Consider the following 72,089-nt stretch of genomic DNA (forward strand, 5'->3'; position numbering starts at 1 on the left):
CAAAGATTGCTCCATACTGTATAATGGCCCCATAGATTGCTCCATGCTGTAATGGCCCTATAGATTGCTCCATGCTTTATAATGGCCCCATAGATTGCTCCCTGCTGTATAATGGCCCCATAGATTGCTCCCTGCTGTATAATGGCCCCATAGATTGCTCCCTGCTGTATAATGGCCCCATAGATTGCTGCATGCTGTAATGGCCCTATAGATTGCTCCATAAGTATAATGGCCCCATAGATTGCTCCATGCTGTAATTGCCCCATAGATTGCTCCATAAGTATAATGGCCCCATAGATTGCTCCATGCTGTAATGGCCCCATAGATTGCTCCATAAGTATAATGGCCCCATAGATTGCTCCATAAGTATAATGGCCCCATAGATTGCTCCATAAGTATAATGGCCCTATAGATTGCTCCATAAGTATAATGGCCCCATAGATTGCTCCATAAGTATAATGGCCCCATAGATTGCTCCATGCTGTATAATGGCCCCATAGATTGCTCCATGCTGTAATGGCCCTATAGATGGCACCATAAGTATAATGGCACCATAGATTGCTCCATGCTGTAATGGCCCTATAGATTGCTCCATAAGGATAATGGCCCCATAGATTGCTCCATGCTGTATAATGGCCCCATAGATTGCCTCATGCTGTATAATGGCCCCATAGATTGATCCCTACTGTATAATGGCCCCATAGATTGCTCCATGCTGTATAATGGCCCCATAGATTTCTCCATGCTGTAATGGCCCCATAGATTGCTCCATAAGTATTATGGCCCCATAGATTGCTCCCTGCTGTAATGGCCCTATAGATTGCTCCATAAGTGTAATGGCCCCATAGATTGCTCCATGCTGTATAATGGCCCCATAGATTGCTCCATGCTGTAATTGCCCCATAGATTGCTCCATAAGTATAATGGCCCCATAGATTGCACCATGCTGTAATGGCCCCATAGATTGCTCCATGCTGTATAATGGCCCCATAGATTACCCCATGCTGTATAATGGCCCCATAGTTTGCTCCCTACTGTATAATGGCCCCATAGATTGCTCCATGCTGTATAATGGCCCCATAGATTGCGCCATGCTGCAATGGCCCCATAGATTGCTCCATAAGTATAATGGCCCTATAGATTGCTCCATGAGTCTAATGGCCCTATAGATTGCTCCATAAGTATAATGGCCCTATAGATTGCTCCATAAGTATAATGGCCCCATAGATTGCTGCATGCTGTAATGGCCCTATAGATTGCTCCATAAGTATAATGGCCCCATAGATTGCTCCATGCTGTATAATGGCCCCATAGATTGCGCCATGCTGTAATAGCCCCATAGATTGCTCCATAAGTATAATAGCCCCATAGATTGCTCCATAAGTATAATAGCCCCATAGATTGCGCCATGCGGTAATGGCCCCATAGATTGCGCCATGCTGTAATGGCCCCATAGATTGCTCCATAAGTATAATGGCCCCATAGATTGCTCCATGCTGTAATGGCGCTATAGATTGCTCCATAAATATAATGGGCCCATAGATTGCTCCATGCTGTATAATGGCCCCATAGATTGCTCCATGCTGTATAATGGCCCCATAGATTGCTCCATGCTGTATAATGGCCCCATAGATTGCTCCATGCTGTATAATGGCCCCATAGATTGCTCCATGCTGTATAATGGCCCCATAGATTGCTCCATGCTGTATAATGGCCCCATAGATTGCTCCATGCTGTAATGGTCCCATAGATTGCTCCATGCTGTATAATGGCCCCATAGATTGCTCCATGCTGTATAATGGCCCCATAGATTGCTCCATGCTGTATAATGGCCCCATAGATTGCCCCATGCTGTATTATGGCCCCATAGATTGCTCCATGCTGTATAATGGCCCTATAGATTGCTCCATACTGCATAATGGCCCTATAGATTGCTCCAAAAGTATAATGGCCCTATAGATTGCTCCAAAAGTATAATGGCTGCATAGATTACTCCATGCTGTAATGGCCCTATAGATTACTCCATGCTTTATAATGGCCCCATAGATTGCTCCCTGCTGTATAATGGCCCCATAGATTGCTCCCTGCTGTATAATGGCCCCATAGATTGCTGCATGCTGTAATGGCCCTATAGATTGCTCCATAAGTATAATGGCCCCATAGATTGCTCCCTTCTGTATAATGGCCACATAGATTGCTCCCTGCTGTATAATGGCCCCATAGATTGCTCCATGCTGTAATGGCCCTATAGATTGCTCCATAAGTATAATGGCCCCATAGATTGCTCCATGCTGTATAATGGCCCCATAGATTGCTCCATGCTGTATAATGGCCCCATAGATTGCTCCATGCTGTATAATGGCCCCATAGATTGCTCCATGCTGTATAATGGCCCCATAGATTGCTCCATGCTGTATAATGGCCCCATAGATTACCCAATGCTGTATAATGGCCCCATAGATTGCTCCCTACTATATAATGGCCCCATAGATTGCTCCATGCTGTATAATGGCCCCATAGATTGCGCCATGCTGTAATGGCCCCATAGATTGCTCCATAAGTATAATGGCCCCATAGATTGCTCCATGAGTCTAATGGCCCTATAGATTGCTCCATAAGTATAATGGCCCCATAGATTGCTCCATGCGGTAATGGCCCCATAAATTGCGCCATGCTGTAATGGCCCCATAGATTGCTCCATAAGTATAATGGCCCCATAGATTGCTCCATGCTGTAATAGCCCCATAGATTGCTCCATGCTGTAATGGCCCTATAGATTGCTCCATGCTGCATAATGGCCCTATAGATTGCTCCATAAGTATAATGGCCCTATAGATTGCTCCATAAGTATAATGGCCCTATAGATTGCTCCATAAGTATAATGGCCGCATAGATTGCTCCATGCTGTAATGGCCCCATAGATTGCTCCATGCTGTAATGGCCCTATAGATTGCTGTATACTGGCCCCATAGATGGCTCCATAAGTATAATGGCCCCATAGATTGCTCCATGCTGTAATGGCCCTATAGATTGCTCCATGCTCCATAATGGCCCCATAGATTGCTCCATAAGTATAATGGCTCCACAGATTGCTCCATAAGTATAATGGCCCTATAGATTGCTCCATAAGTATAATGGCCCCATAGATTGCTCCATGCTGTATAATGGCCCCATAGATTGCGCCATGCTGTAATGGCCCTATAGATTGCTCCATAAGTATAATGGCCCCATAGATTGCTCCATGCTGTAATGGCCCTATAGATTGCTTCATGCTGTAATGGCCCCATAGATTGCTCCATACTGTATAATGGCCCCATAGATTGCTCCATACTGTATAATGGCCCCATAGCTTGCTCCATAAGTATAATGGCCCTATAGATTGCTCCATAAGTATAATGGCCCCATAGATTGCTCCATGCTGTATAATGGCCCCATAGATTGCTTCATGCTGTAATGGCCCTTTAGATTGCTCCATAAGTGTAATGGCCCCATAGATTGCTCCATGCTGTATAATGGCCCCATAGATTGCTCCATGCTGTATAATGGCCCCATAGATTGCTCCATGCTGTATAATGGCCCCATAGATTGCTCCATGCTGTATAATGGCCCCATAGATTGCTACATGCTGTATAATGGCCCCATAGATTGCTACATGATGTATAATGGCCCCATAGATTGCTTCATGCTGTATAATGGCCCCATAGATTGCTTCATGCTGTATAATGGCCCCATAGATTGCTCCATAAGTATAATGGCCCCATAGATTGCTCCATAAGTATAATGGCCCCATAGATTGCTCCATAAGTATAATGGCCCCATAGATTGCTCCATGCTGTAATGGCCCTATAGATTGCTCCATGCTGCATAATGGCCCCATAGATTGCTCCATACTGCATAATGGCTCCATAGATTGCTCCATACTGTATAATGGCCCCACAGATTTTTCCATAAGTATAATGGCCCTATAGATTGCTCCATGCTGAATAATGGCCCCATAGATTGCCCCATGCTGTATAATGGCCCCATAGATTGCTCCCTGCTGTATAATGGCCCCATAGATTGTTCCATGCTGTATAATGGCCCCATAGATTGCTGTATAATGGCCCCATAGATGGCTCCATAAGTATAATGGCCCCATAGATTGCTCCATGCTGTAATGGCCCTATAGATTGCTCCATGCTCCATAATGGCCCCATAGATTGCTCCATAAGTATAATGGCTCCACAGATTGCTCCATGCTGTATAATGGCCCCATAGATTGCTGCATGCTGTAATGGCCCTATAGATTGCTTCATAAGTATAATTGCCCCATAGATTGCTCCATGCTGTATAATGGCCCCATAGATTGCTCCATGCTGTATAATGGCCCCATAGATTGCTCCACTCTGTATAATGGCCCCATAGATTGCTCCACGCTTTAATGGTCCCATAGATTGCTCCATAAGTATAATGGCCCCATAGATTGCTCCAAGCTGTAATGGCCCTATAGATTGCTCCATGCTGCATAATGGCCCCATAGATTGCTCCATACTGCATAATGGCTCCATAGATTGCTCCATACTGTATAATGGCCCCATAGATTTCTCCATAAGTGTAATGGCCCTATAGATTGCTCCATAAGTATAATGGCCCTATAGATAGCTCCATAAGTGTAATGGCCCCATAGATTGCTCCATGCTGTAATGGCCCCATAGATTGCTCCATGCTGTAATGGCCCCATAGATTGCTCCATAAGTATAATGGCCCCATAGATTGCTCCATGCTGAATAATGGCCCCATAGATTGCCCCATGCTGTATAATGGCCCCCTAGATTGCTCCCTGCTGTATAATGGCCCCATAGATTGTTCCATGCTGTATAATGGCCCCATAGATTGCTGTATAATGGCCCCATAGATGGCTCCATAAGTATAATGGCCCCATAGATTGCTCCATGCTGTAATGGCCCAATAGGTTGCTCCATAAGGATAATGGCCCCATAGATTGCTCAATGCTGTATAATGGCCCCATAGATTGCTCCATGCTGTATAATGGCCCCATAGATTGCTCCATGCTGTATAATGGCCCCATAGATTACCCAATGCTGTATAATGGCCCCATAGATTGCTCCCTACTATATAATGGCCCCATAGATTGCTCCATGCTGTATAATGGCCCCATAGATTGCTCCATGCTGTAATGGCCCTATAGATTGCTCCATGCTGTAATGGTCCCATAGATTGCTCCATGCTGTATAATGGCCCCATAGATTGCTCCATAAGTATAATGGCCCCATAGATTGCTCCATACTGTATAATGGCCCTATAGATTGCTCCATACTGTATAATGGCCCCATAGATTGCTCCATACTGTATAATGGCCCTATAGATTGCTCCATAAGTATAATGGCCCCATAGATTGCTCCATGCTGTATAATGGCCCCATAGATTGCTTCATGCTGTAATGGCCCTATAGATTGCTCCATAAGTGTAATGGCCCCATAGATTGCCCCATGCTGTATAATGGCCCCATAGATTGCTCCATGCTGTATAATGGCCCCATAGATTGCTCCACGCTGTAATGGTTCCATAGATTGCTCCATAAGTATAATGGCCCTATAGATTGCTCCATGCTGTAATGGCCCTATAGATTGCTCCATACTGCATAATGGCTCCATACTGTATAATGGCCCCATACATTTCTCCATAAGTATAATGGCCCTATAGATTGCTCCATAAGTATAATGACCCTATAGATTGCTCCATGAGTCTAATGGCCCTATAGATTGCTCCATAAGTATAATGGCCCCATAGATTGCTCCATGCGGTAATGGCCCCATAGATTGCGCCATGCTGTAATGGCCCCATAGATTGCTCCATAAGTATAATGGCCCCATAGATTGCTCCATAAGTATAATGGCCCTATAGATTGCTCCATAAGTATAATGGCCCCATAGATTGCTCCATGCTGTATAATGGCCCCATAGATTGCGCCATGCTGTAATGGCCCCATAGATTGCTCCATAAGTATAATGGGCCCATAGATTGCTCCATGCTGTATAATGGCCCCATAGATTGCTCCATGCTGTATAATGGCCCCATAGATTGCTCCATGCTGTAATGGTCCCATAGATTGCTCCATAAGTATAATGGCCCCATAGATTGCTCCATGCTGTATAATGGCCCCATAGATTGCCCCATGCTGTATAATGGCCCCCTAGATTGCTCCCTGCTGTATAATGGCCCCATAGATTGTTTCATGCTGTATAAATGGCCCCATAGATTGCTCCATGCTGTAATGGCCCTATACATTGCTCCATGCTGTAATGGCCCCATAGATTGCTCTATACTGTATAATGGCCCCATAGATTGCTCCATACTGTATAATGGCCCCATAGATTGCTCCATACTGTATAATGGCCCCATAGATTGCTACATACTGTATAATGGCCCTATAGATTGCTCCATAAGTATAATGGCCCCATAGATTGCTCCATGCTGTATAATGGCCCCATAGATTGCTTCATGCTGTAATGGCCCTATAGATTGCTCCATAAGTGTAATGGCCCCATAGATTGCCCCATGCTGTATAATGGCCCCATAGATTGCCCCATGCTGTATAATGGCCCCATAGATTGCTCCATGCTGTATAATGGTCCCATAGATTGCTCCACGCTGTAATGGTCCAATAGATTGCTCCATAAGTATAATGGCCCTATAGATTGCTCCATGCTGTAATGGCCCTATAGATTGCTCCATGCTGCATAATGGCCCCATAGACTGCTCCATGCTGCATAATGGCCCCATAGACTGCTCCATACTGCATAATGGCTCCATAGATTGCTCCATACTGTATAATGGCCCCATAGATTGCTCCATAAGTATAATGGCCCCATAGATTGCTCCATAAGTATAATGGCCCCATAGATTGCCCCATGCTGTATAATGGCCCCATAGATTGCCCCATGCTGTATAATGGCCCCATAGATTGCCCCATGCTGTATAATGGCCCCATAGATTGCCCCATGCTGTATAATGGCCCCATAGATTGCTCCATGCTCCATAATGGCCCCATAGATTGCTCCATAAGTATAATGGCTCCACAGATTGCTCCATGCTGTATAATGGCCCCATAGATTGCTGCATGCTGTAATTGCCCTATAGATTGCTTCATAAGTATAATTGCCCCATAGATTGCTCCATGCTGTATAATGGCCCCATATATTGCCCCATGCTGTATAATGGCCCCATAGATTGCTCCACGCTGTATAATGGCCCCATAGATTGCTCCACTCTGTATAATGGCCCCATAGATTGCTCCACGCTGTAATGGTCCCATAGATTGCTCCATAAGTATAATGGCCCCATAGATTGCTCCATGCTGTAATGGCCCCATAGATTGCTCCATGCTGCATAATGGCCCCATAGATTGCTCCATACTGCATAATGGCTCCATAGATTGCTCCATACTGTATAATGGCCCTATAGATTGCTCCATAAGTATAATGGCCCTATAGATTGCTCCATAAGTGTAATGGCCCTATAGATTGCTCCATGCTGTAATGGCCCCATAGATTGCTCCATGCTGTAATGGCCCCATAGATTGCTCCATGCTGTAATGGCCCCATAGATTGCTCCATAAGTATAATGGCCCCATAGATTGCTCCATGCTGAATAATGGCCCCATAGATTGCCCCATGCTGTATAATGGCCCCCTAGATTGCTCCCTGCTGTATAATGGCCCCATAGATTGTTCCATGCTGTATAATGGCCCCATAGATTGCTGTATAATGGCCCCATAGATGGCTCCATAAGTATAATGGCCCCATAGATTGCTCCATGCTGTAATGGCCCTATAGATTGCTCCATGCTCCATAATGGCCCCATAGATTGCTCCATAAGTATAATGGCTCCACAGATTGCTCCATGCTGTATAATGGCCCCATAGATTGCTGCATGCTGTAATGGCCCTATAGATTGCTCCATAAGTATAATGGCCCCATAGATTGCTCCCTACTGTATAATGGCCCCATAGATTGCACCATGCTGTAATGGCCCCATAGATTGCTCCCTGCTGTATAATGGCCCCATAGATTGCTCCCTGCTGTATAATGGCCCCATAGATTGCTCCCTGTTGTATAATGGCCCCATAGATTGCTCCATGCTGTATAATGGCCCCATAGATTGCTCCATAAGTATAATGGCCCCATAGATTGCTCCATGCTGTATAATGGCCCTATAGATTGCTCCATAAGTATAATGGCCCCATAGATTGCTCCATGCTGTAATGGCCCTATAGATTGCTCCATGCTGCATAATGGCCCCATAGATTGCTCCATACTGCATAATGGCCCCATAGATTGCTCCATACTGTATGATGGCCCCATATATTGCTCCATAAGTAGAATGGCCCCAAAGAATGCTCCATAAGTATAATGGTCCTATAGATTGCTCCATTAGTATAAAGGCTGCATAGATTGCTCCATGCTGTAATGGTCTCATAGATTGCTCCATGCTGTAATGGCCCCATAGATTGCTCCATGCTGTAATGGCCCTATAGCTTGCTCCATGCTGTAATGGCCCCATAGATTGCTCCATGCTGTAATGGCCCTATAGATAGCTCCATGCTGTATAATGGCCCCATAGATTGCTCCATGCTGTATAATGGCCCCATAGATTGTTCCATGCAGTATAATGGCCCCATAGATTGCTCCATGCTGTAATGGCCCTATAACTTGCTCCATGCTGCATAATGGCCCCATAGATTGCTCCATGCTGCATAATGGCCCCATAGATTGCTCCATGCTGCATAATGGCCCCATAGATTGCTCCATGCTGCATAATGGCCCCATAGATTGCTCCATAAGTATAATGACCCCATAGATTGCTCCATAAGTACAATGGCCCTATAGATTGCTCCATAAGTATAATGGCGCCATAGATTGCTCCATGCTGTATAATGGCCCCATAGATTGCTCCATGCTGTAATGGCCCTATAGATTGCTCCATAAGTATAATGGCCCCATAGATTGCTCCATACTGTAATGGCCCTATAGATTGCTCCATACTGTATAATGGCCCCATAGATTGCGCCATGCTGTAATGGCCCCATAGATTGCTCCATAAGTATAATGGCCCCATAGATTGCTCCATAAGTAGAATGGCCCCATAGATTGCTCCATGCTGTAATGGCCCTATAGATTGCTCCATGCTGTATAATGGCCCCATAGATTGCTTCATGCTGTAATGGCCCTATAGATTGCTCCATAAGTGTAATGGCCCCATAGATTGCCCCATGCTGTATAATGGCCCCATAGATTGCCCCATGCTGTATAATGGCCCCATAGATTGCTCCATGCTGTATAATGGCCCCATAGATTGCTCCATGCTGTATAATGGCCCCATAGATTGCTCCACGCTGTAATGGTCCCATAGATTGCTCCATAAGTATAAAGGCCCCATAGATTGCTCCATGCTGTAATGGCCCTATAGATTGCTCCATGCTGTAATGGCCCTATAGATTGCTCCATGCTGCATAATGGCCCTATAGATTGCTCCATGCTGCATAATGGCCCCATAGATTGCTCCATACTGCATAATGGCTCCATAGATTGCTTCATACTGTATAATGGCCCCATAGATTACTCCATAAGTATAATGGCCCTATAGATTGCTCCATAATTATAATGGCCCTATAGATTGCTCCATAATTATAATGGCCCCATAGATTGCTCCATGCTGTAATGGCCCCATAGATTGCTCCATGCTGTAATGGCCCTATAGATTGCTCCAAAAGTATAATGGCCCCATAGATTGCTCCATGATGTAATGGCCCTATAGATTGCTCCATAAGTATAATGGCCCCATAGATGGCCCCATAGATTGCTCCATGCTGAATAATGGCCCCATAGATTGCCCCATGCTGTATAATGGCCCCCTAGATTGCTCCCTGCTGTATAATGGCCCCATAGATTGCTGTATAATGGCCCCATAGATTGCTCCATAAGTATAATGGCCCCATAGATTTCTCCATGCTCCATAATGGCCCCATAGATTGCTCCATAAGTATAATGGCTCCACAGATTGCTCCATACTGTATAATGGCCCCATAGATTGCTGCATTCTGTAATGGCCCTATAGATTGCTCCTTAAGTATAATGGCCCCATAGATTGCTCGCTACTGTATAATGGCCCCGTAGATTGCTCCATGCTGTAATGGCCCTATAGATTGCTCCATAAGTATAATGGCCCCATAGATTGCTCCCTACTGTATAATGGCCCCATAGATTGCTCCATGCTGTAATGGCCCCATAGATTGCTCCATAAGTATAATGGCCCCATAGATTGCTCCATGCTGTAATGGCCCTATAGATTTCTCCATAAGGATAATGGCCCCATAGATTGCTCCATGCTGTATAATGGCGCCATAGATTGCTCCCTACTGTATAATGGCCCCATAGATTGCTCCATAAGTATAATGGCCCCATAGATTGCTCCATAAGTATAATGGCCCTATAGATTGCTCCATAAGTATAATGGCCCTATAGATTGCTCCATAAGTATAATGGCCCTATAGATTGCTCCATAAGTATAATGGCCCCATAGATTGCTCCACGCGGTAATGGCCCCATAAATTGCTCTATGCTGTAATGGCCCTATAGAATGCTCCATGCTGTATAATGGCCCCATAGATTGCTCCATGCTGTATAATGGCCCCATAGATTGCTCCATGCTGTATAATGGCCCCATAGATTGCTCCATGCTGTATAATGGCTCCATAGATTGCCCCATGCTGTATAATGGCTCCATAGATTGACCCCTGCTGTATAATGGCCCCATAGATTGTTCCATGCTGTATAATGGCCCCATAGATTGCTCCATAAGTATAATGGCCCCATAGATTGCTCCATGCTGTAATGGCCCTATAGATTGCTCCATGCTGCATAATGGCTCCATAGATTGCTCCATACTGTATAATGGCCCCATAGATTGCTCCATAAGTATAATGGCCCCATAGATTGCTCCATAAGTATAATGGCCCTATAGATTGCACCATTAGTATAATGGCCGCATAGATTGCTCCATGCTGTAATGGCCTCATAGATTGCTCCATGCTGTAATGGCCCTATAGATTGCTCCATAAGTATAATGGCCCCATAGATTGCTCCATGATGTAATTGCCCTATAGATTGCTCCATAAGTATAATGGCCCCATAGATTGCTCCATGCTGTATAATGGCCCCATAGATTGTCCCATGCTGTATAATGGCTCAATAGATTGTTCCATGCTGTATAATGGCCCCATAGTTTGTTCCATGCTGTATAATGGCCCCATAGATTGCTCCATAAGTATAATGGCCCCATAGATTGCTCCATGCTGTAATGGCCCTATAAATTGCTCCATGCTGCATAATGGCCCCATAGATTGCTCCATGCTGCATAATGGCTCCATAGATTGCTCCATACTGTATAATGGCCCCATAGATTGCTCCATAAGTATAATGACCCTATAGATTGCTCCATAAGTATAATGGCCCTATAGATTGCTCCATAAGTATAATGGCCCCACAGATTGCTCCATGCTGTAATGGCCCCATAGATTGCTCCATAAGTATAATGGCCCCATAGATTGCTCCATGCTGTATAATGGCCCCATAGATTGCTCTATGCTGTAATGGCCCTATAGATTGCTCCATGCTGTATAATGGCCCCATAGATTGCTCCATGCTGTAATGGCCCCATAGATTGCTCCTTAAGTATAATGGCCCTATAGATTGCTCCATGCTCCATAATGGCCCCATAGATTGCTCCATACTGTATAATGGCCCCATAGATTGCTGCATGCTGTAATGGCCCTATAGATTGCTCCATAAGTATAATGGCCCCATAGATTGCTCCCTACTGTATAATGGCCCCATAGATTGCTCCATGCTGTATTATGGCCCCATAGATTGCTCCATGTTGTAATGGCTCCATAGATTGCTCCATAAGTATAATGGCCCCATAGATTGCTCCATGCTGTAATGGCCCTATAGATTGCTCCATAAGGATAATGGCCCCATAGATTGCTCCATACTGTATAATGGCCCCATAGATTGCTGCATGCTGTAATGGCCCTATAGATTGCTCCATAAGTATAATGGCCCCATAGATTGCTCCCTACTGTATAATGGCCCCATAGATTGCTCCCTACTGTATAATGGCCCCATAGATTGCTCCATGCTGTATTATGGCCCCATAGATTGCTCCATGTTGTAATGGCTCCATAGATTGCTCCATAAGGATAATGGCCCCATAGATTGCTCCATGCTGTATAATGGCCCCATAGATTGCTCCATGCTGTATAATGGACCCATAGATTGCTCCATGCTGTAATGGCCCTATAGATTGCTCCATAAGTATAATGGCCCCATAGATTGCTCCATAAGTATAATGGCCCCATAGATTGCTCCATAAGTATAATGGCCCCATAGATTGCTCCATAAGTATAATGGCCCCATAGATTGCTCCATAAGTATAATGGCCCCATAGATTGCTCCATAAGTATAATCGCCCCATAGATTGCTCCATGCGGTAATGGCCCCATAGATTGCTCCATGCGGTAATGGCCCCATAGATTGCTCCATAAGTATAATGGCCCCATAGATTGCTCCATGCTGCAATGGCCCCATAGATTTCTCCATAAGTATAATGGCCACATAGATTGCTCCATGCTGTAATGGCCCTATAGATTGCTCCATAAGTATAATGGGCCCATAGATTGCTCCATGCTGTATAATGGCATCATAGATTGCTCCATGCTGTTTAATGGCATCATAGATTGCTCCATGCTGTTTAATGGCCCCATAGATTGCTCCATGCTGTAGTAGCACCATAGATTGCTCCATGCTGTATAATGGCCCCATAGATTGCTCCATGCTGTAATGGCCCTATACATTGCTCCATGCTGTATAATGGCCCCATAGATTGCTCCATGCTGTAATGGCCCTATAGATTGCTCCATTAGTCTAATGGCCCCATAGATTGCTCTATGCTGTATAATGGCCCCATAGATTGCTCCCTACTGTATAATGGCCCCATAGATTGCTCCCTACTGTATAATGGCCCCATAGATTGCTCCATGCTGTATAATGGCCCCATAGATTGCTCCATAAGTATAATGGCCCCATAGATTGTTCCATGCTGTAATGGCCCTATAAACTGCTCCATGCTGCATAATGGCCCCATAGATTGCTCCATACTGTATAATGGCTCCATAGATTGCTTCATACTGTATAATGGCCCCATAGATTGCTCCATAAGTATAATGGCCCTACAGATTGCTCCATGCGGTAATGGCCCCATAGATTGCTCCATAAGTATAATGGCCCTACAGATTGCTCCATAAGTATAATGGCCCTACAGATTGCTCCATAAGTATAATGGCCCCATAGATTGCTCCATAAGTATAATGGCCCCATAGATTGCTCCATAAGTATAATGGCCCCATAGATTGCTCCATGCTGTATAATGGCCCCATAGATTGCTCCATGCTGTATAATGGCCCCATAGATTGCTCCATGCTGTATAATGGCCCCATAGATTGCTCCATGCTGTAATGGCCCTATAGATTGCTCCACAAGTATAATGGCCCCATAGATTGCTCCATGCTGTATAATGGCCCCATAGATTGCCCCATGCTGTATAATGGCCCCATAGATTGCCCCATGCTGTATAATGGCCCCATAGATTGCCCCATGCTGTATAATGGCCCCATAGATTTCTCCCTACTGTATAATGGCCCCATAGACTGCTCCCTACTGTATAATGGCCCCATATATTGCTCCATGCTGTAATGGCCCTATAGATTGCTCCATAAGTATAATGGCCCCATAGATTGCTCCATTCTGTATAATGGCCCCATAGATTGCTTCATAAGTATAATGGCCCCATAGATTGCTCCATGCTGTAATGGCCCCACAGATTGCTCCATGCTGTAATGGCCCTATAGATTGCTCCATGCTGCTTAATGGCTCCATAGATTGCTCCATACTGTATAATGGCTCCATAGATTGCTCCATGCTGCATAATGGCTCCATAGATTGCTCCATGCTGCATAATGGCTCCATAGATTGCTCCATGCTGTAATGGCCCCATAGGTTGCTCCATACTGTATAATGACCCTATAGATTGCTTCATAAGTATAATGGCCCCGTAGATTGCTCCATGCTGTATAATGGCCCCATAGATTGCTCCATGCTGTATAATGGCCCCATAGATTGCTCCATGCTGTATAATGGCCCCATAGATTGCTCCATGCTGTATAATGGCCCCATAGATTGCTCCATGCTGTATAATGGCCCCATAGATTGCTCCATGCTGTATAATGGCCCCATAGATTGCTCCATGCTGTAATGGCCCTATAGATTGCTCCAGAAGTATAATGGCCCTATAGATTGCTCCATGCTGTAATGGCCCTATAGATTGCTCCAGAAGTATAATGGCCCCATAGATTGCTCCATGCTGCTTAATGGCCCCATAGATTGCTCCATACTGTATAATGGCTCCATAGATTGCTCCATGCTGTATAATGGCCCTATAGATTGCTCCATGCTGCATAATGGCTCCATAGATTGCTCCATGCTGTATAATGGCCCCATAGATTGCTCCATGCTGTATAATGGCCCCATAGATTGCTCCATGCTGTATAATGGCCCCATAGATTGCTCCATGCTGTATAATGGCCCCATAGATTGCTCCATGCTGTAATGGCCCCACAGATTGCTCCATGCTGTAATGGCCCTACAGATTGCTCCATGCTGCTTAATGGCCCCATAGATTGCTCCATACTGTATAATGGCTCCATAGATTGCTCCATGCTGTATAATGGCCCTATAGATTGCTCCATGCTGCATAATGGCTCCATAGATTGCTCCATGCTGTAATGGCCCCATAGGTTGCTCCATACTGTATAATGACCCTATAGATTGCTCCATAAGTATAATGGCCCTATAGATTGCTTCATAAGTATAATGGCCCCATAGATTGCTCCATGCTGTATAATGGCCCCATAGATTGCTCCATGCTGTATAATGGCCCCATAGATTGCTCCATGCTGTATAATGGCCCCATAGATTGCTCCATGCTGTATAATGGCCCCATAGATTGCTCCATGCTGTAATGGCCCTATAGATTGCTCCATGCTGTAATGGCCCTATAGATTGCTCCAGAAGTATAATGGCCCCATAGATTGCTCCAGAAGTATAATGGCCCCATAGATTCCTCCATGCTGCATAATGGCCCCATAGATTGCTCCATACTGCATAATGGTTCCATAGATTGCTCCATACTGTATAATGGCCCCATAGATTGCTCCATAAGTATAATGGCCCTATAGATTGGTCCATAAGTATAATGTCCCCATAGATTGCTCCATAAGTATAATGGCCCCATAGATTGCTCCATGGTGTATAATGGCCCCATAGATTGCTCCATGCTGTAATGGCCCTATAGATTGCTCCATAAGTATAATGGCCCCATAGATTGCTCCATGCTGCAATGGCCCTATAGATTGCTCCATAAGTATAATGGCCCCATAGATTGCTCTATGCTGTAATGGCCCCATAGATTGCTCCATGCTGCATAATGGCCCCATAGATTGCTCCATGCTGCATAATGGCCCCATAGATTGCTCCGTGCTGTAATGGCCCCATAGATTGCTCCATGCTGTATAATGGCCCCATAGATTGCTCCATGCTGTAATGGCCCCACAGATTGCTCCATAAGTATAATGGCCCCATAGATTGCTCCATGCTGTAATGGCCCTATAGATTGCTCCATGCTGCTTAATGGCCCCATAGATTGCTCCATACTGTATAATGGCTCCATAGATTGCTCCATGCTGTATAATGGCCCTATAGATTGCTCCATGCTGCATAATGGCTCCATAGATTGCTCCATGCTGTAATGGCCCCATAGATTGTTCCATGCTGTATAATGGCCCCATAGATTGCTCCATAAGTATAATGGCCCCATAGATTGCTCCATGCTGTAATGGCCCTATAGATTGCTCCATGCTGTATAATGGCCCCATAGATTGCTCCATACTGTATAATGGCCCCATAGATTGCTGCATAAGTATAATGGCCCCATAGATTGCTCCATGCTGTAATGGCCCTATAGATTGCTCCATAAGGATAATGGCCCCATAGATTGCTCCATGCTGTATAAAGGTCCATAGATTGCTCCATTCTGTATAATGGTCCCATAGATTGCTCCATGCTGTATAATGGCCCCATAGATTGCTCCCTACTGTATAATGGCCCCATAGATTGCTCCATAAGTATAATGGCCCCATAGATTGCTCCATGCTGTATAATGGCATCATAGATTGCTCCATGCTGTTTAATGGCATCATAGATTGCTCCATGCTGTTTAATGGCCCCATAGATTGCTCCATGCTGTAATAGCACCATAGATTGCTCCATAAGTATAATGGCCCCATAGATTGCTCCATGCTGTAATGGCCCTATACATTGCTCCATGTCGTAATGGCCCTATAGATTGCTCCATGCTGTATAATGGCCCCATAGATTGCTCTATGCTGTATAATGGCTCCATAGATTGCTCCCTACTGTATAATGGCCCCATAGATTGCTCCCTACTGTATAATGGCTCCATAGATTGCTCCATGCTGTATAATGGCCCCATAGATTGTTCCATGCTGTAATGGCCCTATAAATTGCTCCATGCTGCATAATGGCCCCATAGATTGCTCCCTACTGTATAATGGCCCCATAGATTGCTCCATGCTGTATAATGGCCCCATAGATTGTTCCATGCTGTAATGGCCCTATAAATTGCTCCATGCTGCATAATGGCCCCATAGATTGCTCCATACTGTATAATGGCTCCATAGATTGCTTCATACTGTATAATGGCCCCATAGATTGCTCCATAAGTATAATGGCCCTATAGATTGCTCCATAAGTATAATGGCCTCATAGATTGCTCCATGCGATAATGGCCCCATAGATTGCTCCATAAGTATAATGGCCCTACAGATTGCTCCATAAGTATAATGGCCCCATAGATTGCTCCATAAGTATAATGGCCCCATAGATTGCTCCATGGTGTATAATGGCCCCATAGATTGCTCCATGCTGTAATGGCCCTATAGATTGCTCCATAAGTATAATGGCCCCATAGATTGCTCCATGCTGTAATGGCCCTATAGATTGCTCCATAAGTATAATGGCCCCATAGATTGCTCTATGCTGTAATGGCCCCATAGATTGCTCCATGCTGCATAATGGCCCCATAGATTGCTCCATGCTGCATAATGGCCCCATAGATTGCTCCATAAGTATAATGGCCCCATAGATTGCTCCATGCTGTAATGGCCCCATAGATTGCTCCATGCTGTAATGGCCCTATAGATTGCTCCATGCTGCTTAATGGCCCCATAGATTGCTCCATACTGTATAATGGCTCCATAGATTGCTCCATGCTGTATAATGGCCCTATAGATTGCTCCATGCTGCATAATGGCTCCATAGATTGCTCCATGTTGTAATGGCCCCATAGATTGTTCCATGCTGTATAATGGCCCCATAGATTGCTCCATAAGTATAATGGCCCCATAGATTGCTCCATGCTGTAATGGCCCTATAAATTGCTCCATGCTGCATAATGGCTCCATAGATTGCTCCATACTGTATAATGGCCCCATAGATTGCTCCATAAGTATAATGACTCTATAGATTGCTCCATGCTGTATAATGGCCCCATAGATTGCTCCATGCTGTATAATGGCCCCATAGATTGCTCCATGCTGTATAATGGCCCCATAGATTGCTCCATGCTGTATAATGGCCCCATAGATTGCTCCATGCTGTATAATGGCCCCATAGATTGCTCCATGCTGTATAATGGCCCCATAGATTGCTCCATGCTGTATAATGGCCCCATAGATTGCTCCATGCTGTATAATGGCCCCATAGATTGCTCCATGCTGTATAATGGCCCCATAGATTGCTCTATGCTGTAATGGCCCTATAGATTGCTCCATGCTGTATAATGGCCCCATAGATTGCTCCATGCTGTAATGGCCCCATAGATTGCTCCATAAGTATAATGGCCCTATAGATTGCTCTATGCTCCATAATGGCCCCATAGATTGCTCCATACTGCATAATGGCTCCATAGATTGCTCCATACTGTATAATGTCCCTGTAGATTGCTCCATAAGTATAATGGCCCCATAGATTGCTCCATGCTGTATAATGGCCCCATAGATTGGCTCCATGCTGTAATGGTCCTATAGATTGCTCCATAAGTATAATGGCCCCATAGATTGCTCCATGCTGTATAATGGCCCCATAGATTGCTGCATGCTGTAATGGTCCTATAGATTGCTCCCTACTGTATAATGGCCCCATAGATTGCTCCCTACTGTATAATGGCCCCATAGATTGCTCCATGCTGTATTATGGCCCCATAGATTGCTCCATGTTGTAATGGCTCCATAGATTGCTCCATAAGGATAATGGCCCCATAGATTGCTCCATGCTGTATAAAGGTCCCATAGATTGCTCCATGCTGTATAAAGGTCCCATAGATTGCTCCATGCTGTATAATGGCCCCATAGATTGCTCCCTACTGTATAATGGCCCCATAGATTGCTCCATAAGTATAATGGCCCCATAGATTGCTCCATAAGTATAATGGCCCCATAGATTGCTCCATAAGTATAATGGCCCCATAGATTGCTCCATAAGTATAATGGCCCCATAGATTGCTCCATAAGTATAATGGCCCCATAGATTGCTCCATAAGTATAATGGCCCCATAGATTGCTCCATAAGTATAATGGCCCCATAGATTGCTCCATAAGTATAATGGCCCCATAGATTGCTCCATAAGTATAATGGCCCCATAGATTGCTCCATAAGTATAATGGCCCCATAGATTGCTCCATAAGTATAATGGCCCCATAGATTGCTCCATAAGTATAATGGCCCCATAGATTGCTCCATAAGTATAATGGCCCCATAGATTGCTCCATAAGTATAATGGCCCCATAGATTGCTCCATGCGGTAATGGCCCCATAGATTGCTCCATGCGGTAATGGCCCCATAGATTGCTCCATGCGGTAATGGCCCCATAGATTGCTCCATAAGTATAATGGCCCCATAGATTGCTCCATGCTGTATAATGGCCCCATAGATTGCTCCATGCTGTAATGGCCCTATACATTGCTCCATGTCGTAATGGCCCTATAGATTGCTCCATGCTGTATAATGGCCCCATAGATTGCTCCATGCTGTAATGGCCCTATACATTGCTCCATGCTGTATAATGGCCCCATAGATTGCCCCATGTTGTATAATGGCCTCATAGATTGCTGCATGCTGTAATGGCCCTATAGATTGCTCGATTAGTCTAATGGCCCCATAGATTGCTCTATGCTGTATAATGGCCCCATAGATTGCTCCCTACTGTATAATGGCCCCATAGATTGCTCCCTACTGTATAATGGCCCCATAGATTGCTCCCTACTGTATAATGGCCCCATAGATTGCTCCATGCTGTATAATGGCCCCATAGATTGCTCCATAAGTATAATGGCCCCATAGATTGTTCCATGCTGTAATGGCCCTATAAATTGCTCCATGCTGCATAATGGCCCCATAGATTGCTCCATACTGTATAATGGCTCCATAGATTGCTTCATACTGTATAATGGCCCCATAGATTGCTCCATAAGTATAATGGCCCTATAGATTGCTCCATAAGTATAATGGCCTCATAGATTGCTCCATGCGGTAATGGCCCCATAGATTGCTCCATGCTGCATAATGGCCCCATAGATTGCTCCATGCTGTATAATGGCCCCATAGATTGCTCCATGCTGTATAATGGCCCCATAGATTGCTCCATGCTGTAATGGCCCTATAGATTGCTCCACAAGTATAATGGCCCCATAGATAGCTCCATGCTGTATAATGGCCCCATAGATTGCTCCATGCTGTATAATGGCCCCATAGATTGCCCCATGCTGTATAATGGCCCCATAGACTGCTCCATACTGTATAATGGCCCCATATATTGCTCCATGCTGTAATGGCCCTATAGATTGCTCCATAAGTATAATGGCCCCATAGATTGCTCCATGCTGTATAATGGCCCCATAGATTGCTCCATGCTGTATAATGGCCCCATAGATTGCTCCATGCTGTATAATGGCCGCATAGATTGCTCTATGCTGTAATGGCCCTATAGATTGCTCCATGCTGTATAATGGCCCCATAGATTGCTCCATGCTGTAATGGCCCCACAGATTGCTCCATGCTGTAATGGCCCTATAGATTGCTCCATGCTGCTTAATGGCCCCATAGATAGCTCCATACTGTATAATGGCCCTATAGATTGCTCCATGCTGCATAATGGCTCCATAGATTGCTCCATACTGTATAATGACCCTATAGATTGCTCCATGCTGTATAATGGCCCCATAGATTGCTCCATGCTGTATAATGGCCCCATAGATTGCTCCATGCTGTATAATGGCCCCATAGATTGCTCCATGCTGTATAATGGCCCCATAGATTGCTCCATGCTGTAATGGCCCTATAGATTGCTCCAGAAGTATAATGGCCCCATAGATTGCTCCAGAAGTATAATGGCCCCATAGATTGCTCCTTGCTGTAATGGCCCTATAGATTCCTCCATGCTGCATAATGGCCCCATAGATTGCTTCATACTGCATAATAGTTCCATAGATTGCTCCATAAGTATAATGGCCCTATAGATTGGTCCATAAGTATAATGTCCCCATAGATTGCTCCATAAGTATAATGGCCCCATAGATTGCTCCATGGTGTATAATGGCCCCATAGATTGCTCCATGCTGTAATGGCCTATAGATTGCTCCATAAGTATAATGGCCCCATAGATTGCTCCATGCTGCAATGGCCCTATAGATTGCTCCATAAGTATAATGGCCCCATAGATTGCTCTATGCTGTAATGGCCCCATAGATTGCTCCATGCTGCATAATGGCCCCATAGATTGCTCCATGCTGCATAATGGCCCCATAGATTGCTCCGTGCTGTAATGGCCCCATAGATTGCTCCATGCTGTATAATGGCCCCATAGATTGCTCCATACTGTATAATGGCTCCATAGATTGCTCCATGCTGTATAATGGCCCTATAGATTGCTCCATGCTGCATAATGGCTCCATAGATTGCTTCATGCTGTAATGGCTCCATAGATTGCTCCATGCTGCATAATGGCTCCATAGATTGCTCCATACTGTATAATGGCCCCATAGATTGCTCCATAAGTATAATGGCCCCATAGATTGCTCCATGCTGTATAATGGCCCTATAGATTGCTCTATAAGTATAATGGCCCCATAGATTGCTCCATGCTGTATAATGGCCCCATAGATTGGCTCCATGCTGTAATGGTCCTATAGATTGCTCCATAAGTATAATGGCCCCATAGATTGCTCCATGCTGTATAATGGCCCCATAGATTGCTCCATGCTGTATAATGGCCCCATAGATTGCTCCCTACTGTATAATGGCCCCATAGATTGCTCCATGCTGTATTATGGCCCCATAGATTGCTCCATGTTGTAATGGCTCCATAGATTGCTCCATAAGTATAATGGCCCCATAGATTGCTCCATGCTGTAATGGCCCTATAGATTGCTCCATAAGGATAATGGCCCCATAGATTGCTCCATGCTGTATAAAGGTCCCATAGATTGCTCCATGCTGTATAAAGGTCCCATAGATTGCTCCATGCTGTATAATGGCCCCATAGATTGCTCCCTACTGTATAATGGCCCCATAGATTGCTCCATAAGTATAATGGCCCTATAGATTGCTCCACAAGTATAATGGCCCCATAGATTGCTCCATGCGGTAATGGCCCCATAGATTGCTCCATGCGGTAATGGCCCCATAGATTGCTCCATGCGGTAATGGCCCCATAGATTGCTCCATGCGGTAATGGCCCCATAGATTGCTCCATGCGGTAATGGCCCCATAGATTGCTCCATGCGGTAATGGCCCCATAGATTGCTCCATGCGGTAATGGCCCCATAGATTGCTCCATGCGGTAATGGCCCCATAGATTGCTCCATGCGGTAATGGCCCCATAGATTGCTCCATGCGGTAATGGCCCCATAGATTGCTCCATGCGGTAATGGCCCCATAGATTGCTCCATGCGGTAATGGCCCCATAGATTGCTCCATGCGGTAATGGCCCCATAGATTGCTCCATGCGGTAATGGCCCCATAGATTGCTCCATGCTGCAATGGCCCCATAGATTGCTCCATGCTGCAATGGCCCCATAGATTGCTCCATAAGTATAATGGCCCCATAGATTGCTCCATGCTGTAAAGGCCCTATAGATTGCTCCATAAGTATAATGGGCCCATAGATTGCTCCATAAGTATAATGGGCCCATAGATTGCTCCATAAGTATAATGGGCCCATAGATTGCTCCATAAGTATAATGGGCCCATAGATTGCTCCATAAGTATAATGGGCCCATAGATTGCTCCATAAGTATAATGGGCCCATAGATTGCTCCATGCTGTATAATGGCATCATAGATTGCTCCATGCTGTTTAATGGCCCCATAGATTGCTCCATGCTGTAATAGCACCATAGATTGCTCCATAAGTATAATGGCCCCATAGATTGCTCCATGCTGTAATGGCCCTATACATTGCTCCATGTCGTAATGGCCCTATAGATTGCTCCATGCTGTATAATGGCCCCATAGATTGCTCCATGCTGTAATGGCCCTATAGATTGCTCCATTAGTCTAATGGCCCCATAGATTGCTCTATGCTGTATAATGGCCCCATAGATTGCTCCCTACTGTATAATGGCCCCATAGATTGCTCCCTACTGTATAATGGCCCCATAGATTGCTCCATGCTGTATAATGGCCCCATAGATTGCTCCATAAGTATAATGGCCCCATAGATTGTTCCATGCTGTAATGGCCCTATAAATTGCTCCATGCTGCATAATGGCCCCATAGATTGCTCCATACTGTATAATGGCTCCATAGATTGCTTCATACTGTATAATGGCCCCATAGATTGCTCCATAAGTATAATGGCCCCATAGATTGCTCCATAAGTATAATGGCCCTATAGATTGTTCCATAAGTATAATGGCCTCATAGATTGCTCCATAAGTATAATGGCCCTACAGATTGCTCCATAAGTATAATGGCCCTACAGATTGCTCCATAAGTATAATGGCCCCATAGATTGCTCCATAAGTATAATGGCCCCATAGATTGCTCCATAAGTATAATGGCCCCATAGATTGCTCCATGATGTAATGGCCCCATAGATTGCTCCATGCTGTATAATGGCCCCATAGATTGCTCCATGCTGTATAATGGCCCCATAGATTGCTCCATGCTGTAATGGCCCTATAGATTGCTCCACAAGTATAATGGCCCCATAGATTGCTCCATGCTGTAATGGCCCCATAGATTGCTCCATGCTGTAATGGCCCCATAGATTGCTCCATGCTGTAATGGCCCCATAGATTGCCCCATGCTGTATAATGGCCCCATAGATTGCCCCATGCTGTATAATGGCCCCATAGATTTCTCCATACTGTATAATGGCCCCATATATTGCTCCATGCTGTAATGGCCCTATAGATTGCTCCATAAGTATAATGGCCCCATAGATTGCTCCATGCTGTATAATGGCCCTATAGATTGCTCCATAAGTATAATGGCATCATAGATTGCTCCATGCTGTATAATGGCATCATAGATTGCTCCATGCTGTATAATGGCATCATAGATTGCTCCATGCTGTTTAATGGCCCCATAGATTGCTCCATGCTGTAGTAGCACCATAGATTGCTCCATAAGTATAATGGCCCCATAGATTGCTCCATGCTGTAATGGCCCTATACATTGCTCCATGTCGTAATGGCCCTATAGATTGCTCCATGCTGTATAATGGCCCCATAGATTGCTCCATGCTGTAATGGCCCTATACATTGCTCCATGCTGTATAATGGCCCCATAGATTGCCCCATGTTGTATAATGGCCTCATAGATTGCTGCATGCTGTAATGGCTCTATAGATTGCTCCATTAGTCTAATGGCCCCATAGATTGCTCCATGCGGTAATGGCCCCATAGATTGCTCCATGCGGTAATGGCCCCATAGATTGCTCCATGCGGTAATGGCCCCATAGATTGCTCCATGCGGTAATGGCCCCATAGATTGCTCCATGCGGTAATGGCCCCATAGATTGCTCCATGCGGTAATGGCCCCATAGATTGCTCCATGCGGTAATGGCCCCATAGATTGCTCCATGCGGTAATGGCCCCATAGATTGCTCCATGCGGTAATGGCCCCATAGATTGCTCCATGCGGTAATGGCCCCATAGATTGCTCCATGCTGTATAATGGCCCCATAGATTGCTCCCTGCTGTATAATGGCCCCATAGATTGCTCCATGCTGTATAATGGCCCCATAGATTGCTCCATGCTGTATAATGGCCCCATAGATTGCTCCATGCTGTAATATGGCCCCATGGATTGCTCCATGCTGTATAATGGCCCCATAGATTGCTCCATGCTGTATAATGGCCCCATAGATTGCTCCATGCTGTATAATGGCCCCATAGATTGCTCCATGCTGTATAATGGCCCCATAGATTGCTCCATGCTGTATAATGGCCCCATAGATTGCTCCATGCTGTGTAATGGCCCCATAGATTGCTCCATGCTGTATAATGGCCCCATAGATTGCTCCATGCCGTATAATGGCCCCATAGATTGCTCCATGCCGTATAATGGCCCCATAGATTGCTCCATGCTGTATAATGGCCCCATAGATTGCTCCATGCTGTATAATGGCCCCATAGATTGCTCCATGCTGTATAATGGCCCCATAGTTTGCATTATACTTATGGATTGCTAGATAAGACAGAGGGCGCACGGTAGTGACGACAGACTCCGAAGACGCTGAAGACACAGGAGTTGCTGGGAACGGGAGAGGTAAGTATTTGAGGAGGGGGCCCCGATGCCAGCGCGCCGTGTAGGACTGGCCTTGTGTGATAGCTGGAAAAATTCCCGGTGGGCCCCGATGAGAGAGTGAGAGAATTGGTAGCGGGGGCTCTTAAAAAGTGCGGGCCCTTTAAAAGCGCAGCCGAAGGAAATGTAGCGTCGCGTGCGGCGCTCATACTATTCAGTGGTGACAGCGGGTGACGCGCATAGTCACATGACTGAGGACGTGTTCTTGGTGGGCGGTGACACGCACCGCGCTCTGCTTTGCCGCTGGTGGCTGGCAGTGGTGTGTTGTCAGGTGACACGCTGACGTCGCGCTCTCCTCTCCCTGCTCCCCTGCCGGCTTTTGATACGCCGACGCCGCGCTCTGCTCTCCAGTCCCGGCTCCTGCTCCCTTGGAATTGGCCTTGTAACACCGGCTCCCGTCCGGGTATGGAACACCGCACCAGCACCGCGCACCGCCCTCTTCTCTCCTGCTCTCTTGCCTTTTAAGCCGGCTCCTGGGCTGAGTATGCGGTGACCAGCACTCTGCTCTCTCACCATAACCCTGGAAACAAGGCTGCAGGTCTGGCTACAGCTCTCCCTGCTTCAACTTCAAGTCAAGTGCAATATCCACGTTTTTCTGGGTGAGTGTTCCCAGCATTGGTCATCATCCATATATGGAGGGGTCGCAGGCTGGTCACATGGGGACATGGATGGGGACATGGGTCTGAAGGGGGGGCTGGTTGGACCCATGGGGACATGGATGGGGACATGGGTCTGAAGGGGGGGCTGGATGGACCCATGAGGACATGGATGGGGACATGGGGCTGAAGGGGGGGCTGGCTGGACCCATGGGGACATGGGGCTGAAGGGGAGGGGGCTGGCTGGGCCCATGGGAACATGGATGGGGACATGGGGCTGAAGGGGGGCTGGCTAGACTCATGGGGACATGGGGCTGAAGGGTGGGGGGCTGGCTGGACCCATGGGGACATGGGGCTGGCTGGCTGGATCCATGGGGACATGGATGGGGATATGGGGCTGAAGGGGGGGCTGGCTGGACCCATGGGGATATGGATGGGGACATGGGGCTGAAGGGGGGGCTAGCTGGACCCATGGGGCTGAAGGGGGGCTGGCTGGACGCATGGGGGACATATGGATGGAGGCACGGGGCTGAAGGGGGGGCTGGCTGGACCCATGGGGAGACATATGGATGGAGGCATGGGGCTGAAAGGGGGGGGCTGGTTGGACGCATAAGGGGACACATGGTGGTGAAGGGGGCCAAGTTGGGGACCTGGATGGACACATGGAGGTGAAGGGGGGCAAGCTGGACACATTGGGACCTGGATGGACACATGGAGGTGAAGGGCAGCAAGCTGGACACATGGGGACCTGGATGGACACATGGAGGTGAAGGGCGGCAAGCTGGACACATGGGGTCCTGGATAGATATATGGGGTGGGGTGGGATGCATATATGAGTGGGACAGGATGGATATATGAAGGGGGGCAGGCTGGACACATGGAGGCCCGGATGGATATATGGGAGAGGCAGGCTGGACACATGGAGACCAGAATGAATACATGGGGGGGGGTCAGGATGGATAGATGGGGGGCCACGCTGGACAAGGGACTTTATTACTGTTTAGGGGCCAGATTGAGGAACTTTATTAGTTTATGATGGCGAGTGGGGAACATTATTACTTTAGAGTCCAATTAGGGACATTATTACTTCTGTAATATAATTTTATTTTTAGGAAACTGTTTTCCGTAAGAGGGGACAAAAGGGGGGTCCTGTTACTGTGCAGGGCGCCACTATGTCGCTTTATTTCTTCAACTGGTGTAGTGTAGAAGCCTGGGGAAAAGTGGGAATGTGCTCTAAAAGAGATCAGTTATTGATAACTGTGTGTTATTTTCTGCAGAGATGATTCCTGGCTGGAAGAAGTGATGGTGGACTGTGCCAGATGAGGAAAAGCGAAGATGAAGAACTTCACCTAGAGACATCACTGGTGAGTCAGTGTATTACTGTACACTTACACTATATAGTATATACAGAGCTCCTGTGTATGTCACTGGTGACCAGTGTATTACCTATACACTATATACAGAGCTCCTGTGTATAATGTCACTCGTGATAACTGTATTACCTGTACACTACATACAGAGCTCCTGTGTATGTCACCGGTGATCACTGTATTACATGTACACTGACACTATATACAGAGATCCTGTTTATATTGTCACTGGGGATCACTGTATTACCTGTACACTGACACTATATACAGAGCTCATATGTATAGTGACAGTGTTAGTATTGTGGTTTGTATTCCTGATCAGTATTGTATTATTTGGTCACTATGTGGTGGTAATATGTGGTCTGGTCATGGTGTGGTGATATTTGTCCCTTTTGTATGTGATATTATTGGTGTTGTTATAGTGGATTATGTTGTGTATGGCGGTCATTTGTTCTCGCTGAGATTACCTAGGAAAAGATTTTTTTCCATGAGGCCACGGCTTCACTATCAGTATTTGGTCAGTATTTTTTCTCAGTAGTGAGAGCCAAAAGCAGGATTGGGTGATAAATCCAGAATTGGTGACTTGTTTCTATTCTACCTTTTCTCTGATTGTTCCTCACCTGGTTTTGGCTCCCACTCCTGAGAAAAAATCCTGACTGAATACTGATAGTGGGGCTGTGGCCTTAGAGATGAAATACTTGGAGCAGAGCGTCAGAGATGCACTCACAGGGGTTCTCCGGGGAGAACAAGTAATCCCCTCTCCACAGGATAAGTGATAACTTATTGATTGGTGGGGGTCTGACTACTGGGACCTGCAGCGATCGGCAGACTGTGGAGCTTTTCTCCCCATTACACTGGAGCTCATGTGCGACTCGACCACTGATCCATTCATTCCCTCAGGGGCTGTGAGCGCTGCTCTTTTTTGGAAGCCCCCAAGAGAAAGAATGAGGCTGTGGTCAGACGTCCCACCTGTCGCTGCATTTTAAATGGGGATAAGTGTCCTGTCAGGGATAAAACTTCCCCATTCTTCCAATCAATAAGTGATCACCTATCCTGTGTAGCCCATGAATCTGTGATGACTTGTTTTAACCAAAGAAGCCCTTTCATGTAAACTACAGAAATTGTCCATCCCTGTTGTAGTCTGTGCAGAGTAGATGTGAGGAGCCGCCGGTCACTGCTCCACTATAACAGGGAGAGCAGAGAAGAGCGATCTGCATATTGCTGGAGGTGGGCCCCTAGAGTCAGCGTCCCCTGTGGGCCCCAGACACCCCAGTCCGACCCTGCTGACATCTGATTAAGGCCTAAGGCCCCGTTCACATGTCAGGTTTTGATCAGTGTTTTTTTTCTAATTTTCATCTGATTTTGGTCAGTGTGTCAGTTTTTCTCCTCAGTGGGGCATATTTTTTTATATGTAAAGTAAAAAGCTAAAGGTTTCCTCGCCTCGCTTGCCCGGCCTATAGACACTGGAAAACAAGCAGTACAGGCAACATGGTTGGTTCTGGCCATTTTTCTGACAGACTCGTTGACTTCAATAGATGATCTTTATCTACAAATCGGATGAAAATCGGACCGGTCTCAGTTCTGATTTGCAGATCAATCGTCCACAATAAATAGAGCTGTAAACCTGTCCCCGGTCTATAACGGAGCATATTCTACCTGCTAGAGAAATAACCAGACGTGAAAAGAGCCATGTGCTATTCTTACAGGGAAGGGGCCACGATTTTATGTTTTGTATTAATAATTATGTAATCAATTATTTTTAATACAAAATTAAATGTACCACTTTATTAGTTTTTTATTTATTTTTACATTGGCCACTAGGGGCTGCCATTTTTATTTGGGGGGGTGTGTAAGAAGCGCTCTTACACACCTCATTTACGGCAGCCCTGGCCATAAGAGACAGTAGTCTGTCACCGACCCTTTCTCTAACATTAGAGGCCGCTCCTCCTGCCTCTAGCTGTGACCTGGGCACGCCCCCTTGGCTGTTCAGGTCGCAGCCGTGGGAGGAGATTTCAGCCATCTTTGTGGAGCCTGCAGTGTAAGCTGTACATTCCCCCTGTCGTCGCACGCACTGCTCAGTCAGAGCATGCCATGACAGGAACTGCCGGGGAGGAAATGCCTAGGAGTGGACGTCCCGAGTGAGTATCTGCAGCGGCGCCGTGCGGTGATCTCAGCCTCTCAGCTGTTATCACCGCCGACATCTTCAGGCAACACAGACAAAGCGCTGCGTGGGAACGTGGAAGGTGAGTAGAAGCGTTTGTTTTGTTTTTTTTCCCTTCGCATTGAATATATGGGGGCATATACCCACCAGGATGGAGGAGGAGGCATATACCCACCAGGATGGATGGAGGGGGGGGGGGGCATATACCCACCAGGATGGATGGAGGGGGGGGGGCATATACCCACCAGGATGGATGGAGGGGGGGGCATATACCCACCAGGATGGATGGAGGGGGGGGCATATACCCACCAGGATGGATGGAGGGGGGGGCATATACCCACCAGGATGGATGGAGGGGGGGGCATATACCCACCAGGATGGATGGAGGGGGGGGGGGCATATACCCACCAGGATGGATGGAGGGGGGGGGGCATATACCCACCAGGATGGATGGAGGGGGGGGGGGCATATACCCACCAGGATGGATGGAGGGGGGGGGGCATATACCCACCAGGATGGATGGAGGGGGGGGGGCATATACCCACCAGGATGGATGGAGGGGGGGGCATATACCCACCAGGATGGATGGAGGGGGGGGGCATATACCCACCAGGATGGATGGAGGGGGGGGGCATATACCCACCAGGATGGATGGAGGGGGGGGGCATATACCCACCAGGATGGATGGAGGGGGGGGCATATACCCACCAGGATGGAGGGGGGGGGGCATATACCCACCAGGATGGATGTAGGGGGGGGCATATACCCACCAGTATGAAGGGGAGGATATATCCACCAGGATGGATGGATGGAGGGGGGCATATACTGACCGGGATGGATGGAGGGGCATATACATCTACCCAGGATGGATGGGGGTGTGTGACGCCTAGCTGCGCTTGGTATCACAGATCCTAGCAGGGTGTATTGATGGATTCCTCCACAAGAGGCCCCCATAACCATTCACACATCTCCACCTTCCACCTCAGACCATCAGAGGGAGCCCGTTAGGGATAGATATATAAGGGAAGGTGGAGCCAGGCAGCAGTTAGTCTAGACTGGAGTCGACAGAAAGCAAACCTGTTGAGAGAGCTCCTGCAGTGCAAAAGCCTGAGAGAGGTCAGTCTGCAGTGGAGCACGTTCTAGACTCAGTTGTAGCTCAGAGAGGTGAGCTTTAGGTGTGCCGGCGCCATAAGATCGGTGAAGCGCGGCAAGCTGCCGTTAGTGTGTATAGCCTAGTGAGGGCCCGAGTAGGCCGAAGGCGAGTGGAGAGTTAATACATAGGGGGCAGAGGAGCTTAACTAGCTCACCCCGAAGAAGCAGTTACCGGACATCGGGTCCGAAGCTTACCGGGATCTCCACGACCCAGTAAGATATAACCAGAATCCCTGGAGAACTACAAGTCCCAGTATTGCAAAAGTGCTGATACGTAATAGAGCCAGGAGACACATAGGCCCCTTAAGTCGGGAGCGTGTAATCCAAGAAAAGGCCCTACCAGAAGGTCAGCCAGCGCAGGACAGAGACAAAGTTAGGCCTTGCTCCAGGAAGGGCAGAAACTTACTACGCAGAGGCAAGAAACAGGAGGCCCAAAACCCGCTCATTGGGGAGGATCCTGACGTGCACCCTTCACCCTACAGTGCTCTGGGACGTGCCTGAATTTCCATCAGTAAAAGGTACTGAAGTGACAATCGTGTCTGTCCCTGTCCCTGTTCTTGCTCTGACCCGGCTGGGTCTCTCCGTCCTGCTTTCCCCGTCCATACGCTGCCCTGAGGCCTAGCTCCACCTGTGGGAAGCTATACCATCGAGCTGCCTTATCACCGGCCTCAGTGGACTGCGCAGCGCTGGTGATCCTCACCAGAAACCACAGGTGGCGTCACAAACTCTTTTATAAACTTCACAAATCACCAACCCTTTTAAAGGAGCGACCCCAGGGTACGGGCCCGGGAGCCGACCACCGCGACATCCCTAAAGGCCCGGGTACCGAGTCATACCCATTCCCCTGGGCTAGTCAGGGGCATATAAACCTACCCAGCATGGATGGATGGAGGGGCATTTACACCTACCCAGGATGGATGGATGGAGGGGCATTTACACCTACCCAGGATGGATGGATGAATGAAGGGGCATATACACCTACCCAGGATGGATGGATGGAGGGGGCATCTACACCTAACCAGGTTGGATGGAGGGGCATATACACCTACCAGAATAGACTACCCAGGATGGATGGATGGATGGAGGGGCATCTACACCTAACCAGGATGGATGAATGGAGAGGGCATCTACACCTAACCAGGTTGGATGGAGGGGCATATACACCTACCAGAATAGACTACCCAGGATGGATGGAGGGGCATCTACACCTACCCAGGATGGATGGAGGGGCATATACACCTACCCAGGATGGCTGGAGGGGCATATACAGCTACCCAGGATGGATGGATGGAGGGGCCGATACACCTACCCAGGATGGATGGAGGGGCATATACACCTACCCAGGATGGATGGAGGGGAATATACACCTACCCAGGATGGAAGGATGGAGGGGCATATACACCTACCCAGGATGGATGGAGGGGCAAATACTCCTACACTGGATGGATGGAGGGGGCATATACACCTACCCAGGATGGATGGATGGCTGGAGGGGCATATACAGCTACCCAGGATGGATGGAGGGGCCGATACACCTACCCAGGATGGATGGATGGAGGGGAATATACACCTACCCAGGATGGAAGGGCATATACACCTACCCAGGATGGATGGATGGAGGGGCATATACACCTACCCAGGATGGATGGATGGAAGAATGGATGGAGGGGTATTCGCATCTACCATGGATGGATGGAGGGGCATCTACACCTACCCAGGATGGATTGATGGATGGAGGGGCATCTACACCTACCCAGAGTGGATGGATGGAGGGGCATTTACACCTAGCCAGGATGGATGGATGGAGGGGCATTTACACCTACCCAGGATGGATGGATGGATGAAGGGGCATATACACCTACCCAGGATGGATGGATGGATGGAGGGGCATCTACACTTAACCAGGATGGATGGATGGAGGGGCATCTACACCTAACCAGGATGGATGGAGGGGCATATACACCTAGCAGAATAGACTACCCAGGATGGATGGATGGATGGAGGGGCATCTACACCTAACCAGGATGGATGAATGGAGGGGGCATCTACACCTAACCAGGTTGGATGGAGGGGCATATACACCTACCAGAATAGACTACCCAGGATGGATGGAGGGGCATCTACACCTACCCAGAATGAATGAAGGGGCATATACACCTACCCAGGATGGCTGGAGGGGCATATACAGCTACTCAGGATGGATGGATGGATGGAGGGGCCGATACACCTACCCAGGATGGATGGAGGGGCATATACACCTACCCAGGATGGATGGATGGGCATATACACCTACCCAGGATGGATGGAGGGGCAAATACTCCTACCCAGGATGGATGGAGGGGCATATACATCTACCCAGGATGGATGGAGGGGCATATACACCTACCCAGGATGGATGGAGGGGCATATACACCTACCCAGGATGGATGGATGGAAGAATGGATGGAGGGGTATTCGCATCTACCATGGATGGATGGAGGGGCATATACACCTACCAGAATAGACTGCTCAGGATGGATGGATGGATGGAGGGGCATCTATGCTTACCCAGTTTGGATGGATGGATGGAGGTGCATATACACCTACCCAGGATGGATGGATGGAGAGGTATCTACACCTATCCAGGATGGATGGAATGAGGGGCATATACACCTACCCAGAATGGATGGATGGAGGGGCATCTACCCCTACCCACGATGGATGGAGGGGCATCTACACTTACGCAGGATGAATGGATGGATGGAAGGGCATCTACACCTACCCAGGATGGGTGGATGGATGGAGGGGCATCTAGACCTACCCAGGATGTATGGATGGATGGAGGGGCATATACACCTACCCAGAGTGGACGGATGGAGGGGCATCTACCCCTACCCACGATGGATGGAGGGGCATATACACCTACTCAGGATGGATGGATGGAGGGGCATATACACCTACCCAGGATGGATGGAAGGGCATATTCACCTACCCAGGATGGATGGATGGAGGGGCATATACACCTACCGAGAATGGATGGATGGAGGGGCATATACACCTACCAGAATAGACTGCGCAGGATGGATGGATGGAGTGGTATCTACACCTACTATGGATGGATGGAGGGGCATCTACACCTACCCAGGATGGATTGATGGATGGAGGGGCATCTACACCTACCGAGAATGGACGAATGGAGGGGCATCTACACCTACCGAGAATGGATGGATGGAGGGGCATATACACCTACCCAGGATGGATGGATAGAGGGGCATATACACTCTACCAGAATAGACTGCGCAGGATGGATGGATGGAGGGGCATCTACGCCTACCCAGAATGGATGGATGGATGAAGGGTCATATACACTCACCCAGGATGGATGGATGGAGGGGGAAATACACCTACTCAGGATGGATGGAGGGGCATATACACCTACCCAGGATGGATGGAGGGGCAAATACTCCTACCCAGGATGGATGGATGGAGGGGCATATACACCTACCAGAATAGACTACCCAGGATGGATGGAGGTGCATCTACGCAAACCCAGAATGGATGGATGAAGGGGCATATACACCTACCCAGATTGGATGGATGGATGGATGGATGGATGGAGGTGCATATACACCTACCCAGGATGGATGGATGGAAGGGTATCTACGCCTACCCAGGATGGATGGATGGAGGGGCATATACACCTACCCAGAATGGATGGATGGAGGCGCATATACACCTACCCAGAATGGATGGATGGAGGGGCATCTATCCCTACCCAGGATGGATGGATGGAGGGGCATCTACACTTACCCAGGATGAATGGATGGATGGAAGGGCATCTACACCTACCCAGGATGGGTGGATGGATGGAGGGGCATCTAGACCTACCCAGGATGTATGGATGGATGGATGGAGGGGCATCTACACCTACCCAGGATGTATGGATGGATGGAGGGGCATCTACACCTACCCAGGATGGATGGATGGATGGAGGGGCATCTACACCTACCCAGGATGAATAGATGGAGGGGCATCTACGCCTACCCAGAATGGATGGATGGAGGGGCATATACACCTACCCAGGATGGATTGATGGATGGAGGGGCATATACACCTACCCAGGATGGATGGATGGGCATATACACCTACTCAGGATGGATGGATGGAGGGGCATATACACCTACTCTGGATGGATGGATGGAGGGGCATATACAGCTACCCAGGATGGATGGAGAGGCCGATACACCTACCCAGGATGGATGGAAGGGCATATTCACCTACCCAGGATGGATGGATGGAGGGGCATATACACCTACCCACTATGGATGGAGGGGCAAATACTCCTACCCAGGATGAATGGAGGGGCATATACACCTACCCAGGATGGATGGAGGGGCATAAACACCTACCCAGAATGGATGGATGGAGTGGTATCTACACCTACTATGGATGGATGGAGGGGCATCTACACCTACCCAGGATGGATTGATGGATGGAGGGGCATCTACACCTACCGAGAATGGACGAATGGAGGGGCATCTACACCTACCGAGAATGGACGAATGGAGGGGCATCTACACCTACCGAGGATGGATGGATGGAGGGGCATATACACCTACCCAGGATGGATGGATAGTGGGGCATATACACCTACCAGAATAGACTGCGCAGGATGGATGGATGGATGGAGGGGCATCTACGCCTACCCAGAATGGATGGATGGATGAAGGGTCATATACACCTACCCAGGATGGATGGAGGTTCAAATACTCCTACCCAGGATGGATGGATGGATGGAGGGGCATATACACCTACCAGAATAGACTACCCAGGATGGATGGAGGTGCATCTACGCAAACCCAGAATGGATGGATGAAGGGGCATATACACCTACCCAGATTGGATGGATGGATGGATGGAGGTGCATATACACCTACCCAGGATGGATGGATGGAAAGGTATCTACGCCTACCCAGGATGGATGGATGGATGGAGGGGCATATACACCTACCCAGAATGGATGGATGGAGGGAGGGGCATATACACCTACCCAGGATGGATGGATGGAGGGGCATCTACCCCTACCCAGGATGGATGGATGGAGGGGCATCTACACTTGCCCCTCCATCCATCCATTCATCCTGGGTAAGTGTAGATGCCCCTCCATCCATCCATCCATCCTGGGTAGGTGTAGATGCCCCTCCATCCATCCATCCATTCATCCTGGGTATCTACACCTACCCAGGATGGGTGGATGGATGGAGGGGCATCTACACCTACCCAGGATGTATAGATGGATGGAGGGGCATCTACACCTACCCAGGATGGATGGATGGAGGGGCATCTACACCTTACCCGGGATGGATGGATGGAGGGGCATCTACACCTACCCAGGATGAATGGATGGAGGGTCATCTACGCCTACCCAGAATGGATGGATGGAGGGCATATACCCCTACCCAGGATGGATTGATGGATGGAGGGGCATCTACACCTACCCAGAATGGATGGATGGAGGGGCATCTACGCCTACCCAGAATGGATGGAGGGGCATATACGCCTACCCAGAATGGATGAATGGAGGGGCATCTACGCCTACCCAGAATGGATGGATGGAGGGGCATATACACCTACCCAGAATGGATGAATGGAGGGGCATATACACCTACCCAGAATGGATGGATGGAGGACCATATACACCTACCCAGGATGGATATAGGGGCATCTACACCTACCCAGTATGGATGGATGGAGGGGCATCTACTCCTACCCAGGATGGATGGATGGAGGGGCATCTACTCCTACCCAAGATGGATGGATGGCGGGGCATATACACCTACCCAGGATGGATGGAGAAGCATATACACCTACCCAGGATGGATGGAGGGGCATGTATACCTACCCAGGATGGATGGATGGAGAGGCATCTACACCTACCCAGGATGGATGGATGGCGGGGCATATACACCTTTCCAGGATGGACGGATGGGGACGCATGGATTCCACTCAGTATCAGCAGATTCTTGACAATAATGTTCAAGAATCAGTGATAAAGTTGAAGTTACGCAGGGGATGGATCTTTCAGCAAGACAATGATCCAAAACACGGCTCCAAATCTACTCAGGCATTCATACAGAGGAACAATTACAATGTTCTGGAATGGCCATCCCAGTCCCCAGACCTGAATATCATTGAACATCTGTGGGATCATTTGAAGAGGGCTGTCCATGCTCGGCGACCATCAAACTTAACTGAACTGGAATTGTTTTGTAAAGAGGAATGGTCAAAAATACCTTCATCCAGGATCCAGGAAATCATTAAAAGCTACAGGAAGCAACTAGAGGCTGTTATTTTTGCAAAAGGAGGATCTACTAAATATTAATGTCACTTTTCTGGTGAGGTGCCCATACTTATGCACCTGTCAAATTTTGTTTGAATGCAGATTGCACATTTTCTGTTAGTACAATAAACCTCATTTCAAGGCAGAAACATTACTGTGTCCAACAGTTATAACATGTATCAAACTGAAATAGCTGTTGCAAAAACACCAATTTTTATAAAACATTAAGCTTAAGATTAATAGGGGTGCCCAAACTTTTTCATATAACTGTATGTTCTAATTATTTTTTTAATATGAACTATTGGCACAATAGTCAATGAATGTGACCTTTTTTCAGTCTCTATAACTATATAATGGAATCTTACTTATGGGCTATCTACTTTGTTTTAGGTTTTAAGCGCCACTTCTCTGACCGGACTTCTGGAAAAACTTCAGGACAGCAATGTGCTTCTGGATAAAATCATGAAAGGGCTGAATGCCTATCTGGAGAAGAAGAGGCTTTTTTCCCACGGTATAGTCCTTTCACTTGTTGCAATGATTCTATATACTACTTAAAGAAATTTTTTTTTTTTTATTTAAACGCATTGAAATCATTTTTGTAATTGGATTTCATTAATAATTTTGCACTGTTTGCCTTCTATTGGCTCTGTGCTGCGCTGGCTATTGGACTTATTTTTAATCTGTCTTTTTTCAGCTCCTCTTAGCCGATTTATGACCACAGATCACATCAAAGCTGAATGTGCAGGAAACAAAAAGCCTAACGGTGCAACATTTTTAATGAAACTGAATTGTCGCAAATACTCGCAATTAAATGGGTATTCCCATCTCCAAGATCCTATCCCAATATGTAGTAGGCGTAGTAATAATAATATTAGCAAATACCTCCAATTAGAAGTGTAGTATAGTTCTTCTGATTCGCTGTGTCGCTTTCCCCATGTGCAAGGCATTGCAGTAGCTTCGGTATCCATGGTTAAGACCACTCATATAGTGACAGTTATTTGCTAGTGGTCGTAACCTAAGCTACTGCAATGCCCTGCACATGGGGTAAGCGACAAAGCAAATCAGAAGAACTATACTACACTTCTAATTGGAGGTATTTGCTAATATTATTATGACGGCTACTACATATTGGGGTAGAATCCTGGAGATGGGAATACACATTTCAGTTAAATAAAAAAAGTTCCCAAAACTGGATAGCCCCTTTAAGCTAGCCATACGCATCAGATATGAGATACCCGTGGTCTGAATGGTTATTTGGCTATTTCTTCTGACTCCCACATATTCTGCTGAACAGTCATGTGTTTTTAATGGGGAGAGAGGAGAAAGTCGGTACTGGACACCTCCGGCAGCGGGTTATCTCCCCTGAGAACCAAAAGACCGGGTATTGAAATCCCCTCTGCCCGATCCTTCTGGCCCTGACATCCTCTATCGGGGGAGAGTCAGGAGACCCCCATACACATCAGTGGGTAGGCCGGTCCTGCTGCAATCGTCAGGTTTAAACTTTTTTAATCCAATGTGTATGGGGACTGAATCTTTACTTTAAAGCTTTGCTTTTCTATTTTCTCACATAGACACTGATACAAATGGCGCCTGACCCAATACTTTAATGACATCTTTATCATATTGTGCATTTTCGCTTTAGCTTTTTCTTCCTGTCCAACGACGAAATGCTAGAAATTCTCTCTGAGACTAAAGATCCTCTGCGGGTCCAACCACATCTAAAGAAGGGCTTTGAAGGCATCGCAAAGCTGGAGTTCCTTCCTAACCTGGACATCAAAGCCATGTACAGCACCGAGGGGGAACGCGTAGAGCTCATCCAGACCATCTCCACCTCCGAGGCTCGGGGGGCCGTGGAGAAGTGGCTCATCCAAGGGGAAGATGTCATGTTAAGGAGCGTGCATGATGTTATTGCTCGGTCACGAATGGTACGGATCTACCTACAGACCAAAAGCATTAATTGGAACTAATCTAGTACTTTTATATTTGTATAAGATTATTTGGCAGCAGTGAATGATTTGTGGATGATGTATCTCTTGCTATAGAGCCAGGTAGCAGATCTTCTACCTGCAATCGGTAGAAATGAATTTGCTGGATAATACTAGTAAGGTTGTCCCTCTCTTAAATGCTTCTGTCAACGTAATTTAACTTTGTTTTTTTAAAAGGCACACCCTGAGACTGCAAGAAAAGACTGGGTGAGGGAATGGCCGGGACAGGTCGTGCTCTGTGTGTCTCAGATGTTCTGGACCAGTGAAGGGCATGAAGCTATCGGCAGTGGCCCAGAGGTACGGCATAAGCTCCTTTACTGATCAAGGTTGCTTCACTAGAAACAGTCATGGCCGGAAGTGTTGGCACCCTTGAAGTATTTTTCCATAAAATTATTGCAATTGCATGTGTATTTTTTGTTATACACATGTTTATTTCCTTTGTGTGTATTGGAACAACACAAAAAAAACAGAGAAAAAAGGCAAATTGGATATAATTTCACACAAAACCCCAAAAATGGGCCGGACAAAATTGTTGGCATCTTTCCAAAATTGTGGGTAAACAATTTTGTTTCAAGCTTGTGATGCTCGTTCAAACTCACCTGTGGCAAGTAACAGGTGTGGGCAATATGAAAATCAGACCTGAAACCCGATACAAAGGGGAAAAGTTGACTCAATCTTTGCGTTGTTACGTGCCACACTAAGTAGGGAGAACAGAAAGAGGAAAAGAGAACTGTCTGAGGACTTGAGAACCAAAATTGTTGACCAATATCTTCTTTTTGTATTGTTCCAATACACACAAATTAAATAAACATGTGAACAACAAAACATGTGTAATTGTAATAATTTTCTGGGAGAAATACATATATATACATTCATAGACAGACTTCATGTGTTCTCCTGCTAATAGACTGTCATACCCAGGGACGCAGCTTATAGGAGTTTCCAGGGGCGGATATACCATTGGTGCAACAGAGGTAAGGGGACCCACATTCACATCAAAAGATGCAAGTAGCTTCTTTCACAGCACGTTATTAGACTGCAAAGAGCCCATGTACTGTTCTTGCCCAGGGGTCTTCTCCTGGGGGTTGCAGTTGTACAGCGGCTCAATATCTTGAAGGTACCCAAAAGGCTCCATAGTATTGTTGGGATTTTGCATTGATTCATGCATCTTGTCTAGAGATGAGCAACTAAATATGCAGGACCTTGGTCTAAGAGAGCAGGTTAGTAGTCTGTGGCTGCTGGATGGGAGCCTTGCTAACCGCCTCTTACATGCCGGCATCCCTGGCTCCTCTTTTGATTAGCCGGCCAGGCGTGATGTCATTTGTGCCTCACACCACAACTATGACATCGACATCAAAAGAGGAGCCGGAGATGCCGGTTCATTGAGCTCCGGTCCTGCGGCCGTGGAATACTGACCGGACTGTTGGACCAGAGTCCTGCAAATCCATTCACTCATCTCTACTCTCGTCATATCTACCAATAAGGGAAGACATTGTATGGGATTTCCCATAATACCAGCATAAAATGAATCCATCTGCATTGAGTTTTCCATGCTGTTTGTGGCAGGGTTTTATAGAGGTACATCTGGGTATTTGGAGCTCTGGGTTCAATCCAGATCTCCAACTTCTATAAAGATATGTTGTAAAATTGTTGTGTACATTATAAAGTGCCTGCATATTGTGGAGTTCTCCATCTAGTCTGCAGCTTATAATCTGTATAGATTTCAGCCCCCTTGCAATATGTATGTTCTATGAATGTTTCTGCAGATGATTTCACCGTTACATCCTTCTTGTAGGGCCTGAAAAACTCCTATGATAATCTGCAGCTCCAGCTAAATGATATTGTGGAGTTTGTGCGAGGAGGCAAATTGTCCCAGCAGACTCGCAGCACATTGGGGGCTCTCATCACCATAGAGGGGCACGCTCGTGACGTGGGCATGGAAATGATCCAAACAGGTTTGTGCAAACATCATGGCTGGCACCAAACTTTCCAATACCATGTTCTATTTATCATACACTACATGGAGAAAGGTATTGTGCCCCCTCCACTTTACACCTACAGGGGCTTTTATGGCCCCCTATTCTAAATCCATATACAGGATGTTAATATGGAGTCCGTCCCTCTACAGATATCACAGCTCAATATGCCGAGCACCTTCATACATTTCACCCCATTCCTATCTTCTTTCCTTATCTATGTTATATTCCCCCCTCTTTTCTTTGAGTTTTCATAGGACACAATTGATCTTGTCACAGTAAAGCAATCTTGGGGTGTACTTACAATGACGTCTATGGGGCAGTAGTCATTTCTGCATATTGAGATGGTGGTCACTATACAGTTATATGAAAAAGTTTGGGCACCCCTATTAATCTTAAGCTTAATGTTTTATAAAAATTGGTGTTTTTGCAACAGCTATTTCAGTTTGATATATGTAATAACTGTTGGACACAGTAATGTTTCTGCCTTGAAATGAGGTTTATTGTACTAACAGAAAATGTGCAATCTGCATTCAAACAAAATTTGACAGGTGCATAAGTATGGGCACCCCACCAGAAAAGTGACATTAATACTTAGTAGATCCTCCTTTTGCAAAAATAACAGCCTCTAGTCGCTTCCTGTAGCTTTTAATGAGATCCTGGATCCTGGATGAAGGTATTTTTGACCATTCCTCTTTACAAAACAATTCCAGTTCAGTTAAGTTTGATGGTCGCCGAGCATGGAAAGCCCTCTTCAAATGATCCCACAGATGTTCAATGATATTCAGGTCTGGGGACTGGGATGGCCATTCCAGAACATTGTAATTGTTCCTCTGCATGAATGCCTGAGTAGATTTGGAGCGGTGTTTTGGATCATTGTCTTGCTGAAAGATCCATCCCCTGCGTAACTTCAACTTTGTCACTGATTCTTGAACATTATTGTCAAGAATCTGCTGATACTGAGTGGAATCCATGCGTCCTTCGACTTTAACAAGATTCCCGGTGCCGGCATTGGCCACACAGCCCCAAAGCATGATGGAACCTCCACCAAATTTTACTGTGGGTAGCAAGTGTTTTTCTTGGAATGCTGTGTTTTTTTGCCGCCATGCATAATGCCTTTTTGTATGACCAAACAACTCAATCTTGGTTTCATCAGTCCACAGGACATTCTTCAAAAAGGAAATTGGCTTCTCCAAATGTGCTTTTGCATACCTCAGCCGACTCTGTTTGTGGCGTGCTTGCAGAAACGACTTCTTTCGCATCACTCTCCCATACAGCTTCTCCTTGTGCAAAGTGCGTTGTATAGTTGACCGATGCACAGTGACACCATCTGCAGCAAGTTGATGCTGCAGCTCTCTGGAGGTGGTCTGAGGATTGTCCTTGACTGATCTCACCATTCTTCTTCTCTGCCTTTCTGATGTTTTTCTTGGCCTGCCACTTCTGGCCTTAACAAGAACTGTCCCTGTGTTCTTCCATTTCCTTACTATGTTCCTCACAGTGGAAACTGACAGGTTAAATCTCTGAGACAGCTTTGTGTATCCTTCCCCTGAACAGCTATGTTGAATAATCTTTGTTTTCAGATCATTTGACAGTTGTTTTGAGGAGCCCATGATGCCACTCTTCAGAGGAGATTCAAACAGGAGAACAACTTGCAAGTGGCCACTTTAAGTAGCTTTTCTCATGATTGCATACACCTGGCTATAAACTTCAAAGCTCAATGAGGTTACAAAACCAAAAAAAGTGCTTTAGTAAGTCAGTAAAAAGTAGGTAGGAGTATTTAAAACAAGAAAATGATAAGGGTGCCCATACTTATGCACCTGTCAAATTTTGTTTGAATGCAGATTGCACATTTTCTGTTAGTACAATAAACCTCATTTCAAGGCAGAAACATTACTGTGTCCAATAGTTATTACATATATCAAACTGAAATAGCTGTTGCAAAAACACCAATTTTTATAAAACAATAAGCTTAAGATTAATAGGGGTGCCCAAACTTTTTCATATAACTGTATAGGAATGTTTTTGCATCTGTATGTGTCGGCGTCCCCTGTATATGACTCATTGCCACAATTGATATTCTTTATAGTCAGTGTTTTGGATGGCCTAGGTGCGGTGTGTAATATTTTCTATCAATGGTGTGTGTGCCCTCCTCTGTGCGGTGTCCTTCCATAACCATGGATGGACTAATAAAGGGGTTTTATGTCAATTCCTTTAACCCCTTAAGCCCCGCGGGTGGTTTGCACGTTAATGACCGGGCCAATTTTTACAATTCTGACCACTGTCACTTTATGAGGTAATTACTCTCGAACGCTTCAACGGATCCCCCTGATTCTGAGATTGTTTTTTCGTGACATATTGTACTTCATGATTGTGGAAAAATTTCTTCGATATCACTTGCGTTTATTTGTGAAAAAAACAGAAATTTGGTGAAAATTTTGAAAATTTTGCAATTTTCAAAATTTGAATTTTTAAGCCCTGAAATCAGAGCGATATGTCACACAAGAGTTAATAAATAACATTTCCCACATGTCTACTTTACATCAGCACAATTTTGGAACCAAAATTTTTTTTTGTTAGGGAGCTATAAGGGTTAAAAGTTGACCAGCGATTTCTCATTTTTCCAACAAAATTTACAAAACCATTTTTTTAGGGACCACATCACATTTGAAGTCACTTTGAGAGGTCTTTATGACAGAAAATACCCAAAAGTGACACCATTCTAAAAACTGCACCCCTCAAGGTGCTCAAAACCACATTCAAGAACTTTATTAACCCTTCAGGTGCTTCACAGGAATTTTTTGAATGTGGAAGAAAAAAATGAACATTTAACTTTTTTCACAAAAATGTTAATTTAGACCCAATTTTTTTTATTTTCACAGGGGTAACAAGAAAAAATGGACCCCAAAATTTGTTGTGCAATTTCCCCTGGGCACGCAGATACCCAATATTTGGGGAAAAAATACTGTTTGGGCGCACGGCAGGGCTCGGAAGGGAAGGAGCGCTATTTGACTTTTTGATTGTAAAATTTGCTTGAATAATTAGTGGACGCCATGTTGTGTTTGGAGAGCCCATGTGTGCCCAAACTTTGGAGCTCCCCCACAAGTGACCCCATTTTGGAAACTAGACCCCCCAAGGCACCTTTCTAGATGCATAGTGAGCACTTGGAACCCCCAGGTGCTTCACAAATTGATTCGTAACAATGAAAAAGTGAAAAAAAAAACACTTTTTCATTTTTATGAATCAATTTGTGAAGCACCTGAGTGTTCCAAGTGCTCACAATGCATCTAGATAGGTGCCTTGGGGGGTCTAGTTTCCAAAATGGGGTCACTTGTGGGGGAGCTCCAATGTTTGGGCACACAGCGGCTCTCCAAACGCAACATGGTGTCGCTAACAATTTGAGCCGATTTTCCGTTAAATTTGTTAGAGGACACCATGTTGCATTTAGAGAGTCCCTGTGTGCCCAAACATTGGAGCTCCCCCACAAGTGACCCCATTTTGGAAACTAGACCCCCCAAGGCACCTATCTAGATGCATAGTGAGCACTTGGAACCCCCAGGTGCTTCACAAATTGATTCGTAACAATGAAAAAGTGAAAAAAAAAACACTTTTTCATTTGTATGAATCAATTTGTGAAGCACCTGAGGGTTCCAAGTGCTCACTATGCATCTAGATAGGTGCCTTGGGTGGTCTAGTTTCCAAAATGGGGTCACTTGTGGCGGAGCTCCAATATTTGGGCACACAGCGGCTCTCTAAATGCAACATGGTGTCCGCTAACAAATTTAACGCAAAATTGGCTCAAATTGTTAGCGACACCATGTTGCGTTTGGAGAGCTGCTGTGTGCCCAAACATTGGAGCTCCCCCACAAGTGACCCCATTTTGGAAACTAGACCCCCCAAGGCACCTATCTAGATGCATAGTGAGCACTTGGAACCCCCAGGTGCTTCACAAATTGATTCGTAACAATGAAAAAGTGAAAAAAAAAACACTTTTTCATTTTTATGAATCAATTTGTGAAGCACCTGGGGGTTCCAACTGCTCACTATGCATCTAGATAGGTGCCTTGGGGGGTCTAGTTTCCAAAATGGGGTCACTTGTGGGAGAGCTCCAATGTTTGGGCACACAGGGACTCTCTAAATGCAACATGGTATCCGCTAACAAATTGAATGGAAAATCGGCTCAAATTGTTAGCGGACACCACATTGCGTTTGGAGAGCTTCTCTGTGCCCAAACTTTGGAGCTCCCCCACAAGTGACCCCATTTTGGAAACTAGACCCCCCAAGGCACCTTTCTAGATGCATAGTGAGCACTTGGAACCCCCAGGTGCTTCACAAATTGATTCGTAATAATGAAAAAGTGAAAAAAAAAACACTTTTTCATTTTTACGAATCAATTTGTGAAGCACCTAGGGGTTCCAAGTGCTCACTATGCATCTAGATAGGTGCCTTGGGGGGTCTAGTTTCCAAAATGGGGTCACTTGTGGGGGAGCTCCAATGTTTGGGCACACAGGGACTCTCTAAATGCAACATGGTATCCGCTAACAAATTGAATGGAAAATCGGCTCAAATTGTTAGCGGACGCCACATTGCATTTGGAGAGCCCCTCTGTGCCCAAACTTTGGAGCTCCCCCACAAGTGACCCCATTTTGGAAACTAGACCCCCCAAGGCACCTTTCTAGATGCATAGTGAGCACTTGGAACCCCCAGGTGCTTCACAAATTGATTCGTAATAATGAAAAAGTGAAAAAAAAAACACTTTTTCATTTTTACGAATTAATTTGTGAAGCACCTAGGGGTTCCAAGTGCTCACTATGCATCTAGATAGGTGCCTTGGGGGGTCTAGTTTCCAAAATGGGGTCACTTGTGGGGGAGCTCCAATGTTTGGCCACACAGGGACTCTCTAAATGCAACATGGTATCCGCTAACAAATTGAATGGAAAATCGGCTCAAATTGTTAGCGGACGCCACATTGCGTTTGGAGAGCCCCTCTGTGCCCAAACTTTGGAGCTCCCCCACAAGTGACCCCATTTTGGAAACTAGACCCCCCAAGGCACCTTTCTAGATGCATAGTGAGCACTTGGAACCCCCAGGTGCTTCACAAATTGATTCGTAATAATGAAAAAGTGAAAAAAAAAACACTTTTTCATTTTTACGAATTAATTTGTGAAGCACCTAGGGGTTCCAAGTGCTCACTATGCATCTAGATAGGTGCCTTGGGGGGTCTAGTTTCCAAAATGGGGTCACTTGTGGAGGAGCTCCAATGTTTGGGCACACAGGGACTCTCCAAATGCAACATGATATCCGCTAACAATTTGAGCCGACAATTTGTTAGCGGATATCATGTTGCATTTGGAGAGTCCCTGTGTGCCCAAACATTGGAGCTCCCCCACAAGTGACCCCATTTTGGAAACTAGACCCCCCAAGGCACCTATCTAGATTCATAGTGAGCACTTGGAACCCCAGGTGCTTCACAAATTGATTCATAAAAATGAAAAAGTGTTTTTTTTTTCACTTTTTCATTTTTACGAATCAATTTGTGAAGCACCTGGGGGTTCCAAGTGCTCACTATGCATCTAGAAAGGTGCCTTGGGGGGTCTAGTTTCCAAAATGGGGTCACTTGTGGGGGAGCTCCAAAGTTTGGGCACAGAGGGGCTCTCCAAACGCAATGTGGTGTCCGCTAACAATTTGAGCCGATTTTCCATTTAATTTGTTAGCGGATACCATGTTGCATTTAGAGAGTCCCTGTGTGCCCAAACATTGGAGCTCCCCCACAAGTGACCCCATTTTGGAAACTAGACCCCCCAAGGCACCTATCTAGATTCATAGTGAGCACTTGGAACCCCAGGTGCTTCACAAATTGATTCATAAAAATGAAAAAGTGTTTTTTTTTTCACTTTTTCATTTTTACGAATCAATTTGTGAAGCACCTGGGGGTTCCAAGTGCTCACTATGCATCTAGAAAGGTGCCTTGGGGGGTCTAGTTTCCAAAATGGGGTCACTTGTGGGGGAGCTCCAAAGTTTGGGCACAGAGGGGCTCTCCAAACGCAATGTGGTGTCCGCTAACAATTTGAGCCGATTTTCCATTCAATTTGTTAGCGGACACCATGTCGCGTTTGGAGAGCCCGTGATGTGCCTAAACAGTGGAGCTCCCCCACAAGTGTCCCCATTTTGGAAACTATACCCCTCAAAGATTTTATTAAGGTGTATAGTGAACATTTTGAACCCAGAGGTACGGCACATTATTTGTTTACATTAGGTCATCATATTGAATAAGTTTTCATTATTCTTGAGCGCAAGTGCTCGCTACTTGAGTTTGCATCGGGTACTCAGGTATGCACCATGTACAGCGTGTGCTCGAGTGACATGCTCGAGTCCCTGCTCCGCATGTTTCACGGTTATTAGACACCCAAAAAAAAACATGCGGGGATCGCTCGTGCATGGCAGGCAATCCCCGTAAAGTTTTTTGGCCGCGAAGCATATGGGGCAGAGACTCGAGCATGTCACTCAAATACCCACGATACTAAATGCATACCAGAGCACCCGATGCAAACTCAAGTAGCGAGCACTTGCTCTCAACACTAGTCGCCATATCGTCATCTTTTTTTCTTACTTTTGAAAAAAATCCCAACCCCAGCCCTAACCCTAGCACAACCCTAGCCCCAGCACAACCCTAGCCCCAGCACAACCCTAGCCCCAGCACAACCCTAGCCCCAGCACAACCCTAGCCCCAAACCCAGCCCTAACCCTAGCCCAATCCTAACTCAAGAGTTTATTTTTGACGCCGTTCCTTGTGCGGTATAAGTGATTAGACGACTTTATTCTTCGGGTCGGTGTGATTACAGCAATGCCAGAATCATATGGGGTTTTTATGACTGACAGCTGTCACACACTAAAAGACGCATTTTTTGTAAAATCTAGTTTTTGCATCGCCATATTTTGAGAGCTATAATTTTTCCAAATTTTGGCAGACAGTCATGTGACGGCTCGTTTTTTGCGGGATGACTTGACGTTGTTATTGGTGCCATTTTCAGGCACGTGACATTTTTTGATCGCTTTCTATTCCGATTTTTGGGAGGCAGAATAAACAAAAACCAACAATTCAGGAATTGTTTTTTTTTTTTTTTTTTTATTCTGTTCCGCGTGTGGTAAAATTGATGAGGCAGCTTTACTCTTCGGGTCAGTACGTTTACAGCGGTACCACATTTGTATAATTTTTCTATGTTTTGGCGCTTATACACAATAAAAGCTATTTTATAGAAAAAAATATTTTTTAGTATCGCTTTATTCTGAGAGCTATAACTTTTTTATTTTTCGGCTGATGGAGCTATATGGCGGCTTGTTTTTTGCGGGACGAGATGACGTTTTCAGCGGTATCATTTTTATTTATATGCGTCTTTTTGATCGCGTGTTATTCCACTTTTTGTTTGGCAGTATGGTGATAAAGCATTGTTTTTTGCTTGTTTTTTTTTTTTTTTTTTTATCGTGTTCACTGAAGGGGTTAACTAGTGGGACAGTTTTATAGGTCAGGTTGTTCCGGACGCGGCGATACCAAATATGTGTACTTTTATTGTTTTTTTTTTTTATTTTTTTTATAATAATATTTATTGATGGGTACATTATATTTTTATTTTTGGTGTATTATTTTTTTTATTTTTTTATAATATTTTTGCACATTTTTTTTTTTTTTTTTTTTCCACTTTCACACAGTTTATACACTTTATTACTTTGTCCCACTCTGGGACTTTCACTTTTTTTTTTCTGATCGCCTGCATGGCACAGGAATGGAGCACCATCCCTATGCCATGAAGGCTGTCAGAAGTGCACAGTGTGAAGATTGCTTGGAGATGCACTGCGCATGTCCAAGCAATCTTCCTGCTCTCTGGTGACCCGGATGTTGTCATGACGACATCGGGTCGTCATGGCAACACCCGGGAAGCCTTTGCAGACTGCGCTGGAAGCCGGAAGAGGAGGTGAGTATCGGCGATCACCTCCCCTTGCCCCCGCAATGCCGCGATCGACTTCGATCGCGGCATCGCGGGGGTTAATGTGCTGGGAGCGGTGCGTGACCGCTCCCTGCACATAGTACCGGGTGTCAGCTATGACAATCAGCTGACACCCGGCGGCGATCGCGCCCGCACAGCCTGTGTGCGCGCGCGATCGCCATGACGTACTAATACGGGTCTGGCTCTTAAGTCCCAGGGCACAGACGCGTATTAGTACGTCAGATGTTATTAAGGGGTTAATGACCTTTTGTTCGGTTTCTTTGTAGGTATTATGTAATTCTCTGAATGGTCAGCCATTCTAAGCCTGAGCAGACATATGGCAATGTAATTGATGTGTGACTGACATTGTTCTTCCCTATGTTGCGGTGACATATTTATGCTGCCATTGTGCAGTATTTTTTCTAATTAATCATCCTAAAGGTGTTTAGTGGGGTTGAGGTTGAGAACGTGTGTGAAACAGTTCTGCTCTTCTATTCCCTTAGGGTTGGAAGCTACAATTGTTTAAAATGTCTTGTGCTGAAGCATTAAGATATCTTTTCACTGGATCTAAGGGGCCTAGACCACCCCCTAAAAACAAGGCCATACCTCCACCAGCAAACTGTACAGCGGGCACAATGCAGTTAATAGGGTAACGTTCTCCTGGCATTCACCAAATCCAGACTCGTCCATCAGATGCCAGATAGAGAAGTGTGATCCGTCACTGCACAGAACAGGTCTCCTCCAGAGTCCTGTGGTGGCGGCTTCACACCACTCCATCTGACGCTCGGCATCGTGCTTGGTGATGTAAGGCTGCATGCAGCTGCTCGGCCATGAAGCTCCTGGCGGGGGCGCAGTGTTTGTGGTGATGTTACCAATGGAGTCAGGAAAGCGTTCTGCCCTCTGCTCCTCAGCACTCAGTGACCCCGCTCTGTAATGTTCCGGGGTCTCCTGAGTTGCTGCAGTTCCTTCTACTCCTTAATAATATCACTCACATGTGATGGGGGAAGATTTAGGAGGGAAGAAATGTAATATCCAGACTTGTTACCCCGGTGGCTCCTATTACAGGACCGCGCTGGTATCAGAGAGCTCTGCACCACCAGCCGTTCTGTCATATGTTAGTAACCGCACACAGCATGAGAGGGCGGATGTTATACACCGGGGGGCGTGGGGATTGATGTTATACACTGGTGGGGGGCGAGAGTCTTAATGTTATACAAGGCCGAGGGGCCAGATGTTATACCCTAGGGGTACGAGGGGCTAGATGTTATACAAGTCCGAGGGCTGGATGTTATACACTAAGGGGCGAGGGGACGGATATTATACACCGGGGCGAGGGGACGGATATTATACACCGGGGCGAGGGGACGGATATTATACACCGGGGCGAGGGGACGGATATTATACACCGTGGGCGAGGGGACGGATATTATACACCGTGGGCGAGGGGACGGATATTATACACCGTGGGCGAGGGGACGGATATTATACACCGTGGGCGAGGGGACGGATATTATACACCGTGGGCGAGGGGACGGATATTATACACCGTGGGCGAGGGGACGGATATTATACACCGTGGGCGAGGGGACGGATATTATACACCGTGGGCGAGGGGACGGATATTATACACCGTGGGCGAGGGGACGGATATTATACACCGTGGGCGAGGGGACGGATATTATACACCGTGGGCGAGGGGACGGATATTATACACCGTGGGCGAGGGGACGGATATTATACACCGTGGGCGAGGGGACGGATATTATACACCGTGGGCGAGGGGACGGATATTATACACCGTGGTCGAGGGGACGGATATTATACACCGTGGGCGAGGGGACGGATATTATACACCGTGGGCGAGGGGACGGATATTATACACCGTGGGCGAGGGGACGGATATTATACACCGTGGGCGAGGGGACGGATATTATACACCGTGGGCGAGGGGACGGATATTATACACCGTGGGCGAGGGGACGGATATTATACACCGTGGGCGAGGGGACGGATATTATACACCAGGGGCGAGGGGACGGATATTATACACCAGGGGCGAGGGGACGGATATTATACACCAGGGGCGAGGGGACGGATATTATACACCAGGGGCGAGGGGACGGATATTATACACCGTGGGCGAGGGGACGGATATTATACACCGTGGGCGAGGGGACGGATATTATACACCGTGGGCGAGGGGACGGATATTATACACCGTGGGCGAGGGGACGGATATTATACACCGTGGGCGAGGGGACGGATATTATACACCGTGGGCGAGGGGACGGATATTATACACCGTGGGCGAGGGGACGGATATTATACACCGTGGGCGAGGGGACGGATATTATACACCGTGGGCGAGGGGACGGATATTATACACCGTGGGCGAGGGGACGGATATTATACACCGTGGGCGAGGGGACGGATATTATACACCGTGGGCGAGGGGACGGATATTATACACCGTGGGCGAGGGGACGGATATTATACACCGTGGGCGAGGGGACGGATATTATACACCGTGGGCGAGGGGACGGATATTATACACCGTGGGCGAGGGGACGGCTATTATACACCGTGGGCGAGGGGACGGCTATTATACACCGTGGGCGAGGGGACGGCTATTATACACCGTGGGCGAGGGGACGGCTATTATACACCGTGGGCGAGGGGACGGCTATTATACACCGTGGGCGAGGGGACGGCTATTATACACCGTGGGCGAGGGGACGGCTATTATACACCGTGGGCGAGGGGACGGCTATTATACACCGTGGGCGAGGGGACGGCTATTATACACCGTGGGCGAGGGGACGGCTATTATACACCGTGGGCGAGGGGACGGCTATTATACACCGTGGGCGAGGGGACGGCTATTATACACCGTGGGCGAGGGGACGGATATTATACACCGTGGGCGAGGGGACGGATATTATACACCGTGGGCGAGGGGACGGATATTATACACCGTGGGCGAGGGGACGGATATTATACACCGTGGGCGAGGGGACGGCTATTATACACCGTGGGCGAGGGGACGGATATTATACACCGTGGGCGAGGGGACGGATATTATACACCGTGGGCGAGGGGACGGATATTATACACCAGGGGCGAGGGGACGGATATTATACACCAGGGGCGAGGGGACGGATATTATACACCGTGGGTGAGGGGACGGATATTATACACCGTGGGCGAGGGGACGGATATTATACACCGTGGGCGGGGGGACGGATATTATACACCGTGGGCGAGGGGACGGATATTATACACCGTGGGCGAGGGGACGGATATTACACCGTGGGCGAGGGGACGGATATTATACACCAGGGGGAGGGAGCGAGGGTGCAGATGTTATACACCAGGGGGAGGGAGCGAGGGTGCAGATGTTATACACCGGGGCTGGGGGCCAGATGTTATACCCTGGGGGTCGGATGTTATGCAAAGGAGGGCTTGGGGTTGGATGTTATACAGTGGGGTTGAGGGGATGGATTTTATACACTGGCGGGGGGGGCAAGGTGACGGATGTTATACTAAACTAGGGGCAAGGGGCGGATGTTATACACCGGGGGAGGCGAGAGGCCGGATTTTATAAACTGGGGGCTTAGAGTCCGGATGTTATACACCGTGGGCAATGGGACTAAATGAAAAAAGCAGAATTCGGTGACTAGGAGTTTTGTCCTATAATGTATGTGCATTTGCCTTCCCTTTAGAAACTCTCCCTTGTGATTCTGCAGTGTCTTAGAGGTTGACTATCTTTTCCTACATTGCTCAGGAGTTTCTCATGAAACAGACTTCCAGTGGCTTGCCCAACTCCGCTATTACTGGGAGAATGAGAATGCGAGAGTGCGAATCATCAACTGCAATGTGAAGTCCGCCTATGAGTACCTGGGCAGCTCCCCACGCCTGGTCATCACTCCGCTCACTGACAGATGCTAGCGGACTCTGCTATGATGTGATGGGTTATGCTCAGAAATCTTTTTGACTTTTGTATGATGCATGAAACTTATTAGAAAGTTTATTGATATTTCATACCAGTTCTTCCATGTTTCATTGGTAGATCGGTGCTTTTTATCTAAATCTTGGTGGAGCTCCAGAAGGTCCGGCCGGCACAGGAAAAACTGAGACCACCAAAGATTTGGCCAAGGCGCTGGCCGTGCAGTGTGTGGTCTTTAACTGCTCTGATGGTTTGGACTACATAGCAATGTCAAAGGTACATACAATGTTAAGCTGCTCCATTGCAGATAATAAACTGACTCCAACCGATGTTCTGCTGACATGTTTTGATTATATAGTACAGACCAAAAGTTTGGACACACCTTCTCATTTAAAGATTTTTCTGTATTTTCATGACTAAGAAAATTGTAAATTCGCACTGAAGGCATCAAAACTATGAATTAACACATGTGGAATTATATACTTAACAAAAAAGTGTGAAACAACAGAAAATATGTCTTATATTCTTGGTTCTTAAAAGTCGCAGGTTAACAGCAGCTCAGATTAGAGACCAGGTCAATGCCACACAGAGTTCTAGCAGCAGACACATCTCTACAACAACTGTTAAGAGGAGACTTTGTGCAGCAGGCCTTCATGGTAAAATAGCTGCTAGGAAACCACTGCTAAGGACAGGCAACAAGCAGAAGAGACTTGTTTGGGCTAAAGAACACAAGGAATAGACATTAGACCAGTGGAAATCTGTGCTTTGGTCTGATGAGTCCAAATTTGAGATCTTTGGTTCTAACCACCGTGTCTTTGTGCGATGCAGAAAAGGTGAACGGATGGACTCTACATGCCTGGTTCCCACCGTGAAGCATGGAGGAGGAGGTGTGATGGTGTGGGGGTGCTTTGCTGGTGACACTGTTGGGGATGTATTCAAATTTGAAGGCATACTGAACCAGCATGGCTACCACAGCATCTTGCTGCGGCATGCTATTCCATCCGGTCTGCATTTAGTTGGACCATCATTTATTTTTCAACAGGACAATGACCCCAAACACACCTCCATGCTGTGTAAGGGCTATTTGACCAAGAAGGAGAGTGATGGGGGGCTACGCCAGATGACCTGGCCTCCACAGTCACCAGACCTGAACCCAATCGAGATGGTTTGGGGTGAGGTGTACCGCAGAGTGAAGGCAAAAGGGCCAACAAGTGCTAAGCATCTCTGGGAACTCCTTCAAGATTGTTGGAAGACCATTTCCGGTGACTACCTCTTGAAGCTCATCAAGAGAATGCCAAGAGTGTGCAAAGCAATCATCAAAGCAAAAGGTGGCTACTTTGAAGAACTTAGAATATAAGACATATTTTCAGTTGTTTCACACTTTTTTGTTAAGTATATAATTCCACATGTGTTAATTCATAGTTTGATGCCTTCAGTGTGAATGTACAATTTTCATAGTCATGAAAATACAGAAAATCTTTAAATGAGAAGGTGTGTCCAAACTTTTGGTCTGTATTGGGTATATACTTTTTTTTTAGTTTTTCCAAGGGCTGGCATCATCGGGAGCATGGGCGTGTTTTGATGAGTTTAACCGTATTGAGCTGGAGGTGTTGTCCGTGGTGGCCCAACAGATTCTCCGCATCCAGAGAGCCATCCAGATGAAGATGGACATGTTCAACTTCGAAGGAACAGAACTGAAGCTTAACCCAAATTACTTCGCAGCCATTACCATGAATCCTGGCTCCGCGGGACGTTCTGAGCTGCCGGATAACCTCAAGGTAAAGCGTCCCAGTGCCTTGCATCGGGCCCTTCCACAACATTTCTATAGGATTAAGCTCAGGACTATGACTCGGCCATTCCAAAACTTTATGTTTAATCAACCATTCTTTTGTAGAACGACTTGTGTCTTTGGGCCATTGTCTTGCTGCATGACCCACGTTTTCTTGAGATTCAGTACATGAACTGATATCCTGATATTTTCCTTTAGCATTTGCTGATAGATTTTAGAATTCATTGTTACATCAATGATGGCAGCCGTCCTTGGCCAAGTGCAGCAAAACAGGCCCAAAGCATGTTACGATTACCATCTTTGTGCTTCATAGATGATAGGAGGTTCTTATGCTGTAATGCAGTATTTTCTTTCTGCAAACATATAGCTTCTCACTTAAAATCTCTATCTTGGCCTCATCATTCCACAAAGCATTATTCCAGTTACCTATTGATGTGCCCAGGTGAGTTTTAGCAGTGACATTTTAAATCGCATTGCCTTTCTCCTTGCAATCCTGCCATGCTCGCCATTGTTGTTCATTGTCCTTCTGATGGTGGACTCATGAACAATTACATTAGCTAATGTGAGGAGAGGCCTTTAGTTGCTTAGAGGTTACCTTGAGTTCCTTTGTGACCTCACAGACTGATGTAGCTTTAAGTCAAATTTATGCAGTAATACAGAAATTTTTGAGGGGTTCACAAACTTTCAAGTAAATACTAGGTTTACAAAAGAAACATAAGATTTCATCAAAGGGATTATTCTCCCCCAAACCTATATGAGATTGTACATTTCCTATGTATAATCACAACACCGGATGCCCTCATTTCTGCAAGCTCCTTAATATTGATGTCCCATTCTCCTATTTTCCAAAATGGACACAGTAGAGGTGTGGAGAGAGATTTGGAAAGTGTTAAAGGAGTATTCCCATCTCCAAGATTCTATCCCAATATGTAATAGGTGTAATAATAATATTAATAGCAAATACCTCCAATTGGAAATGTAGTATAGTTCTTCTGATTAGCTATGTCGCTTAACCCATGTGCAGGGCATAGCAGTAGCTTAGGTATCCATGGTTACGACCACTAGCAAGTAACTAACTGTTACTATGAGTGCTCGTAACCATGGATACCTAAGCTACTGCAATGTCCTGCACATGGGGGTAAGCAACATAGCTAATCAGAATAACTATACTACATTTCTAATTGGAGATATTTGCAAACATTATTATTATTATTACACCTATTACATATTGGGACAGGATCTTGGAGATGGGAATACCCCTTTAGCCACACTTTGACTGACTTTCCTCTGATGTGGAATAGACACATCACTTTTAGGTCTGGGGTGGAGGATAGTGTAAATGGACATAATGGGTTCCCCGGCTCTATGCCTAGTTTACAGTAATTTAGTTTCATTTGTTGACTGACCCATCTGGTTTGCGCATTTCAGGTTCTTTTCCGGACTGTAGCAATGATGGTCCCCAACTATGCTCTGATTGCGGAGATCTGCCTTTATTCTTACGGTTTTCTGCACGCTAAACCTCTCTCGGTGAAGATGGTAATGACTTACCGGCTGTGCTCGGAGCCGCTCTCGTCCCAGTTCCATTATGATTATGGGATGCGTGCAGTAAAGGCTGTGCTGATCGCTGCTGGCAATCTGAAGCTGAAATTCCCTCATGAAAATGAAGATATTCTTGTAAGTTCTGAACTGTTGGTCGCTTTACATCTCGTATAGGATAGCATTACCATCTTACCGAGAAGCATTTGGATCACAAAAATTAAAGATGTATGATTTTATAGTAGCAGACAGAGACCTACAAATAATTTCTGCACATTACTGTTCCTGGCTTGTTAGATCTCATCTGTGCAAAAGTGTCAAAACTATAGTTGTTAAACACGTAGCTTGTTCATCTTATGGGACAGTTTTGATTTTTAACTTAAACGCATGTATTTTAGGCTAAAAATCATTTTAACAATTGGGTTTTATTAAAAATGTTGCATCGCTTGGCTTTCACCGGCTTTTTGATTCCCTGCACATTCAATTTTGATAAGGTCTGTGGTCATAAATAAACTGAGAGGAGCTCAGAAAAAGACAGATAAAACATTTACAAACTCCCCGTCAGCCAGCAAAAACGAGTTCACTGACAGTATCTCACTTAACTCATTCTGCAGCCGGCAATTAACAGTAACACAGAGGCCACATGTATTCCCTATGGAAAAACAATTCTGCAGCATATTTTAGTGCAACTCAGCAGCGTTCCATTCCTCTTTTATCATTCCTGGAAATGTAGGAATTAATTGAAATCTGTCAATAACGAGTCCCCTACACAGTCTGACAATGTCACCACTGTTTGGGCACAGTCAGATTGTATAGGGTTGTCCCCTATATAGATTATATATACATTATATATCATTTACACATACATTTCCAGGAGGTATAACACAGGGACGATACAATGTAGAGTTTTAGGAAAAGAGGTTTCATACTTATTTTTTGGAGAATACTATTCTTTACTAATACAGACATACCACAAGAACTGACGGCTCCTTTGTAATGGGGTTCTTCACTTTTAATATTGTTTCATGTCATATTGTATATGAATTATTTTATCATTTAATCCTTTTTCATTCTATTTAGCTCTTGCGGTCAATTAAGGATGTAAACGAACCCAAATTTTTGTCTCATGATATTCCTCTGTTCAATGGGATTACCAGTGACCTGTTCCCTGGCATTCAACTTCCGAAAGCCGACTATAAGGTATTAAAATATAATAGTGTCTTAAAGGGGTTTTCCAAGACTTAAAGAGGACTTGTCCCTCGCCATAAATAGGTAAATGCCGCTGTTCTCCTGACTCCGGCATTGTTTTTCTTTTCTTCCTGCTCCTCTCCGTTCCTGACATCTGTCACTCTCCTCTAGCCCTTTAAGCCAACTGGGCAAGGCCTTCCTGAAGACTCCCACAGAGAGGACTTGATGACCACGCCCAATTGGCTATTAAAAATTATGAACTAGATTTCTATAAAGAGGCTATATGTCAGGAATGGAGAGGCGCAGGAGCAAAAGAAAAACAACACTGGATTCAGGAGAACAGCGGCATTTACACCAGGTAATAAAATTGCATATTAATGGCAAGTGATAGGTCCTATATAGCTGGCCAGCTATCATTTGGATGACAGTTATCTTTCCCGGCTCCCCCATATTCAGGAATGCTCCCTCCTCTGTTCTCTATGACAGAGTCGCTGCCAGAATCTTATGGCAGCTGCTAATTTCAGGGTCAGAAAGTAAGGATCGCGTGATTAAATTCCAATCGCCCGATTTTTATGTCCCCCAACATAATCTGTCATGAGACCCCCATACACAGTAGATGGTAGACCAATCCCATTGAAATCACCCGATCCTGATCCACTGCTTTGCAATTGGGTTACATGACCTTGTCACTCATCGTCCGGTCCCATTAGTGCAACCTGGGCAGCTGCACAGGGGCACCAGAGGTAAGGGGGCTTGCTTATACCTCCAATGCAAGATGATCTGATGTAGAAAAAAAATGGTTAAAACATCTGTGAGTGATTTATCGCTAGTTTAGTTGTAGGTTATGGAGACATTTTTTTTTAGATGAATGAATCGATTCGCAGGAGACTAATCCAATGGCCAGGTGTCATGGGTGCGTCAGATGTGACAGACAGTCGCCCTGCAGTTGGTTGCAGGAGATCCCTTCGTTTGGCATTACAGTAACATAGTTTTTAAGGTTGAAGGAAGACTAAGTCCATCTAGTTCAACCCATAGCCTAACATGTTGATCCAGAGGAAGGCAAAAAAAAAACATGTGGCAAACACTAAGCTCCACGTTGGGGAAAAAAAATCCTTCCCGACTCCATACGACAATCAGACTAGTTCCCTGGATCAACGCCCTATCAAGGAATCTAGTATTTATAACCTGTAATATTATACTTTTCAAGAAAGGCATCCATGCCCTTCTTAAATTTTAACAGTGAATCACTCATTACAATATCATGCGGCAGAGAGTTCCATAGTCTCACTGCTCTTACAGTAAAGAATCCCCGTCTGTGATTATGATTAAACCTTCTTTCCTCCAGACGTAGAAGATGCCCCCTTGTCCCCGTCTCAGGCCTCAGAGTAAAAAGATCAGTAGAAAGGTCTTTGTACTGTCCCCTCATATACTTGTACATAGTAATAAGATCACCTCTAAGCATTTCTTTTTTCCACAGTAAATAACCCCAAGTGTAATAACCTGTCTTGGTATTGCAGACCCCCCAGTCCTCTAATAACCTTGGTCGCTCTTCTCTGCACCCGCTCTAGTTCAGCTATGTCTTTCTTATACACCGGAGACGAGAACTGTACACAGTATTCTAAGTGTGGTCGCACTAATGACTTGTATAGAGGTAAAATTATGTTCTCCTCATGAGCAGCTGCCTGACACTGGCCACTAAACGTGAGCTTGTCGTCCACCAATACACCCAGGTCTTTTTCAGTTACAGTTTTGCCCAGTGTTTTACAATTAAGCATATAATTATGCATTTTATTTCCTCTGCCACATCTTCTTAGCGGTCTCACTGTAGGACCCAGCGGCTACCTCCCTCCTGTTCTAATTGACAATCAGGCCTTGGTGTTTAAATACTTCCTGGTTGCTACACAGAGGTGCCAGTGATATTCACATGACCCCTTGTGAAGGCTTGGAGCAAGTGCAGTTCTTACTTCCTCTCTGGTGCTAAGAGGATGTGTGTGCCATCTTTCTGAAGTCGACTCTAGCTAAGCTACTTCCCCTGTGTCTGTCTCCCCTTGCTGTCTTTAGTTGTCAGTGGGGATCGACTAGTGCTCACCCCCCCTTCCCTATCCAGGGCCAAGCGCTAAGGAAATACAGGGATAGGTTCCTGTGCGGCAATTGGTGAGGAACCAATATAGAGTCGGTAGGGGAGACAGGGTGATTGCAGATCAGCCTAGGAGGTTTCCATTTCCCTCTTTCCCTAGTGTCTGGGCTCCCTTCCCCTTTGTGTCGCACTTTGTCTTTCCTACACTGTGCGTGACATCAGGTCAGTGGTGGGCACTGAATGAGACCCCTGAGAGCCACCTTATTTCTTCCTGCCCCCCGGCTCTTCTTCAGATTAGCCGGCCTGGCATGACGTTATGGTTGCAGCATGATGTACACCAGGCCATATAATCAGAAGAGGAGCCGGGGATGCCGGCAGCTAAGAGGCGGCTCTCAGGGGTCCCGTCCAGCGGCCACAAAATGCTGATCTGGGTCCTGAAAATGTATTCTCCCACCTCTAATTGGATCCACTGTAAACAGACTGATGAAATATTTTACCTTCCTTTTGCTCAGGATTTACTGGAATGCGCACAGGAGAGCTGTGCTGGACACAACATCCAGCCCGAGAAGGTCTTCCTGGAGGAAATGATCCAGACGTATGAGATGATGATTGTCAGACACGGGTAAGCTGGAACTACAGAAGTCCATGGGACGGGGGATTTATTCTTCGCTGTTTCCATTTTATACAATGGACCATGCTGCATTTTGTTTATCCCGTACAGTTTTATGTTGGTTGGAGAGCCGTTCTCTGGAAAAACAAAGGTCCTCCACGTCCTCGCTGATACGCTGTCTCTTATGAGTGAGCGAGGGTGCGAAGAAGAAAAAGTGATTTACCGGACAGTGAGCCCTAAAGCCATCACCATGGGGCAGCTGTTCGGGCAGTTTGATCCAGTGTCACATGAGGTTCGTCTATGATTGGAATTATTGTTTATAATACTAATATCTTTGCTGAAAATGGGAAAATCTCCCCTTTTATGGCTTATGGACATGGTAGAAGGGGTTCCTTCAGAGACATAGACCCCAGCCATACATTGCCGGGCAATCATTTTATTATGACTTACTCCCTGTTTGCACAAAAATTTTATTTTCCTCATCAGACATGGAAGCAACAAATTGTATTATTTATGCCAGAAATTAGCATAAATTTGCATACTTCCAGCCACATTCTGACTAGACTGTGTCTGGCCTCACTCAATACACTTGCTTTGAGTGAGGTCACGCACTTCTAGTTGGCATGTGACCGCATATATGCAAATCACTTACTTGCGGTCTCTCCCGGTGCCGGCACATTCACTTCAATAGGGGCCACGTGTAGTCAATACATGTGTATCATCAATATCATAATCCCAGGCGTTCCCTTTAATAATCCTTTCAATTGTGGGATTGTATTGGATTTTATGGGAAGAGCAATTTTATTGATGCCTCTCTTCATTTGCAGTGGACCGATGGGATAGTCGCTAATACTTTCCGGGAGTTTGCGTTATCTGAGACCCCGGAAAGAAAATGGGTTATCTTTGATGGACCTATTGATACGCTAGGGATAGAAAGTATGAACACAGTCCTAGATGATAATAAAAAGGTAACTCTCTATTTTACTTTGTGAAAACTTTTTTTTTTAAATTTAACCACTTCCCGACCACCCACTGTAGATAAACGTCGGCGCTGCCAGGGCTCTGTGCAGCGCGGACGCTTAAAAACGGTGGGTGGTCCCGCAGCGCTCAGCACCCCGAGGGTCCTGCAAGCGCTACGGGTGCGGTGCAGAGCGATAGCTCTGACAGGGAACATGATCGGGACCTGATTGGATCAGGTCCCAGTGATGTTAACCCTTTGCTGTCTTCTATATGCCGCGATCTATAGTGATCGCGGCATATAGAAGACAGCAGGAGGAGAAGGGGGTCTTCTACTTACCTCTCCGACGACCCCTGATACCTTCCAGGACCTGACGTTGCTATGGCAGCTGGAGGTCACATGACCGCCTCCAGATCTGCCATATATGGTGTCCTGCCAGGCTCAGCCTGCAGCTGAAGCCTGGCAGGAGACTCTGACTGTGAAACAGTCAGCAAAGATCTCATGTAATGTAATATATGTCTATTACATTACATGAGATCAGTGATCAGAAAAATAAAAATTAATGTCCCATACAGGTACTAAGTAAAAATGTAAAAAAAAAGTAACAAAAAATGTTTTCAAACTACTAAAAAAAAAAAATCACAAAATAAATAAATAAAATATTAAACCGATAAATCCGTATATTTATGCAAAAACAAAAAAAGTACACATATTTGGTATCGCTGCATCTGAAACAACCCGAGCTATAAAACTGTCACACTAACTCCTTCTGTGCACAACGTAATAAAAATAAATAAAAAACGGAGCATGACACATGACTGTCGGCCCAAATATGGAAAAATTATAGCTCTCAAAATATGGCGACGCAAAAACTAGATTTTACAAAAAAAAGCGTCTTTTAGTGTGTTACAGCTGTCAGTCATAAAAACCCGATATAAATCTGGTATCTCTGTAATCGCACCGACCCGAAGAATAAAGTAATCTCTTCACTTATACCGCACGAGGAACGGCGTAAAAAATAAATAAAACCAATTCTTCACCTGCTACTGATTTGTTTATTATGTCTCCCAATGTGCTCACCACACATCTAGATAAGTTCCCTAAGGGGTTTAGTTTCCAAAATGGTGTCACTTGTGGGGGGTTTCCACTGTTTAGGCACATCAGGGACTCCCCAAATGCGACATGGCGTCCACTAATTATTCAAACAAATTTTACATTCAAAAAGTCAAATGGCGCTCCTTCCCTTCCGAACCCTGCAGTGTACCCAAATAGTGGTTTTCCCCCACATATGGGGTATCGGCATACTCAGGAGAAATTGCACAGCAAATTTAATGGTGCAATTTCTCCTGTTATCCTTATGATAATGCAAAATTAGGGGATGAAAAACATTTTTTGTGGGAAAAATGTGAAAATGTTATTTTTACGGCTCAATATTATAAACTTCTGTGAAGCACCTGGGGGTGCAAGGTGCTCACCACACATCTAGATAAGTTCCCTAAGGGGTCTAGTTTCCAAAATGGTGGCACTTGTGGGGGGGTTTCCATTGTATAGGCACATCAGGGGCTCCCCAAATGCAACATGGCGTCCGCTAATTATTCAAGCAAATTTTACATTCAAAAAGTCTAATGGCGCTCGTTCCCTTCCGAACCCTGCAGTGCGCCCAAACAGTGGTTTTCCCTCACATATGGGGTATCAGCGCGCTCAAGAGAAATTGCACAAAAAATTTAGGGGTTCATTTTTTCCTGTTACCCCTGCAAAAATAAAAAAAAATTGGGTCTAAAGTAATATTTTTGTGAAAAAAGTTAAATGTTAATTTTTTTCTTCCACATTCCAAAAATTCCTGTGAAGCACCTGAAGGGTTAATAAAGTTCTTGAATGTGGTTTTGAGCACCTTGAGGGGTGCAGTTTTTAGAATGGTGTCACTTTTGAGTATTTTCTGTCATAAAGACCCCTCAAAGTGACTTCAAATATGATGTGGTCCCTAAAAAAATGTTTTTGTAAATTTTGTTGGAAAAATGAGAAATCGCTGGTCAACTTTTAACCCTTATAGCTCCCTAACAAAAAAAAATTTTGGTTCCAAAATTGTGCTGATGTAAAGTAGACATGTGGGAAATGTTATTTATTAACTATTTTGTGTGACATATCTCTCTGATTTAAGGGCATGAAAATTCAAAGTTTGAAAATTGCAAAATTTTCAACATTTTCGCCAAATTTCCGATTTTTTTCACAAATAAACGCAAGTGATATCGAAGAAATTTTACCACTATCATGAAGTACAATATGTCACGATAAAACAGTCTCAGAATCAGCGGGATCCGTTGAAGCGTTCCAGAGTAATTACTTCATAAATTGACAGTGGTCAGAATTGAAAAAATTGGCCCGGTCGCTAAGGCAAAAACAGGCTCTGGCGCAAAGTGGTTAAACAATTCTCGACTGCCCATATGATGATGCCATGTGTTTGGAAGCTTCTAATAGTTTTTTGGGCAACATCTGAGTTAATTAGAGACACACCTGTGGATGTATTTTAATGCACACCTGAAACACACTGCTTCTTTGTGTAGCATCATGGGAAAGTGTAAATAAATCAGCCAAGATATCAGGAAGAGAATTGTGGACTTGCACAAGTTTGGCTCATCCTTGGGTACAATTTCAAGATATCTGAAGGTGCCTCGTTCATCTGTGCAAACAATTATATGCAAGTACAAACAAGATTGGAATGTCCAGCCATCATACCACTCAGGAAGGAGACGGGTTCTGTGTCCCAGAGATGAACGTGCTTTGGTCCGACATGTGCATATCAACCCCAGGACAAAAGCAAAAGACCTTGTGAAGAGGATGGCAGAAGCTAGTAAGATTGTCAGAGTGACAATTCACAGTGAAACGAGTACTGTATCAACATGGGCTGAAAGACCACTCTGCCAGGAAGAAGCCATTACTCCAAAAGAAACATAACAAATCCAGATTAATGTTTGCAAATGCACACAGGAACAAAGACCTTAATTTTTGGAGACATGTCCTGTGGTCTGATGAAACTAGAATTGAACTTTTTGTGCATAATGACCATCGTTAAGTTTGGAGGAAAAAGGGAGAAGCTTAGAAGCCTAAGAACACCATCCCAACTGTGAAACACGGGGGTGGCAGCATCATGTTGTGGGGTTGCTTTGCTGCAAGAGGGACTTGGTCCACATCACAAAATACGTAGTTGACTTCATGAGAAAAGAAGATTATGTTGTCAATACTGAAGCAACATCTCAAGACATCAGCCAGGAAGTTAAAGCTTGAGCAGAAATGGGTCCTCCAAATGAGCAATGACCTGAAGCATACTGCCAAAATGGTAACAAAGTGGCTTAACCCCTTCGTGACCAACCCAATTTTTTTAAATCTGACCAGTGTCACTTTATGTAGTAATAACTCTGGAATAACATATCCCATAGCTTTTGAGACTGTTTTTTGTGACACATGATACTTTATAATAATGGTAAATTTAGGCTGATATGGTTTGTGTTTATTTATAAAAATATCAGAAACTTGGCAAAAATGTCTTAAAAATTGCACTTTTCAAACTATGATTGATTATGCCTTTAATCCCAATAGTCATACCACACAAAAACAGTACTAAATAACATTTCCCTCATGTCTGCTTTACATCAGCACCATTTGTAAAATGTTGTTTTATTTTATTAGCATTTTAGAAGATTTAAAAATGTAGCAGTTATTTTTCATTTTTTTCAAGGAAATTTACAAAACTTATTTTTATAGGGACTTGTTCAGTTTTGAAGTGACTTTGAGGCTGCGTGCCCACTGTGCGTTTTTCAAGCGTTTTTGCTGCGGAATTTTCGAAGCGAAAATGCTTAAATGCTTGGTAATGCGTGCCCCATGGTCCTCAATGATAACCCGCATGTGCTGTGTGTTGGTATATGCAACAGTTGTGGACTTCTTTGTTTGTGTGAAGGAGGACTTTATGCTGATCTGACAGTAGATGGCGATGTTGTGTAAAGTTTCCTTGTTTACTGTATTGTAAAAGAAAAAAGTCTCTTGTATTTTCTATTTTGTTCTTACTTCCTGGTGCAGTACTGTGTAACTGTGCGTTTTTTCCTTTACCCCATGTTCTGAGAAGTAAAAGCTTGTTATCCCATGTAATCTGCTCTGTGAAGTTTTATACTGCAACTGTGGGTATCCAGAAGCTGTGCAACACTGTGCACATGCTGCGGAAATTTACGCTGCGGATTATCATTGCGGAAAAATCTGAAGCATATCCATTAATTTTGCAGAAACGCGGCATAATTCCCGCCATTGACTTCCATTGAATTGCATAATTTCTTAATGACTACATGTACACATGTGGATATTAAGTGATTCAATGTGTGGTTGGTACCCAGGTCTGGAGAAGAGGAGACTCTCCTCCAGACCCGGGTACCATAGTACCTGTAGATAAAAAAGAATAAAATAAAAAATAACATTATACTTACCTTCTCATGGCCCCCGGTCTCCTGTATGGTGCGTCCGGTGTCTTCGGCGGCTCGTGGTGGTGTAAAAGGACCTTCCATGATGTCATTTAGTCATGTGACAGGTCACGTGACCATTGATGTCGGAGGTCGCTTGACCTGTCACATGACTAAATGACGTCATGGAAAGTCCTTTTACACCATCGCGAGCCGCCCAAGACACCGGACGCACCGGAGAAGGAGACCGGGGGCTATCGGAAGGCGAGTAGAATGTTTTTTTTGTTTACCATTTTTATTCTTTTTTTTAACTATTAACTTGGTCACACTATATAAATCCATGCCGGTTGCATGGATTTATATAGTGTGACCAAGTTGTCAAGCACTTTTCCAACTGATGCTAAAATCGCTTGGAAAAGCGCTTGACAGCCCGCATGCAAAAATGCATGCAAAAACGCTTGACAAACGCTTCTACCTGGCGGGAAAAACGCATGTAAAATCCGCATGCATTTTTCCTACCAGGGAGATGCAGAAAAAATCTGGAGCATTTTTGCTTCGTGGGCACTTAGCCTGCGAGTCTTATATGTTGGAAACCACCCAAAAGTGTTACCATTTTAACCCCTTTAAAGCCCATGACGTACTAATACGCGTCTGTGCCCTGGGCTTTAAGAGCCTGACCCGTATTAGTACGTCACCGCGATCGCGCGCGCACACAGGCTGTGCGGGCGCGATCGCCGCCGGGTCTCAGCTGATTGTCACAGCTGACACCCGGTACTATGTGCAGGGAGTGGTTCCGCACCGCTCCCAGCACATTAACCCCCGCAATGCTGCGATCGAAGTCGATCGCAGCATTGCGGAGGCAAGGGGAGGTGATCGGTATACTCACCTCCTCTTCCGGCCTCCAGCGCTGTCTGCCGCGGCTTCCCGGGTGTTGCCATGACTACCCGATGTCGTCATGACAACATCCGGGTCACCAGACAGCAGTAAGATTGTTTGGACATGCGCAGTGCATCTCCAAACTATCTTCTCTCTGTCCAGCGCTGACAGCCTGCATGGCACAGGGATGGTGCTCCATCCCTATGCTGTGCAGGCGATCAGAATAAAAAAAGTGAAAGTCCCACAGTGGGACAAAGTAAAAAAGTGTAAAAACTCCCAGAAAGTGAAAAAAAAAAAAAAAAATTGTAAAAATATAAAAAAAAAATAATCCACTAAAAATAAAAATATAATGTACCCATCAATAAATATTATTATGAAAAAACAAACAAACAATAAAAGTACACATGTTTGGTATCGCCGCGTCCGTAACGACCTGGACTATAAAACTGTTCCACTAGTTAACCCCTTCAGTGAACACGGTAAAAAATAAAAATAAAAAACAAAGCAAAAAACAATGCTTTATCATCATACCGCCATGCAAAAAATGGAATAACACGCGATCAAACAGACGAATATAAATAAAAATGGTACCGCTGAAAACGTCATCTCGTCCCGCAAAAAGCAAGCTGCCATACAGATCCATCATCCGAAAAATCAAAAAGTTACAGCTCTCAGAATAAAGCAATGCAAAAAAATATTTTTTTTTATAAAATAGCTTTTATTGTGTAAAAGCGCCAAAACATAAAAAACAATATAAATGTGGTACCGCTGTAAACGTACTGACCCGAAGAATAAAGCTACCTTATCAATTTTACCACACCCGGAGCAGAATAAAAAAAAAACAAAAAAAAAATTCCTGAATTGTTGGTTTTTGTTTATTCTGTCTCCCAAAAGCTGGAATAGAAAGCGATCAAAAAATGTCACATGCCTGAAAATGGCACCAATAAAAACGCCAACTCATCCCGCAAAAAACAAGCCGTCACATGACTGTCGGCCAAAATATGGCAATGCAAAAACTAGATTTTACAAAATATGTGTCTTTTAGTGTGTGACAGCTGTCAATCATAAAAACCCAATATGATTCTGGTATCGCTGTAATTGCACCGACCCAAAGAATAAAGTAATCTAATCACTTATACCGCACGAGGAACGGCGTAAAAAATAAACGTATAAAGTATTTTTTTTTCCACTTTTTCATTTTTACGAATCAATTTGTGAAGCACCTGAGGGTTCCAAGTGCTCACTATGCATCTAGATAGGTGCCTTGGGGGGTCTAGTTTCCAAAATGGGGTCACTTGTGGGGGAGCTCCAATGTTTAGGCACACAGGGGCTCTCCAAACGCAACATGGTGTCCGCTAACAATTTGAGCCGATTTTCCATTCAATTTGTTAGAGGACACCATGTTGCGTTTGAAGAGCCCCTGATGTGCCTAAACAGTGGAGCTACCCCACAAGTGACCCCATTTTGGAAACTAGACCCCCCAAGGCACCTATCTAGATGCATAGTGAGCACTTGGAACCCTCAGGTGCTTCACAAATTGATTCGTTAAAATGAAAAAGTGGAAAAAAAAAAACTTTCATTTTTACGAATCAATTTGTGAAGCACCTAGGGGTTCCAAGTTCTCACTATGCATCTAGATAGGTGCCTTGGGGGGTCTATTTTCCAAAATGGGGTCACTTGTGGGGGAGCTCCACTGTTTAGGCACATTAGGGACTCTCCAAACGCAACATGGCGTCCGCTAATTATTCAAGCAAATTTTACAATCAAAAAGTCAAATGGCGCTCCTTCCCTTCCGAGCCCTGCCGTGCGCCCAAACAGTGGTTTTTCCCCACATATGGGGTATCTGCGTGCCCAGGGGAAATTGCACAACAAATTTTGGGGTCCATTTTTTCCTGTTACCCCTGCGAAAATAAAAAAAATTGGGTCTAAAGTAACATTTTTGTGAAAAAAGTTAAATGTTCATTTTTTTCTTCCACATTCCAAAAATTCCTGTGAAGCACCTGAAGGGTTAATAAAGTTCTTGAATGTGGTTTTGAGCACCTTGAGGGGTGCAGTTTTTAGAATGGTGTCACTTTTGGGTATTTTCTGTCATATAGACCTCTCAAAGTGACTTCAAATGTGATGTGGTCCCTAAAAAAATGGTTTTGTAAATTTTGTTGGAAAAATGAGAAATCGCTGGTCAACTTTTAACCCTTATAGCTCCCTAACAAAAAACAATTTTGGTTCCAAAATTGTGCTGATGTAAAGTAGACATGTGGGAAATGTTATTTATTAACTCTTTTGTGTGACATATCTCTCTGATTTAAGGGCATAAAAATTAAAACTTTGAAAATTGCAAAATTTTCAAAATTTTCATTTTTTTCAAAAATAAACGCAAGTGATATCGAAGAAATTGTACCACAATCATGAAGTACAATATGTCACGAAAAAACAGTCTCAGAATCAGGGGGATCAGTTGAAGCGTTCCAGAGTAATTACCTCATAAAGTGACAGTGGTCAGAATTGTAAAAATTGGCCTGGTCATTAACGTGCAAACCACCCTCGGGGGTAAAGGGGTTAAACACTGCACCCCTCAACGTATTTAAAATTGCTTTCATATAGTTCATTAACCCTTCTGGTTCTTTTCAGGAAGTAATGGAAAGTGGAATGACCAGAATGAAACAGTTTATTTTTACAATCTAGATTTTGATAACTTCTGAACAGGCAATTATAGCCGGCATACTTTAAAGGTAGTTATTTGGCCATGAGCTGCCAAGGCAAACATCAGGACCACACAATCAAGATATCAAGGTGCCGATAAAGTTAAAATGAAGCCCCCACACTGTGTTAACTATTTAGATTCTATAATCACTATTGACAACAGAATCAGAGGGGTTAAACGTCCATGGTCTGTGCTAACACTGATCATGGCTGATGCAGCAAGTTGTCAGCTATAATGTACAGGTGACCGCTACAGGATAGTCACCTGTCGGGGAACGCTAGTCTCTTATATTGCAGATCAGTAAAAAGACGTCTATTGGTCAATAAGGGGTTAAGGATAACAAAGTCAATGTTTTGGAGCGGCCATCACAAAGCCCTGATCTTAGTCCTATTGAAAATGTATGGGCAAAGCTGAAAAGGCCGGTGCGAGCAAGACGACCTACAAACCTGGATCAGTTACACCAGTTGTGTCAGGAGAAATGGGCCCAAATTCCGACCTAAGAGTATGTGCCCACGTAGCGTTTTACAAGCGTATATGCTGCGGACTTTCCTCAGGGTAAACGCTTGTGAAACGCTAGGTAATCTGCCCCCCATGGTCCCCAAGGGGAATCCGCAAGTTCTATGCCCATGCTGCGGATTTTTCCGCAGCGTTTTTGATGCGCGCAATAATCCACAGCATGTCGATTAATTTTGCGTTTCCGCAAGCGGAATTACCTTTGCAATGCAATAAAAAACGCAAGGCAATTCCACATGTGGAAAACGCGCGATAAACGCAGGATAAACGCGCGTGGAATTCCGCATGTGGAAAACGCGCGATAAACGCAGGATAAACGCGCGTGGAATTCCGCATGTGTTTTTCCGGGAGAGGACATGCGGAAATGAAGCAGAAATTTTCTGCTTCATTTCCGCACCGTGGGCACATAGCCTTATATTGTGAGAAGCTTGTGGGAGGAAATCCCAAATGTTTCACCCAAGTCATTCACTTTAAGGACAATGGTACCAAATACTAATGAAATGGATGGAAAGCTTTGACTTTGTTTTAAGGCATTTTTATTACTTACTGCATTCTCGCTCTCTCATTATTCTGGCATTTGGCAAATATTACAAATGATGGTAATCCTAATTGACCTAAAACAGGAAAGGTTTATTCTGATTTCATGTCAGATATGGAGAGAAACATGCAGATACTGTATGTCTTTTTATATAGTGTATGGAAACTTCTGGTTTCAACTGTATATGAGATATTGAAATGTAATTGGTCATATTGTAATTTATTTTGAATGAAGTAAGTGAATTCCCACATTAATTTGACATTATATAATAATGTCTTTATATTTAAATAAATCTCAAGTGATTTCAACAATACAACAGGATGTTATTTTCTTATAATAAAAAAATTAAAATAAAAAATTCTATTGTGGTGTTAATTTTGTAATATTGATTTCTTTATCTGTTTCATTTATGTCTCAGTGTTTGAAAAAGGCCTTTTGCATAAGGCTGAAACGTTACATTGAATTTTGGGATTTCTTTATGAAATAAAGAATTGCATTATCATTATGAATATTTGAGTGCCGAGTATCTATATATACACTGGCATGCCAGGCATGTCAATCTCCACAAGGAGAAAAATGACCCTTTAGATCCCAGTGAGAAGCCTCTCATACAGTCAAATCGGATCTCATGCTTTGTACTGACGAGGAGCAATACCCTGAAACACCGTGGCTGCAAATTGAGATTCTGGTTTGGCTTTTATCCCAAGTCATGTGACAAGGCTCGTTAAAGGGTCGATATTGACTTTTAGGATTGCTACTTCCAATAGACTTGTCACTTATCTCACTTTTAGCAAATCAGAATATACCGTAGATCATATATAATAGAAATAATCATTATCCACTGTCTGTCTTTCCAAAAGTGATAATAGGAAGTGCAGCCATATCGGTTGTGACCTTTGAATTAATTTCTCAGAAACAGACAGTGAACAGTCATTTTGTCAGGATGTTATATCAATGACTAAGTCATTAGTTTCCAAGAAGCTGCTTTAAAATTGACAAACTACTTCTTCCTATTTTTGCAGCGGTGCAATATTGCCATCTTATTAGAGAAGAGCAGTTAAAGAGAATGTGTTATCAAAAAATAACCAATTGTTTAAATTACCTTTTAACATGAAATTTATTATTTTTTTTTTACTTTTTTTCCACTATAGTAACCATCTAAACTAAAAAAACACACCCACAGATCCTGCAATTATCACCCTGGCCAAAATTAGTTTCATATTTCCTGTTGTATGCAGAAGATTTTTCAGCAGTTTTATTATCATGACTGAAAATGACAATGAAAGATGACACCTCTATATAAAGCAGATAAAGTAGCCACCATTCACAATAAATGAGTCACAGCTCACCTCCTCACCCTTCCTTCACAATGAGTCTATTCTTAGGACTAGTGGCCAGTGTGAAAATTGTAAGACTTCAGGATTGTTTTTTTTGATTGTGATGTTAAAAAGTGAAAATCTAAAAAAAATGACATTTAAAGTAAATTTAATGTAATCCCTTCTCACCATGGACAGTTTTAGTTTTTGGGCTTTTTCTTTGTTCCTCGCCTTCTTTCTCCCCTTTCGTGTGACATAGCTGTATGAGGGCTGTTTTTTTTACCCTACAATATACTGGAAAACTGGAACAAAAATTCCAAGCGAAGTTAAATGGGATTGCGTTTTTCATTGTTTTTGGGTTTTGTTTCTAAGGTTTCATTGTGCAGTGAAAATGACCTGTGAACATGATTCTTCATGTCGAGCAAACTTGAAAAACCAGATATCAAACTTGTATAGTTTTATTTTGATGGTGAAAATATTTCAGCGATTCGGTCGATAGAGCTTTATGAGGGCTTGTTAATTGCTGAGGTTTTCATTAATAACATTTTTTGGGTTATATACGATGTTTCAATCCCACTTTTTCATGTACCAACATGGCAGCCATGGGGGCGGTCAGCAGGCTCATGGTTGCCACTGAAATCCATAAGCAGCACTTTCACTTAGTGAAGGGGGGTGGAAGGCAACATCCCATGGGCATCCAAAATGGTGAACCTCTGGGACATCGCACCTTAACTACCACGGTCAGGGATTTACTGCAGCATCTAAGGGGTTAACAGCAGCAACCAGAGCTGCTCTAATAGCGGCTTTTACAGACAAATACCGGCAGTATAACACAGCTGGAATCTGCAGGTATATTGCGGGTGGAGTTGCAGAGTCCACTCCACACACTCGCACCCAACATGCACTATACATGTAGGGCAGATAGGGGTTAAACAGAGGACACGTTCCTTTTAAGCACTTAAGAATGTATTTATTTTTTACTTTGCAGATAGTATACTGG

Source organism: Phyllobates terribilis, unplaced genomic scaffold (genome assembly GCF_046119375.1).
Source record: "Phyllobates terribilis strain yellow unplaced genomic scaffold, ASM4611937v1 Scaffold_602__1_contigs__length_984359, whole genome shotgun sequence".
Classification (NCBI taxonomy): Eukaryota; Metazoa; Chordata; class Amphibia; order Anura; family Dendrobatidae; genus Phyllobates; species Phyllobates terribilis.